Source organism: Rhamphochromis longiceps, linkage group LG7, assembly GCF_057381845.1.
Source record: "Rhamphochromis longiceps isolate RC_006_pf linkage group LG7, R_longiceps_female_GT1.1, whole genome shotgun sequence".
Taxonomy (NCBI): domain Eukaryota; kingdom Metazoa; phylum Chordata; class Actinopteri; order Cichliformes; family Cichlidae; genus Rhamphochromis; species Rhamphochromis longiceps.
Genome location: NC_140563.1, coordinates 11,928,135 through 11,980,884, shown reverse-complemented (window position 1 = coordinate 11,980,884; position 52,750 = coordinate 11,928,135). Strand labels below are relative to the sequence as shown.

The following is a 52,750-nucleotide window of genomic DNA, read 5'->3' as shown; positions in this document are numbered from 1 at the left end:
AACTGGGCCAGTTGTGCTTTTCCTTGTTATTATATATCATATGTAATGTGGATGCTCATATTAAAGTTTTAAGTTTAAAGCCATGGGGCCAATGCAAAAATATTCATTCAGAGCCAAAAATCTCAAAACATTTGATATTCAAATTCTTTTTTCTCTTCATGGCTCTGTATGATGTCAGTAAGAGGGGATCTCCCTAATATGGTCATGTTAGTCTCTGTGAACAGAAAAGCCTCGAAGTTCTGTCTGTGAATAACAGCCAATCACAGGAAAGATATATTAAAGGGAGGGTGCCATTAAAGAGGCATCAGCTAAAAGAGCTTGTGTCAGAAAGCTGCACCAAGGGCCGATATGAGCTGATCAAAAAGGTTCTGAGAACTAAAAAAACACTGTTTTTTCACTGGTTGTTCAATTGATGTTTAAAGTTTCAACATCTAAAGTGTTACTGCTTGTCTAATTGTAATTTTAATTGCGAATCACTATAGTAGAGGCTACTGTAGCTTCTGCTATAGTAACATAGAGATCTAGAAGTGTGCCGTAATTAAATATCCGGGAGTTAAAGTAAGCTTTCTACATGACATAAAGATAATGATGACAGAAAAAGATAGATTTTGACTTTAAATGACTAAAAAAAACACATGTAGCTTTTCTTTGGCCAGTATGCTTTCCTTTGAAATTTAAACAGGAAAAGTTAAAGTACACGACTGTTTGTACTCCCAGTCATTCCTCAGACTCCTTCAGTTTTCCCCACTGTCTCCCAAATGGGCTGGGCTTTTTTCCCGCAATCCACCCTTTTCCAAATCCTATAAATAGCAGCTGTTTCAGAAGGCAGAACAATACTCTGCAGACTTCTCCATTCATACATTCCTGGCACCGGACCAAGCTGTCTCCACCCTCTGCTGGTTACCTGACTCATGTCTCTGCACATCTACTGTATGTAAACAGTGGTGCACACACACACGCACAGAGCAGGAAAGAACTCAACAGAACCACACACATATCTGCTTTACAAATGGCTCTTGTTAAAACTAATGTGAATCACAAAGTACAGACTGATGTAATGTATTTAAAATACTAAAATAAACTGTATAAACATGTTTTCTCTCTGGCAGATTTGTCCATGGATGTAGCATCTGTTCTTATCTTAATTTCCATCTTATTTGTTTCAAAAGAAACACTGCAAGACTCTCTTATCTCACTAAAATACCTAAAGCTCTATAATCTTCAGTGAAAAACAACATTGAATTTAAGAAGTAGATTTGTTTTCTTTGCCTGCTTTGCTTTTGACCAATGCAGAACATCACCGACGGTTCAGACGACTGAATCCTGATTGTAGTATCATGGTGGTTTGCTGATTTTGGCACGAAATGTAATTTAAGGTCAAAAATCCCCCTCTCCTTCTTCCTGTTTCCTCCTTCACTTTTGCTATTGCTCAGACTGATTCATCAGAATGGTATGAAACATGAGCTTTTTAATATATCTTCTCTTCATATAATACACAAATGGCATGTTTTATAATTGTAACATATCCCTAAAAGGAACTCTAATTTTTCATAAATGCACTGCAGCCCACTGCAGAGGAGTGAAAAAGCAAATGTCTCACAGTGTTTGCTAACTTGTTGGCTCCGTAGAAGTCTGTATGAGGTCAAATTGCGGCTATGTTGAGCCAGTTGGTGATATGTGTCCTGCACTCTCTGTCCTTGGCTAATTTAAACATTTCCAGCACTGAATCAGTTCTGAAGCGGACTACTTCTTCTGTGTTTCAGATGTTGAACCAAGGTAAACAGATTTCATTCTACCAAAATTTTATGGATATTGTGTGAAAATGCTTTAGAGTGTTTAAAGCATTGTGAGGAGGGAGAGGGGGAAATGCAAAATTTTACTGTTTTAATAACTGCTTTTAGTTCAGTGTCTTGATGACATCCTGCAGCATACAGTAGCTACACCCTCCTTCAAAATGACTGGAGATCAAATCAGTCCTGAGTACCTTAAAGCACCTATCAACAAGTGAAAAAGAAAGTCACAGAAATTGTCAGCTATGTATGAACAAATACCAGCACACTTGTTTATAAGCTGATCAGCATCCCCATTGGTGAAAGCAGGCAGACGGCAGCAGGCTAAAGAGGGTGGGAGCCTTCTGGGAAAAGCATCGGTGATGATGGAGTCACTGAATATCATTGATACTCCCCAAGTGTCACAGACACACGTTGTGCTTCAGCTGTGTAGGGTCTGTGAACAATTTGAAACTAGCAAACCACTCTGCTGTACCTTAGATTTCCATTTCTCACTACACTGCTCGTTTCAATATTTACATACATGTCTCGGTTTTGCCACATCGTTGCTCAGTTGGAACTTAAAGGCTATGCCACAGTTTGTATAATTGAACCACGTGACACTAAAACTGTCATCTTCACGCTCTGTGTTTTGCTTTTCCCGACAGGCTGAACGTAGGAAGCAGTGTGGGAAGCATTTTCGTGTGGGAGTGTGCCGGTCAAGAGTGAGGGAACGTCTACTATTCATGATCATCTCGCTTTGGACACCTGCCAAAGGTTTCTGAAAATGAGGGGGCTGGTGGCTGAAACACAGTGATCATTTATTGTTTTCATTGTGCTTTGGCTCCTCGTTTTTCCAAAGGAAGTGAGAAAGAGTCTGTTTCAGGTCTTCTGGGTTTGTCATACCAGTGGAACTGTAGGTGAATGTTGTGAATAATGTGAGATCAACTTCATTTTTATGTTGCTTTTTTATTTTTTACACTGTCACTGGTTTAAAAATATTTATTATTGTTGACATTTCCCCATATTTATGCCATTAAAAAGGACACTGACACATACTGAATGAAAAAAAACCAAACACATCTCACAGTTGATCGATTACCAACTCATCTCCGTGACCTTTACATGTGCTGCTTTTCCATCTCTTGCTGCTGTATCTAAAACTGTGCGTAGACCCGTGCAGAAAATCCTGACAGCCTTTACGCGATATTTTGTTTATCGTCCTGTTTATTTCCACACCATCATTATCACATTATGTGGTTACATTACATCATAGCCACTCCATTACCTCGTGCCAGAAATGTTGAGCATGGTAATCCAGTGATAAAGGTTGGAAAAGGTTGTGCAAACATCACAACTCCTGCTATATGTTTTAGCAAGGCAGTGTTAAAGTGATGCAACTGCAAGGTTTAGCTGATTATTACCACATGCGACACCGTGCCTGTGCTGTTTTTGCACTTACAATCCGCCTGTGTGTGTGTGTGTGTGTGTGTGTGTGTGTGTGTGTGTGTGTGTGTGTGTGTGTGTGTGTGTGTGTGTGTGTGTGTGTCATCCTGCCAAAATGTGGTCCTGGCGATATCTTCTATAGTAAGAAATACCAAAATGATGATTTGAAGTAGTGTTTGAATACCTCTTTGTGTTTCAGTGGAATTTTTTTTCCTTGGTGTAACATGGAAGTTCGCAGAGTCACAGTGGTGTGGTGGTTAGCACTATCACTTGGGTGAAGGTTATGAGTTTAAATCCAATCTGGGTCTTTCTGTGTGGAGTTTATATATATATATGTGACCTTTCCAGGATGTACCATCACCTCTCACTCCTTTGACAGCTTGTTCCAGCCAACCCACAACCCTGAGTTGGTTACGCAGAAGAAGATGGATCACAGAACTTTAGAATAAAGTCAAATTTGAAAATGTAAGCTCAGGGTTGGTAGCAGAGCATATGCTAATTGATTCCGATTCACAAGATATAAATTTGACTTTGCTATTTTAAACCATATATGCATACATTTATAGCCTGTCCATAGCACTGATGCTGTATAGGCTATACACGCATGTCCAGCAATTTTCTTAATTTATAATGTATTTGTAAATTCTCAATAAGTTGTATCTTTGTCTTTCATTTTAGAAATGGATTTAGTGTCACACTTGCTGTGATGTCATTACAAGATGATTTTTAGTTTTATTATTCATGCAACTTCTTACAACTATTTTAATGATTGGATAACTATTTAAATGGCAATTCTTGAGGCTGCTGTCACTTTGAGTTAGATAAAAAAGCAAACAGATGAACGCTAGCTTCCCATAAGCACTACAAACATGTAGGAAGTGTGTCATAAAACTACAGTTCCTCACATGGCCACTAGAGGAAGGCTCTTAAAGTATATTAATCCCCAAATTTAAAATGGAACAGCTATTCCCAAACTCACCAGTGCTGTGGCACACTTAAAAACCAGAAAATCTCAATCTTACATTTTCACTCTAATTAAAATACAAGAGAAATTGGTATATTTCCTTGAATTTTTTGTGTTAAGTTATAAGCCCAATATGTGAGCCACCTGCAAATTAGACACAAAAGTCAATACATGTGTTGTACATTTAGGTCAGAGTATTGATTAATAGCACAAGCTAACCCCCTTATATTGCCAGTTTTATCTTTTTTTATATGAATAAATGTATTTATATAAATATGTAACTGTACATTATTATTACTTTGGACCACCTGCAGTACCTTTGTGGCCCACTATGGAGCCCCTGCTAGCACTTTGGTAATCCCTTCTTACTGTCTGCTCACTTTAGCTAATTATTTGTTTGTGGCAACTGTAAGGATATTTGTTTTAAAATAACTGACCTATTACAAGTGTAGGTTTGAGACAGGTGGGTTTCATTTCTGTCTTCTCTTATACTAAAAGACAGTCTAAGAAGTTGGCTGCCAGGTTTGTCCAACATGTATATAATTTGTAGCCTGTTTTACATGATCGAAAGTTAGAACTGTATTACTGAAGTAAATTAGCGATTCTTGCTACTCAGTTTAGCTAGCCAGCTAAGTTAGCTTACAGCTTCTACAACTGCTGGTTTAGAAAAAGGGCACGAGATGGCGGTAGCTAAAATGCTTAACTCTGAAGCCTGTTAAAGTCCTGGTCCGTTTTTTGTCTTTATATTCTATTTCTATATTTTAATAGTACTAGTATAAAGTATGGCGTGTCAACCATATTGTATTCTTCACTTCATTTGCATTTTTCTTAGGTAAATTACTTAAAACTGTAGTTGACAAACGAATCGGTTTAGCAGCTAGCCTCAAACCAGCAAAAACCACATAAGAGTTTATGGTGTGAGAAGATGGCAATTTGTTATAGTTAAGTGTTTCTTAAACACGTGTGGACAGTACAAGCACGAGGCCCTACAGGACTACTGTAGTAGATGTAAATTGAGCGGAGTCGACGCTTCTCTGCAGCGCCTCTAGGGCCGCACTTGTGCTCGCAGAGGAGGAGAGTAGTACAGGGAGGTGGGAGCGCGGAGGCAGGGCAAGCTCTGTGTGAGTTAGGGATAATGACAGACCGGCACGGCCGGAGTTTAGCAGAAAAATAAGAACCTGGTGAGCAAAATCCAGAGCCGCCGCGAAAAACCACTGAAGTCCGCGGCGGAAACATGCGATCTGACAGGAATCTACGTGTCCGCGTCTCACTTGTGCCTTTGCTAACACCTTCAGGGAGTTCACATGTTTCTGCGCGTCGACAAGGAGGCAATGTTTAGACGCAGACGAGCGACGGAGCCCCGCGGAGTTTGGATGTGTGTTTGGTAGCTTGTCAGATGAAAGAGTACAGTTTGTTGAATCGAGAGGAACGGCGCCAAGGAGCACCCCGAATGTAGCCTCCAGGGGAAGCGAAAAGCGAAACACTGTACCTGCCAGTGTGTGCCTTTGGTCACCCTGCTGTGTGTTTCGATTTCTCGTAGTTCTGTGAGGCTAACGTAGGAGAGGATGCAGGTGAAGAAGCAAAGGGACCCGGACCGGAGCGGCGGGGACATGCTGGAAGCAGACGGTCCCCGCAAAAACTCCTCGTGCTTCTCAAATATCAAGATATTCTTAATATCGGAATGCGCCCTGATGTTGGCACAGGGCACCGTCGGAGCATACCTGGTGAGTACAACACAACCCGAGCTCACGCAGGACTCGGAGTGCCTGCAGTGTGAACTGAGACCCCACTGCAGTGGGGGCTGCTCAGATCTGTGTTTACTGGGACTAGGCTATTGCATTTGGGGCTTTTCCTGCTCTGCATGCTTTTGACTAATGCAGCAGAACAGTGTCAGGACAGAAACCTGCCTTCTTCTCAGTAAAGTCTGCCCTTTAGGATAGTATGCCCTTTACCACTCTTTTGCTTGTGTTTTTATTGTGAGGAAAACCTCTATAGCTACTTTTCACTCATGTCTAATTTATCTCTAATGTGTCACAACTCAAACTAAATCATCATTTACCATCCATTTACCAGAGGGTGACTTTAAAACTCTGGTAAGCTTTAGTAATAATAGCCTAAACATATTTAGGATGTCAGAATTTGGCTGCTTTGACCCCAAATGACATTCAAGGTCAAAAATTTCCCCTCCATTACTTAAGCTTTCACATTTACTATTACTCATACAAATAAACTGTTAGTATGAGAAATAACATAATTAACACCTGCTTTCTTCTGATGAATCTTTGAAATGTGTCTTGGTGATGATGATGATGATGATGATGATGATGGAGTGTTACAGTAAAATTTGAACACAGGAATGCCTAATATAGATTTTGTTAAACAAAGCTCCCTGAAGTGCTTCAAATTTTTCCTCAAAGGGTCCCAGAGGATCTTTCACAACCTCGGGCGAACCACTCTGAACATTTAGTTTCAATATTAGCAGTGTTTATTCTCCAAGAATCACACTGATTTCTCAGCTTGCTTGTTCAATTATTAGAGTAAAACCCTAAATATCTTGTCCATATTTGGAGTGGAACATCTTATCTTAACTCTTACTGAACCTGCTGAGCATCAAGCATCCTGTGGCCCAGCAACAACAGAGTACAGTGGTGCCACTCGGGAGTCGCTTACGGGGAGGAGGGGGGTCTTTTTCTTCACTGTTTATTTCAGATTAAACAGGCATTTGCAGTTTTTTTGTAGTTTATTGGCACTGGACACCTGTTTAAACAGGAAAGGAAAGATAGACCTGCAGGTGAGGTTTGGAATCATTCACTTAGTGCCAAGCTTTTGGGCCTGTTTTTGTTTGTAAAACCCACCGAGCTGATTTACATGGAATATCATTTACTCAGCCAGGACTGAGGTACCTGGCTTAGTGACAGTCTAATGAGCTGGTGTCGACCTGTATGAGCTAATGCGGTGTCTGATTGGATGAAGGTGCTTAGGAGTGTTTACTGGCAGCAAAGGGGCAAAATTTAACTATCACAACCCCCTCTGATTTCTGTGAGCTGCTTACAGCACAAGACACTTACAGTAACAGCACGCTGTGCCTCCTGATTTAGCAGCTTGACTACAGGGGAACGGTTAACCTGCACAAACACATGAGAGCACACATGTACGTCTGCAGTCCGTGATTTATTAGGCCTGTTCTTTTTAGTTGTGCAAGTGAACAGAGGGAATTAACGGCTTTGAGTCTGAAGCAAATAATGAAAGATTGTTCTAGGCAGTCGAGTTCAATGGTCTAATGCACATTAGGGCTATAACTTTTTTCTTTTCTTTTCCTGTCATTACTAGGTATGTTACAATACTAGACTAATAGTACAGACCCAAAGATATTCAGTTTATGATGAGATATTATAAAGACATATAAAAGGCTAAAACCAGAATATTTCCATTCCTTCTCCTTGGTAAAATGACAGAACTGATTTATTAATTGCTAAAATAGCTGAAAAATGAATTAAATTTTTTGATTCACTGGATTAATTGACTAATCATTTCAGTTTGGTGGACATAGAGTTTGAATCACAGTATTACAGGAAACTAAAGTCCTGGCTTACAATCATGCCAAAGCTTTTTAACATAATGTATGTGCACTCAGGATATGGGCTTTCAATAGGTAAACAAACAGCAACTCATCTGAAGTATGGCCATTTAAGCTGCTCTATTTTGCCGTGGTTAAAAAGGTATTTTGTTGCTGCCTTTTGATATCAATAGATCACATGCATGATGAATATATTCAAACATCCATTAAATAGTGATGCCTGATTAAAATTTTAAATTTAGGGTGTGGTGTTATATGTAAATCTATAAATAGAAAGCATTGGTCAGTTTTTGTATGCAGGGCCCAAGAGTTCAAAATCTATTGCTTATGTTATCACTTCTCACAAAACCACCAAATCTGACACTTGAAAGCTTTGAGCTACAAAGTGCAACAACTGAACCTCAACAGTGTTTGTCTTGGCGCTGCAGGCCTGTCACACCAAGTGTGTTCAAACACGGAGGAAGCCCAAACATGGCTGTCCTTTTGAAATCTCAGTACTTATATAATGTATTATATAATACCTATAATGTTTTAACATAAGGTTTTAGGTGGGATCTGATTTGTTTAGTAACTTACCAGACATTTTTTGGTTTACTTCAGCCATTTTTGTTGATTGGAACACGAGTATAACCATTAACACACCTGTCAGATATCAGATTCTGTGAAAGTGTAAAATGTTGTTTTGAAAACTGCAGTACATTTCTAAAGAAGTGTTCAAACTATGCTATACAAGTTATTTAAAAAGAGAAAGTACTAACTAAAAGTTCATCTCTTTGCCCATGTCCTAAACTGTGGAGGCAGCTTCTTTTGGATGCCACTAACAGAGCTCTTTAAAAATAACCTATGCAGCCCTGTTCGAATACCTTTAGATAACCTTCAACCTGCTGTAAGCCACACCTCATAAAACAGAGTGGATTCCATTCTAATAGCAGAAGCTTAGTTATAAACAGTTGCTCTTCCATCACAAATAGCACCATTTCTGCACATTTACATCAATGCTGAACCTCAATGTGCAGAAGTGACTGTCAGCAGTGAGCAGCTTTCTTCTGCATGTTGATAATTAAATGCCTGGTCAGTACATCCTGAGAAAAATTGTCTCCTCATGCTCACATAAGGTTTGCTCTTCTCATATTTGATGGGTTGTCAGCATGACGAGGTTTGTTTTGTTGCTGTGAGACAGATTAAACATTTCCACAGTCTGAGTTGTGATGCGGAGAAAATGTGGCTTTGACCACTGACCATTAAGCATTCCTCTCAGTTTTTCCTGTGTATTTTATGCTTGTAAGTGAAAAAACCGTGATGGAAAGCTGGTTGTTGAAGTCAGAAACGTGTTGAACCTGCAGACCAGAGTATGACTCATCCAGAGGGTTTCCACTGCTCAAACTGTCAGTCACAGGTGCTGACTGCAGGCTCTCGATAATGGGATGAGATGATGTGGTGGCTTTATTCCCTCTGTTTCAATGTTAATGTCTGCGTAGAGCTGCAGCTGTTATGTTAACAGGTTGTTGGGGCTCACTATTGTTTCTAACAGCTGGGTAAAACAGGATTGAGCTTAGATCCCAGCTGGGCAGAGCCAGCCAGGCATAAATGCAGCCCATCTAGTGAGTTTGCATTCCCGAGAAAGAGCCACCCAAGGGGCAGAAACGTCATGACTCATTCTGAAGTTTTCAATCCAACAAACTTCACTGAAGGACTCCGGCATGAGCCGCTCCCAACAATCATCTTCTCCGCACTTTGATAAGTAGTGAAAGAGTCACTGCAGTTGTGTTCAGAGAAGTGCAAAAATGACCTGCTGTCACATCTAACTTCTAAAAGTCACAGAAGACAGCTTATTTTAAACCCAAATGGCAAAACAGATAGACTGTATAGCATTGGTTTTTTTTGTTGGAAGTGACAGTCTACGCACCTGTTGTGTAGTAAGTATTGTGCACAGGTAAATAAAGTAAAGATAATGCACCCAGTAAACCCACAGATACAGATTGCAGTTCAATTTCAGGAGAACACAGTGTGTTGAGCTGTCACTGAAAGGACAGCTGTGGAGGAAGTGAAGGTACTAAATACAAGAAAAGCTGAAAATATATTCTATGTTCTACTGTTTAAAAATATAAAGCTGATGCTTCACTGTGATTCCTCCTGCAAACCAAACACTTAAAATGTACAGCATCAAGGTAAGGAAACATTCAAGTGTGTTTGCATGACGGACGAAAAGAGCAGTTTTCCACATTTAAGCCTTAAGCACAGAGCCTCTTGGAGCCACAAAGATTATGTCTGCATTAAAACTGCTTATAAACCTAAATCAACTGTGTACATTAAATCACCATAATTGGAAAAGAAATGTGTAAAATGCTCCAGCAGCAGAAACCACAAGTTGACTGGTGGGGCCCTCTTTTCAGGGGATGTTTGTGTTAGTAGGATCTTTTCTTTCTTTTTTTTAGTAGCTCAATCAAAACTCCTTCATAGTGGCAGTTGGGAAAAGGGAAGTAGTTGTGCCCTTTAAAGGACAGTTTGAGCCAAATATATAAATAGCATTTTATACTCTCTAAAATGTGCCACTGTGGTTCACATTGCTCAGAGAGACTCTTCCCACAGATCCGTCTTTACTGAGAAATCATGGCATGCACATGTCTAACTAAATTTAAAGTGTTAATTGTCCGTCTCTGTATATCCTGACTATAAATGTGGCCTCACAGTATTTATTCCCTGACCTCTGAATCGTATCTGACAAACAGGGTTGCCAAAAAACTATCCTATACAACCTTTCTGTTGTGTTTGCTTTGTTTAGAAGTTACTGGTAAGCTCTAACTCTTGCTCTGGATGACAGCTGGTGAACAAGAGAAGCAATGAAAGTAAATGTTGCTGTGCCCAGCTAATCAGAAACAGAGGCCTGTTGCCTGGGAGGAGCCATGGCGTGGAACATCTGAACAGCTCGTTATTCAGGATGTTCCAGTAGAAAGGCACACTTTAAAGCAATGTGACTGATGATGATGGAAACACGTGATTTATAGCAGTGCTTGAAAGAATCAAGCACAGGCCCTATTTAGATCCACTAATAGTTAATGTGTGTTTTTATGTTTGAATAATCATGCTTCCTCAATGGCTCTTGTTTTAAAATCCAGATATGTATTCGACATTTTTTTTTTTTCTTCATTCCACATTATTCGCATGGCCCCACATTTTACTTATTTGTTCCTTTTTTTTGTCCTCTTGTTTTTAGGTGAGTGTGCTGACCACCCTGGAGCGGCGGTTCAACCTACAGAGTGCTGACGTCGGAGTGATAGCCAGCAGCTTTGAGATAGGCAACCTGGCACTTATCCTGTTTGTCAGCTATTTTGGGGCTAAAGCACACCGGCCCCGTCTGATCGGCTGCGGTGGCATCGTCATGGCACTCGGCGCTCTGCTCTCAGCTTTACCCGAGTTTCTAACAAATCAGTATGAGATAGGGGAAGTGTGGAGGACTAATGAGGGTCGGGATTTTTGCTCCAATAGTAGCAGTTCAGAGGCTCAGCAAGCGGAGAAAAATGTATGTGACAACAAGGCCAACACCAACATGATGTACCTGCTGCTGATCGGAGCCCAGGTCCTGCTGGGGATTGGAGCCACGCCAGTGCAGCCCCTGGGGGTCTCCTATATCGATGATCACGTAAAGAAGAAAGACTCCTCACTCTATATAGGTGAGCCATATTAAAAATTCTTAGGGTGTCATCAAAGGAAGAAACGTTTTGCTCTTTTTGAGCAACACATTGATTTCCCGAGGAAATGAAACCTTGTGTGTTTGTTCATCGCCATCAGGTCTAATGTTTACATAGCTTAAGTCAACATATTATGCATGTGCACTTCTGCTGCACACCATCTCCCTTTGTTCCCAGCGCAGGCCTGTTCATGTGAGTGCCAGGTGAGCACATCTTGGAGCTGTTTAATCTCCATTGCAGTGGTTTAAGTGGTAAAGAGGCCAGAAATGGGTGAAATGTGTCGGTCTGCTGTGTTTGCGCTCCTCTCTCAAATCCAGGATGCTGCTGATGTGGCTAGGTTTAAGGTGAATTCAGAGTGCTTTCTGTGCAAAAGTGTGAATTCACAGTAGCTGTTTAGAGATTAGAGAGCAACTAAATCTGAGGCCTTACAATTTGTAAATTTGACTAGTAAGGTTCTTGATAGATATATATAGATATATATATATATATAGATATAGATATACATACACACACACACCATACAGAATTGAAAATAAGTTTTTCAGTGTATTCATTTAAAAAAAAAGGTTTCATTGACTTACAGTTATGCATGATTAATCTTTCCCTTTACATGTAAACCACAGGCAAAAATCCCAATCAGTCTGTCTCTATGTTTTGACTGGGCCTGTAATTTGTTATCCAGATTGAAACATCAACCTTTGATAGAGTGCATGAGATGTGTCTGAATAGCAGGCAATGTTTGTTACCAGTGTGCAGCAGAGACAATGAGAGCCTGAATGTAGGATGAGTTCAGGCTGGTACACACCCTTCCTGATACATTTGCACAGCAGCGTGCTGTGTGTCACTCCAATACAGATGTGACCTGTGGACAAAGCCAGCAGTGTGCTTTGTAATCTCATGGCCAAAGCTGATGTTCTTGATTGCCAGTCATTGTGTTTATTTCAACGTGTTTTTTTTGTTGTTGTTTTTTTTAAAAAGCACATTGTCAGGAGCTCTATGATTTCAAACAGAGCTCAGAGTATCACAAAAGGCTTTAACATTTTCGCACCACAGTGTCGATGCTTGTAATCGGTTTATAGTGGGAAGTGGACTGTGAGTGATTGAAGTTTGGTAGGCACAGGGGGGGAGAGATTTGGTCCTGCCTTCCTCTGATAAGCTGCTAGGAGAGCTGGAGGAAAAACAAGCGGTGAGCAGCGAGGAACAATGTGTTATTGAGTCGTGCTCAGCTGATCGTCCTAATCCTTCTGCTGCAGGCTTGTCATGTGCCCCCAGCTCCATGAATGGTGTATATTGTCTGAATTTCCTTTCATATTTTGTTACATTTTTGGATTATTCATTCAGTTTACTTCAGCAATAACAATGTTGAGAAACACACCAAGTTGTGTTTCATAAGTCTTTGTTGTTCTTCCACTGTGTTTGGTTATTTACTGCACATTAATTAATTTTAAACAGGTTCTGTGGCCAATGTCTTGAGCTTCAGTTTCATAGTTCACTTTAGCTCCCTACACACCAGTAAAGATCATCTGTGTAGAAAATGAATAAAAGCAGAATACACACTATACCTTAAATTGGCAATAATAGAAACAAGAGATTCTTTAGTTTCTTTTATTGACACATATACATACATAATAATCAAAACACTTGGTTTAATAGATCAAAACTAATGACACAAGTAATTTACAACAAGCAAAAACAAAGTAGAGAAGTAAAGATGGCAAGGATCCATCACTTTGTGAAATAATTAATGAAAAAATGGTTCAGCAGTTCAGCTTCCAGCTTCTTCTAAGCTGGATCATATGGATCATAGACCATCAAGTGAACATAGCAAGATTATTTAATTTTAAAAAAGTGCTTTATTTAATACTTTAACACCTTTCCAATTCTAATCTTTTTCAGGCTATTTAACCTCTGCAGAAAGGTTTGCAGAGAGTGTTTTGATGGGGAGTTTAGGCTTGGTTTTTAGGAAATGTTCATAACATAAAGAGCACGCCTTTTAATTCTTTAACAATAAAACCTTACTTTTAACACATAGTTCTCACAGCAGTCGCAGGCAGATGTGTTAGCACACACAGTAAAGCTTCCTCTGCAGCCACTGCTGTCTCATTTTCAGCAGAATGATGATACATTAAGACTTGGACACGTTCACACTTGCAAGTGTTAACAAATAGTCAGGATTTAAAGCAGAAGAAATATGTTTTTACGTATTGTTTAATTCACTATCATATCATTTTAAGCTCAGCCCCAGTTTGAAAAATATCGGCACAATTAATGATCCTAATCTGTAAGTGATGGTGTTTTTATCTCAGCACAGCTGTTACCCGTCACTGTTGTCAAAGCATATTTCCACCCAGTGATGAGTTATTGTTAAGGTCTGAACTAAATGGCGAGGTGACGAGCACATACCTTTGAAGAGGGCAGGTCTCGCGCCATGTTCAGTACAGTGGTTCAGGGAGAGTGTAGCATAGAGGCCTGGAGAGGAGTCATAATTACAGAGTTAGGCAGGAATGCCAACCAGCCAGCAATGAGGTGGGTCTGACTGGGCCGGAACGCTCACGCATACCACACAGGCCTATGAAAAACAACTCCTCGAGAGGCTCTGCCTTCCTACTTTTACTGTGTACACTGCAGCAGACATGTGTCTCTACTCTTTTAACAACAACTGTAAAACACACTAAAGGCTGGTCTGTTGTGACTCTTCAGAGAGCTTTTTGGTCTCTTTCTGATTATAATATGTTTTCTGTCATTGTTAATAGATTTATTTATTTTTTTGCTAAGCCTCCATTGGTAAGTGGTAGGCTACATGTTCTACTTAAAAGAAAGTACCTTAGTGTTCTGAAGAAGTCAGTTTGAATCACGTTGCCACCGCGGAGTCGAGCATCATCAGGTATTTTATTGGATGCTGTTGTCTTGGTTTGTTTTCCAGTCTAGATGTAGCCACTGGTCGCTGGCCAAAGGAAATAAATATGAATGGCAGATTGCGTCAACAGGATCTCTATTCCCACTGCTCCATGACCTTTCATTATTCACTTCTAATTTTGGCTCTTCCCACAGGACCCCCAACTGCATAAATACAGTGTCCAGGACAGTCACACAGAAGCCTCTAGAGCTGATGTTGTGTGTCTTACTGACTTCACACAGCTGTCTGTTTAGGTGTCAGACGTTTTAAACAGCCTCTGATTACGTCATCGTAATGTAAAGCATGCGTTGCCTGCAGTATAGTACACACAAGGGTTGAGTGGAAGTATGAAATGGATAAAAAAAAATGATGTAGTTATTTTAGGATAATGAATCAAACTTCCACTTCAATCATTTCTGGAGCTAGACAACTAATATGGCACATTCAGGAATAAATTTGTAGGTTAAAATTATTTATATCATTCACAGTGCTCATTATCTTTGCAGTTCAAATGTCTTTGTCTGTCTGAATAGTGAGAGAACATTTGTATATGCCCTATTGGCCACAGTCATCACTGAAAACATAATGAAAACACTATTAGGAAAAGCAGTTTGTTAGCTAGCAATCTGTGGTCTCCGTGATTTAATCTGCTAACAAACATCACAGTCTGTGATTCATACAGTTATAAGCACAAATTTGTTCTCAGTCTAAGCTTTGGGTAGGGAAGTTCCTGGTGACTAATTTCCTAATTGGGTAAATGGGAGGGAAAAAAGTCGGAACAAATCTACAAGTCTAAAAGTTACAAATAGTCAAAATGGAGTTCAGTTGAACATATATGGTTAAATATTGCATGTATAATCACAGACACAGTAATAGATTAGTTTGCTGAGTGTGGTTAATTGGCAGTGCTAGCACCACAGATTATATGGCTGCAACCAACATCCTTCTTTCCCTGCAGGAAAGCTTCCTTGCACCTGTATAGAAAGTGTTTACGCATTACTGTAGTGATTATAAGTTTTGGGGTGGGGGTTTCTTACGGCCTACATACAAACTTTCCTTTACAAGATCAATTCTATCTTATTCTATGCCGCTAAACTGTGGTGGTCTGTGTGGCTGTCACCTGTCTTACTTTCCACTTGTTGTTTGTGTACAACTTCCTTTCACACAGAGAGGTGTTTCTGTCTCCTTTTGACAAAGAGCTGTGGTAAACTTTCACAGCCACATCATACCAAAGAGACTTCTACCTGGAAAGTCTTTAAAAATGTGTTTCCTGTCTTTGTACTTTTCTTCCAATCACTTTTTTGTATTTTATCTTCAGCCCTCATTATTATCTAGGGCAAAATGTAGTGCTAATTTATTCAAACCTACATATTTTACCATTTTTGTTTACTTTAGCCCCTCAGAGATAAATTTAGCTTCAGGTTTGTTAAGAAAATTGTTGAGTGGTTGCAGTGACAACGGTCTCGGAGGGATCCTCGAGAAGCTTGTCAACATTCCTCCTAAAATGCTTTGAATCCAAACCACTGCTGTGGTATGGCGTTTATATAAGCTACTTAAAGTCGGCGCATGGTAATGTCATCTTGAAGGATTAGATCCTAAATGGGTTTTTCCATCCATGGTATAAGCTGCATGCAAAGTTTGCCTAGCAACAGAAGTTTGGTTTATCTCAAGATGATAAATAGGGTTGCATTAACCTTTCATCAATGAGCCGCTGCTTCCCTGCATCACTGTAATGAACACTATCTGTCCGCCATATGTGACAGCATGCAACCGTCTGCTGCTCTACAGGCTGATTGGCATAGAGGAGTTTACAGTGCATTGAGTTGCAGGCCCTGATACAGTGTACTCCCTGCTCAGTTACTTCTACTCTGGTTCTAGAGGCTATAGAGGGCAATGAACACGAGATTATCTTGTATCCAACCGGTCAACAACATGCGGTCCTAGAGCTAATCACTAATTATCCCTGAATACTCTGAGTAGCACGTCAAGTAAGAGTCAGAGAGGAAGCAAGGAGACATAGTGCAGAGCAGTGGGAGTCTGCACCCTTAACAGTGCTCCAGTTTTGGTAAATGGGGAAATCACTATAATTGATTAGCAACTTGCCCTGAGTGAAAGGTTCGTTAAATTTGTGTAAAAGGAGTTGTTTGATGCAAGTCTTCCGCCATTCCTGCCTCTAATGAGGTAATTTCTCAGTCCCGTGCAGCGATAAGACAAGACATACTGATCAGTTTATAGTTAGATTTTGCACAAGCTGCTGTTTGCAGACAATGAGAGCCAATTAAAGAGTTTGTTTATCTAGAGGAATCAAATGAGGCCAGTTTGAAAAATTATCTCATAATGTTTCATTAACCTCACACTGGTGTGAATTTAGCACAAGGGGTGATTTGTAAAATTCCAGATTTCTGCTGTGTAGTAGGAGCACTCGTCATCTAAAGTGAATCACCTCCCTGTCAATTTGTTGTTTTTGTATTTAATATTGCACTCATGCTGTGATTATTCCACTTTATATCTGGCTGGGCCGATTAGATGTAAAGATAAACAGTTTCACTTGTTAACAACTAAATTGTTGTAATTTAATTACATTTACAAAGTTTAAAAGGAATCAAATAAAAAAAACAAAAACAAAGGATAAACACCTTAAAATGTGTGAAAAATAGTGTGAGAATAGTGAGAGAAGAAACAATTAGCCAGTTAATGAGCATTCAATAGACAGTTACTATATTGACAAGGCTCTTTTACAGTCCTGTGCACCTTCAGAGCAACTCTACCATGCTAACATGAGTCCCATCCTTAACCTTTAAGATTAAGGTTTCAAGTCAGATTGTCATACAAAACTGAACAAACGGTTGAGACAATAGGTTCGTCCTTCTAGCTGCTTGTTCCCGACACTATCAGTCATGCAATACACATCTGCAGAGTTTGACCAATTTGTGACTGTTTTTTTTTTTTTATAGTTCCGCTGATGGTGAAAGACCTTTTACAGTCTGCAATTGCACCATCAAGGAGTGAAAAAAAGTGTACATTTGGCCTTTAAAAAATAGGTCAGATGATATGGATCATCACAGGATGGCATGATATGAAAGCCTTAACCTCTGTCACTGAAACCTACACAGTCGTACACTGAAGCTCCTGGCTGCAACCCATCTGATCTTATTATTAATTTTTTCATTATTATCTCTATTGTATTTTTGGCACCCTGCTGTATTCACAGCCACTGTTTTGGTCTGAACATGCTTGTGACACCTTTTCCTCTTCATCACGAATTCCTGCCGACTCTGCAGCCAGGCAGTCTTCTAGAGGCAATCTGGGTCAGGCACCGTCACTGCTGATTAAAAAGGGGATTTTTTTTGTCATCCATTGAGGGAGGAGCACTGGGATAAGAGGTGGGATGAGACAGATCATAAACACAGCGGCATCAACAGACTGTTGCCACAGAAACGTCCGGTTGTTAGGCTTCTGTGTTTCTTTTTTTTTTTTGGGGGTGGAATTTTTCCTATCCTGATGCAGTGATGGATACAGCCACTAGTCTGATCTTAAAAACAAAAATCACACACAGATACACCTTTGACTTTCCATACCTGTACCTGTCCTTTTTAAGAACTTTATAGCAAGCCCTCTCCTTGGACAAGGTCTTACATGGATTCACATGGCTTTACCACAAATCCCAAACCTCATTGATTGAGTGGTGCGTAAGTGGTTGCTCTGTGGGCTCCTAGGATTACACAGAAGCATGTTCAGCACTTAATCCCCCATATCAGTGATGGCAGAGACTGAAGGATAACAGTGCCTAATTAAATGGACTCTGATCAATAAGTAGGCAGTAATCATAAGTGACTGTTGGACTCAGTCAGCCTTTATTTATTTCTCCAGTCCCACTGTGTTATGCTCCTTTCAATAGGTGTTGAATCAGAAGGCTTTCTGTGACACTGCAGTTTGATTGACATATTATCTGCATAGAAGGATAATCTGAAAGGGACAAGATTTTGATTTAGCTTCGGTGTCTGTTTCTGATCATGTTTGAACAGGCTTTGGTTTCCTGTTGCTCTCCCTTGGAGCAAAATAGGGATTGTATAATTTTAACCTGAACAAGTTGCACTCCTTTAACCATTTGCTATTAGCAATTTAGCTTCTCCATTCATTAACAATGACCATGAACACTTCTTGGCCCAGATATCTGCTGGCTAAGGTGAAATTTTGGCCGTTGTCCTCAGAGGCTGAGTCAGCAAAATGGCTGATGGATTGATCATATTCTTCTCCAAAGTAAGAGTCCAGAGTGTATTGTATGATTGATTTCTGTGTTAAGTACTTAAAATTAATTTAAAAAGAAAGTTAAAAAAAAAGACTTTTTGTCATTATAAGTTGAATGTCTTTTGGTTTTTGGACTTGGTTTTAAAAACAAGAAACACAAGTTAGAGGCTTTGAAAAAATGTCGTTAGTGTTATGTAACACTTATGTAATATTTCACACACCAAATGACTAAACAGTTATTAATAATACACAACAGATTAATCAGTACTAGCAGAAAGATTAAAAGTTTGAGTAGACTTTGTTTGTTAATGCTGTTTCTTAGTTGCACATGTCTAAGATGACCTCGCCCATCTAAGGTTTCATTTTGACTCAGACTGTAATTACACTGATCTGAGACATTAGTATAAGACCTAAAAGAGTAGTTTGTTCAGTCAGTCTCTTATCACTTACAGTAAATTCCTTCAGTAAGTAGTGAAATCCCACCTAAAGATGAGGTCACAGATGAGTTCCTCACAGTGCGTTGTACTAACTCTAAAATTAAGAATGAGAGAGCTGTGACAGAGTTTAGGGTCTGGATAGAAATATGATTTTAGACATTGCCCAAATGCTTTCTGCCTTTTATTTGTCCTCAAAACACTTCACTCATCATATCTTCCACATCAGTTCTCCTTTTCCGCAGGATGCAGCACAATTAGTGCTCCATTTTATTTGGTGGCGGACATGATGTTGTACACTTGGCTGTGTTTTTATGTGCCTGCTTCTCCCATCTTTCCGAGGAAAAAAGGAGAGATGGGCTGCTGGCATCTTTATTCTAATAATTAAGCCAAACCACCTGCTGAAGAAGCTGTTACCAGCTGCTGTCAGAGAGTCCAGAACCTCTCTGTGCTCCTCGTCTTCAATAGAGCAGCTGCAGCTCTCCAGCACAGACCATATATGCGCTGGTCTTTTTGCCCCTTGCCTTGATCCAAGCAGCCCACTGCTCAACAGTGGAGACTGTGTCTTGCACCGTCTCAGCTCCAGCGTCTAAAAGCTGATTACAAACGGATCACTGTATGACCAGGCTTCACTCTGTTACATTAACTCCTACACACCATCTACCCGTCATTCTCTCCCTCTGTCTCTTTGTGTCTGTCCTCCTCTGCTGACCCTGCGTTCACAGACTTTGCAGTCTGGCCGAGTCCTCTGAGCTTCTAGCGTCACATCAGTAGTATGTTTGAAAGCATGCCCAGTCTGCTTATGTAATCGTACAGCACAAAAAGACCATCATTATTGTTGTAATAGCATTCAAAGCATCCATTACCCAAATATTTGGAAATTGCTATCCTGCAATTTCCAGAAAAGGCCTTACTGATCATTATACTGATAATGGCATGGTTAACTAATTGGGAGTGTGGATTTAAATCCATAGGACATGAAACAAAAACAAATGCACCTCGGTCAGATCCAGCTAATACTGGTGCCATTTAGGTTAATGAGGGCTTTCACTGCTTCCTGGAACAGTTTAATGACATAAGGTTAATTGGACTCAAAGATTAAGTTACTGCATTTCAGGCTAAAGTAGCATACTGTCATTGACCTGGGAGGTGAAAGAAAAGACAGATTATAGACACACTTAGAACAAGCCTCCTGGATTATGAAGTACAACTGTATGTGGGAGGACCTCTCATCAGTGTTGGCTGTAGGTTTGGAAATTTGCCCTCTGATGCATTAATTTTTTGATTCTAAATCTTCAAAATGGGGCTACATGTTAAGACATTAGTCTGTGAACTCTTAGGGCGACCGTGGTTCAGGGGTTTGGGAAGCTCATCTTGTAACCGGAAGGTTGCCGGTTCAGTCCCCAGCTCTGTCTGTCCTGGTCATTGTGTGCTTGGGCAAGACACTTCACCCTACCGCCTACTGGTGTTGACCAGAGGGGCCGATGGTGCGATATGGCAGCCTCGCTTCTATCAGTCTGCCCCAGGGCAGCTGTGGCTACAACTGTGGTTTGCCTCCACCAGTGTGTGAATGTGAGAGTAAATGAATTGTAAAGCGCTATATAAATGCAATCCATTATTATTATTATTATTATTATTATTATTATTATTATTATGATTATTATTATTATTATTACTACCAATGTACTCTTGCCTCAGTGGTGAAAAGAAATACAACTTTTAAAAACAATCATTTTTAGCTTCTTTCACCTCTGGCTAGGCCTTTTTAAAAATGTATTTTCCATAGTCCAGCATGTATCTGTAAGGAGACACACAGGGTATGAACACACTTTTTTTTTTCTCTCCCAAAAGGTTTAATATGATGGCCTCACTCTGTTTTATATAATGTATGAGGTCCAGATGGGGATTGTTTTGTTTTTGTTTTTTAGATTAAAAACGCATTTATTTCCATGACAGGACTACAATGTTCCAGCTCTGTCTTGTATCTCACTCGATAAAAGGCTTTTTCTTTTACCATCCCGCCGCACAGTGTTTTACTTAAATGATTTTTCTCTGTATTGTCATCCAAAGGGAAGTGGCAGCTCAGCTGTGCCAGCCTCTGAATTATAAAAGAGGATAAAGATTGTCTGACACAGATGATATATCATATAGTATATAGTTTTTATACGTCTTAGACATGTAATGGTTTGTATGAAAATAGTAAAACAATATATAATATAAGCAGGACAACTATATGTGGTGATTAATTTTTTAGTTTACAATATATCAGCAAGTGTATCTGACCAGCAACCTCAAACTCAGTGATATCCAGTTTTAGTTTATACAAGAGAAAATAAGCACATTTGAGATGCCTGAATATTTGAGGGTTTTGGTTTATGGTACAGTTAGTTGGGGGGGGGTTTGTTTTGTTTTGTTTTTTGGTGGTTCTCCTATATTATATAAAGAGTATTTTACTCATATACATTGATTAGTGTGTAAATACATCTAACAAACTTATAATTCATCCATTAATAATATGCAAGAGTGGGCGCTGGTTTGTGGAAGCTGCCAGAAGTTGCCTTGCCAACTTGAATACAGTGGCCGAGATGGACATCAGTATTTTGCCTAATTATGTTTTATATATGTAGCTCACGGTGTGGAGGAGAAGTGTTCCTGTGGCATGGAGGGAAATTTTTAGACTCGTATCAGGAGACAGTAGGGTGATAACGTGAGGATGTGTAGCCTTTCGCGAGGCCCTATTTAGGCCACGACCTGTCTGGGCTTAAATTGAGTCCAGATTAACGTGATGGGGTGTTGAGGGGGAAAAGTCCTGCTGGAAAGCTGGTGTGTCAGCCGTGTGGAGGTCTGGCCGTGTTCTGCAGTAACCTCCCCACTCATCCTCAGGGTCAGAATGCTAATAGTATTAAACGTGTCCTCAAGCTGCAGTTTCTGTGTAGCAACCATATGTCAGTCAGTGAAACCATTTCCACACACAAGCAGCTGTTTTTATATCAGATCCCGGCTGAGTGTGCGCGAAGGGTTGGTTTCAAATTTGACATGATTTGACGTAAGTGGAAGTTAAAGTAGGATGATCCTGATGTAATGGCATTTGAATGCGAGTTGAGAGCCTACTTTGAGCTGAGGCTTTTTATTTAGGTCATGGCTGTGTAGAGTTAACAGGTTATTATTGGGTACAGCTGACTAACAAACTGACTCTTTTTCTCTCCTCCAGCTTCAACGGAAAGTTGAAGTCAGTTGATCAGAAAATTGATTAAGTTCTTTGACTTTAGTGATTTTTTTTTTTTTTTTTTTTAATTCTCCTTCCTCTTGAATAAACCATCTAAACATCCTCTGGGATAACTAGAAAATAATTAATAGGCATTTGAAAGTTTGCAACTGTCTGGATTTTGGAAAGTTAGTGAGACTTCCTGCTTATCGCAAATGCTTTGACAAGTGATGGTGACGTTGATACTAAAAGCTGGGTGGGTAGAAGCTTTGCTTCCTGTGGGGAAGGCTGTCTTCTAATTCTGTTAGTACTTGCTTACGGATAGCTAAAGATTTGGTGACCATTAATCGCCTTTGTACCTCATCAAAATAGGTTTCACCTCAGAGGCGACTATGGCATGACTTACCTGTTAGCAGTAATCCTGTTGGCATGAGGGAGGCTGGGTTTACATAACAAAGATCAGTATAAGGTGGTGTCCCTCTCTTTGCATCTTTGTAACATGTGTCATACTTAATGTTTAAACCTTAACTTGTGTCATAACACAATTTAAGAACATGGACGGAAAAAAATTCTGGTCAAACAGATAAGACACTGCAAGCTCCTTTGTGTTTAAAGTTTTCCTTATCTTTTAATTATTTATTTATATTTTCAGAAAATTGGTACCGGTAATGAGTCATTATGGTAAAAAAAAAAACATCCTGCAGGTACAGCATGGCTGTCTGTGTTATTGGCAGAGATATGATGCAGTAAAACAAGACCCAGAAATGTTGTTACATGAAAGCGCTTGAGTAACTTTTTACTCCTAAATGATTCAGGACCTGATTTCTGGATATGCTTGCTTTCAAAGTGTTACAGGAAGATTGCAACGTCTTGTGAATTGCGTAAAATGTCTGTTTTTATTACAGCTCATGTCTAGATGGTGGTTGAAAAAGTCTGTATTTAGTGATGACAAATTGAAGCCACACACCAACCAGAGACATGATTCTGCTCTGAGGTCAAAGTTGGAACAACACACTGATGCACAGCCCACACATTTATCTAGAGATACACAATACATGTATTTCACAGCAGCCATGGTATGAAAGGTGAACTCAGGTGTTACTAATGACATTAATTAGGCTCTGTTCAGCTTGGGCACAGAGCCTTCGTTGATATGATTAGTAACACCTGTGTTTAGGGCAGGTGACAGCATTGAGTCCTCGTTGTTGCTATCATCATTCTTAAATTGAGCCTGTTGAGGTTGTAACTCTTGGCTTTTCCAAAGTTTGGTTAAATGTCAGTTGAAATCTTCCAATGTACCAGATAAAAGATTCTGAGATCTTTATGAGGACTCAGGAAAAGACACAAAGCAGGCTGTGTGCAGTAGCTGCCCCTAACTTACTTCTAGCTTGTAGTCAGCTGTCTGACCAGGCAAGAAGAAGGGCCATCAATTTGTGGATGAGGTGGGACAAAAGGGCAAAGGATTATTAAGACTCTTGGTGAAGTGTGCTGAAAGTTTCTTAAATTTATCTATCACAGCCCTTTAAAGCGAACTGTATTTTATGATTTTGCCTGTTAGAACAATAACAGCTAACCTCAGCCAGCTAGCAATGATTAACTAGCATGTATCCCAGGCCAAACAATCCTCCACCACAAAATGGACTGGTACTCAGCAGTCAAGTCATTACTCACATCTTGCTCGTAGCAGGTTGGACCCCCCTTTTTCCTTTCAGAAATGCCTCCGTTCTTCATAGATTCAGCTAGGTGCTAACCACAGTTTCCTGTTCTCAGCTCTTAGGCGTGGCACCCAGTGTGGTCTTCTGCTGCTGTGTCCTATCTGCTGCAAAGGTTCAAGTGTTACATTCAGAGATGCTCTTCTGCAGACCCTGGTTGTAATGAATGGTTATTTATGTTACTGTGGACTTATTGTCAGCTGAAGGTAGTCCGATCATTCTGCCATCTCACCTCTGGCATCATAAAGGCATTTTCCTGCTAGAAACTGCTGCAGGATTTATATTTACATTTCAATATAAATCCAGCCATTCTACTGTAAACCCAGTAGATCAGCAGTTTCTGAAGTACCGAGACCTGTCCGTTTGGTACCAATAACTATGCAGCATTCAGAGCCACTTAACTCATCTTTCTTCCACATTCTAATGTGTGGTTTTAAGTATGGCAGGTTAGAGCAGGGCGATATGGCCAAAAATATATATCACGATATATATTTGAAAATTTGCGATAACGATATAACTGACGATATAATTTCTGCGAGACAAAATTCAACTCCACAACTTTACTAGCGCAAAAAAAACCCATCAATTTATTTTCACTTAAACAAGCAGCTGTTTTTTATGTGCATTAAAGCTATATAAACATTTAACAGTGCAAATGCAAATCCCTTGCTGAAAGTTTAACCAAAAGGCATTTCCAGTAGAAATGGGCTGACATATCCTGAGCATAGCCATGTATAATATCTACTGAAGTTAAAAAGAGCAGCTTTGCAACAACGTCATTGCTTTTTAGTTTCCTGTCTTCATTTATGTTGGAAGTGATAGCAGAGCTGTACGTTTGAATTTTTTCAGAAATCTCTCAGTCAGAACATGCTTTATCATGCTTAGGTAACTAGTGAAACTAGCGAGCTAACTTCCTGCTAACTTCTACAAAAAAATGTGCTTTGTTGTGTATCTGACAGACAAACACCAAACCAGTGAAGTTGCACCATTTTTAAAAACCAATTCTGGTTCATCCGTTTCACTCAACAATCCTCTTTCCCCCTTCTCATTCTCCGTTGCCGCCGTGCTTTTTCGGCCATGTGCGTATGAAAACAAAGGCACTGCGCATGCGCATTTCACCCATATTCTATCGCGATATTTCATTTTCTTATCGTTGCCTAACATTGTACCGGTATTACCGTAAACGGTATAATATGGCCCAGCCCTATGGCAGGTCAAGTCTACATATCTAAATGCACTGAAGATCTGTCATGTAATTGGCTGATTAGATAATTGCATTAAGTCAGTTGTACCTAATAAAGTGTCCAATGAGTGTATATATCTACTAAAGCCACATGCAGCCATTCAAACAGCACTTTGCTCTATGCCTTTAAGTGCTTTCTAACTATCTCACACACTCGAACTCAGACGGATGCATCGGAAGCAATTTGAGATTCACTATCTTTTCCGAGGTTGCTTGGGATCAAACCACTAACCCACTGATTAGTAGACGATTCGATCTACCTCCACTGCTTCTTGGTTAGATGATTTTAAAATGGAATTCATATACGGGAACTTTGTACCACACAACTATACAACTGTTATCTCATTAATAGTTTACTTCAGCCCTGGACTGTCACAACACTTAGCACTCTGTGTACACCAAGTCACTTTATTACACTGTCCACTGCTCTCTGTTATACTCAACCACTTTAATTCCATCTGACATTAGCTCTGCTTGTTTTTCATGCAGCCATTTTTATTGTGTTATCTTGCTTTATTGAATCTATTAAGGCATTTTTTGTCTTCGTAGAGCCTCTTTGTTCTACATATTCAATTTCTTACATAGTGTTTTGTTGTGTTTCTTTTATTATTATTTTTTACTTATTTATCATTGTACTTTATTTAGAATTTTATTGACTGAACTCTTTTATTTTACTTTTAGAAGGTCAGTAAGTAGAAAAAATATTTGGTGTAATTTCTATCTTATTGGGCTATTTTATTTTTTTGCTTTTTAAAAAAAAAAAAATTCTAGTTTATTTTTTATTTTTTTGCTCATTTCCCCTTTTGCTTTTTGTTATTTTTACAGTGTTTGGTTTCAGTTTAGTTGTAGTCTTTTAATCTTTCAAATATGAATGGTATTTTTCAGGGGCAAATGAGGACAAATTACAAAATTCAAAATGGGTATTACAATGCTTTTAGTTGACTCTGTCACATAGATGTCCCAGTCTACGCATGCATCAGTGCATACTTAGGCTAGTTGTGTTCACACTTAAACTAAAACTAGGGGTCATTTTCACTTTAGGTTAAAACAGCTACAGTTGGTCAGCAAACGTTCTACTGGTGACAGCTGAAAACTAAAGTTAAATTAGATAATGCTGCACAAACTAAGCCCTTAGATGCATTTCATGAAGACTTGCTCCTAGAAGTACTTCGGTCCATTGCACAGTAGGAAATTTCTTTTCAAAACTGTTAAAAAAATTCAGTTTTGACAAGTTTTGTGCTGTAGCTGAAGCACAGGACTTTTCTTGGGTGTAGTGTGTGACTTTTCTTAGTTAAAATGTCGTATTTGTCTGAATCTCTGTCAGAGTGACTGATGCCATCTCAGTTCTGTGGAGCAAATTGTCCATGCTCCTCTGACACGTCTGGCCTATTTGAGCATTTCTCAATGTTCTTTAATCTTAAAAATGTCTTTACCCTCCTACCCAGAGGATTTGATGACCTGATAGAGCAGAAGAGGAGGAGAGATTTTGGTGTGAAAGCTCTTTAATCTTCTAGCGTGTAAATGTTGCAGTCACTTTGATGTGACCTTGGAATCTTGTGCCTTTTCTTTTCCCCGTCTCGACCAAACCTTGGGGTTGAACGCGTATTTAGGTTTCAGATGTGACGAGTTGGGATGCTGGTTTTATCTTTACTGGTCATTCAGCTCATTCAGGTTCAGTCTGGTCTCTTGTGAAAGTGTCACAAGCTGTTGTTTGGCTTCCCACACTACATTGTCCCTCTGCTGTTATTTAGCTCATGAGATTACTGAGCCTACTTGAGCAGGATTAATGGAGGAGTCGAATGAACTCTTTGTACAGTGAGAGGAGGAAATGAACCAAGGGTGGTGCACTTGTCATGGATCTGACATTTCGATTACTCTGTGTGTGTGTTTAACCTCACAGTGTGCTGGTTTATAATTTCAATACCCAGATTAAACTGAATTTTGCAGCTAAGGGCTTTTATAGGGTCTTTGGGCTATGTGAACGCATGCATTATATCTATTTCTCTGGGTTTCATCTGGCATTAACCTGAGTGATTGTTAAGAAGAGCCTGTCACTACCTTCATCATTTGTGTTATGGTTTAATCTGTGCATGGTGTTTTAAATACATCATTATAAACATCTGTAAGACAGACGCACTAATGCATTGTTGTTTGAGCGGAAACACTATCAAAGTTAGTTTAGCACAAGAGTTGCATATGAAATGGAGATTCTGATCTACAGTTTGAATGATGCCTCTTGTTTTTGCGGAAGTATTTTTATATTCAGCCCCGGTTTAAGATGCATCTGTGGGTTAATTAATATGGACGTGGCTTTTCTGGCTTTTTCCATTGGTCTCTAAGTCAATTACAGGGAGACAAAAACACTAGACCCAAGCTTTGTTATTAAATTACATCAAACATGCTCCCCAGAGAGTATAATTCACAGGGTACTAAAAGGCTTGAGTGAAGTACAACATGAACAAATTAGTTTGTTTTGTACTTATCTTGTAACGGGACAGCTAGAAGGGAAAAGACAGATTACGCTGCGGTTGTGTATTGTCCTTCATGCAGGTTTAATGTGCTTAACTTGGGTTTTAGTTTTTACTCCTGCTGAATCATATTATGGAAAAAATATAATAATTTATAGTCAGTGTAGCTACACTTGTTTGTTTTTGTTTTACCAAAGAGTCAGGGTCTCAATTCAGATGTAAAAGTAACCAAGTTGTTCTCTTAATGCATCATTTTGTCCATTTAGTCTGCTACTTTTTGTGCACAGAAGAACTGAAGAAAACGGATGGATTTTTCTGGATTTGGGGGGGTTGAGGAGGCGAGAAGAGACTCTTTGATTCGGAAAAAGTCCTCTGACCATTGATCTCTGGTGACCAAAGACAAAAAGAGTGGATTAGGAATTTAGGTTCCTATTCTTTCCACACATCCAATAATTCAGTAATGTTTATTATTATTATTATTATTATTATTATTATTATTATTATTATTATTATTATCATCACACAATAAAATCTGACTGGACTGACTAGACTACTGAAAACACACAAACCAGAGTAATGGAAGCAAAACTGGAAAAAATGTAACTTGTGAGAGATGAACGCATGCAAGGATGCATCAAAACATCAGAGCCATGCACAAACTCATGAGATGAACCTTTTTTGGATCGTTTTGTTGCAATTCACCCAGTGCTCAATGCAGTGAATACTGTGATACTCCATAGTCTGACACAGTTTGTGAGTTTAACTTTCTTTTTGAGCCATGTTACACACCGTGACATTTAAAATGGTTGCATTGTCATCGTTTGTGGTGCAGCTCTGAAGAATCTTTAGATAAGAGCATAAAAGCGGTACACACAACAGATATTTGCTGACTTAGTGGTGACGCTCATTATGGCGAGAAACGGCTAGATTTTGTAGATATACAGACGACTGTGTATCTAATAGCAGCTCCAATGTGGGAACAGTTAGTCGCCATGTCAAGAAATAACCTGGCACACAAAGCACTACAAATTTTGTTGGTAACTGTAATTTAGCTTTTTTTGTAATGCTATTATGCAGGCCAACTCATGACATGCCTGCCTCTGTTGTTATTGACCCATAACATATAAAAAATGTAAAACCCTATCATTTCAAGTGGGGATTATCTCTGACTTTCAAATTGCACTGCCCTTGTTTCTCCTCCAGAAGCAGCAGATTGATAAGGGGCCACACTAGATTACTAACCTTTTTTTTTTTTTTCCATGTGAGCCATGTGGCTTAAATGTTATCATCAAGATACAGCGTTTCTGAGAGCAACCAGGGGTAGGCAGAGACATTTATCCTCTCAGTGGTTGCTGATTCGTGGACTACTGAGCTATCATCTCCTGGAAGGTGATTTCACTAACTGAATTTCCTCTTTGGGGTTTCCTGTGGTGAAAGCAATTGTGATGTTGCTATGTGAAAGCAACACTTAGTTTCTAAGGAAACGCGAAAGAAATAGTGCATAGGCCTCATTTGCAACACCACAGGCACATTTTGTAGTCACGTAGTGGTGGCTGCAGTCCGCTTCTTTTTTTTTTTTTTTTTTTTTTAAGTGCTTTAAGCAAAACTCTTTGTTAGGTATATAGTAAACACTTCCTAATGAAATACAACAACTTCCTCTGTGTGTGTGTGTGTGTGTGTGTGTGTGTGTGTGTGTGTGTGTGTGTGTGTGTGTGTGTGTGTGTGTGTGTGTGTGTGTGTGTGTGTGTGAGTGAGTTGACAATTTATTTAAAAAAAAAAAAACAACTTCTCACATTTGGAAGTCTTGCATTCAGACAGCAACGGAAATTTGTCAGCCACCTGCCAAAATCTCAGAAAATAGCAGAAGGAATAGGTGAAAACCTGTCATGATCCAGTGCCTCATGACTACATCTGGGTCTTTGTTCATTTCCGTGCTGGTCTGACTGTCAACCGCAAAGATGTTTCACTTGTATTCTTCAGAACAACAGCCAAATGTTCCCATCACGACTTGAAAGGCTCTTTCTGTTTTGTTTCACTCCTTGTCTAGCTTAAATGAGCCTGTTTATATCGCATTAAAATGGAGAAGAGGGTATAGGTAGTAAACGCCACCTAGCAAATCTGTGAGCCATTTCCTTTATGTGAAGAATAAACTGTGATGTGAATGAGGCTCATGTGTTGACTCCCTTCCTATGTGGGTGGTCAAGGCAGGAAGCAGGCCTGATGCATTTGCTCTCAGCACAAGCAAAGACATACACAGCTTAGTCACAGTTTCCATGTTTTTTTGTTGTTTTTTTTGTTTTGTTTTGTTTTTGTTAAGTGGCTGCTTTTGGCATGCAAACAACATCGTCCTGGTAGCAGAAATATTTTTAATGCCCCAAGAGAAGGAAGCAGAATTAGCAGGGATGTTTTCATTTCATTTTGATGGTAATTCGAAACTGCATTTCTTGTGCACAGCAGTAGTTAAACTTAAACTCGGATCTGGTTTGTCGCAGTACAGCTCTCCACACTCAGGTCTAATAATACCGCAGATCACAGGACAGACTGTCGGGGGGATATTTGTCTCCTAAATTGAGCTTTGAAGTCTTCATTATCTCCCTGCAGTCTGAGTCATAGTGCCAGACTTCCACCCCGCTGACAATGCTCTAATGAGGATTTTTAGATCAAGCTTCAAGCTGCCCACTATAAGACTGGGACAGAACCACTGTTTTCCATTGTCAGGTGTGTATGTTATGCTGTGAGTTTGATAGGGCTGAGCCATGTGAGCATAACGAACACAGTCGCTGTGTGCTGCCACCAATAGCATTGTGGTTTTTAACTGACTTGATCTTTCATGACAGCTGAATTGCTTCTGTGTTTGCCGTCATGCTCCACAGTGTACCTACTGGATAGGACCGCTGAAAACGAAGAGAATACTGTGGAAGATTTGCTGTCGTTCTATTTTGATACGTTTTGAAATTGAATATCTTCGAGTAGCTGCCCAGAAAAGTAGGACAATTGAAGGTTTCACTTTTAGGCTCTTAGAACTTGAGCCTTTTGTACTATATTCAGACCTTTTATGAGCTAAATATTAAACCAGTTTCCATCCATCTGTTTTCTTAACTGCTTCTCCAAGTAGGCTGGAGTTCATCCCAGCTATCATAGGGTGAGTGGTGGGGCCACTACTCATTTGATAAACAAACAAGTAGAGTACAGGGAATCAAGTGCCCTCGTTAGGTGTTGTTTGTACTGTATTCTGATTTTCCTAAATCTTGCTCCTCTGTAAGAACACCCTCCATCTTACAAAGACTAAAACTAACTGTGTAGCTACTTAAAAATAAGTTAAATCTAAAGATTTTTAATGAATACAAACTCAGATGAGCAAATTAAATTAATTAAAACTGCTTGATGCTTTCTCATACTATATGTCTGTTTACCATAAATGTTTAACACTACCCAGAACATATTAACAAGACTTTGAGGAAAAACAATAAAGCATTTAGGTTACTTTAGATATTTTTTCCCAGTATAAAAATATATCCTAGAGTACTGGATGTGTAGAAATCAAACATTAAACTTTATCAATGTTTCTTTGCAGGAATCCTCTTCTCTACACTGGTGTTCGGACCTGCCTGCGGCTTCATCCTTGGATCGCTGTGCACTAAATTCTATGTGGACGCCATCTTCATTGACACCAGTGAGTTGAATGTGTCCCTACTCCGTGATCCTCTCGTGTGTTCTTTTTTTGGCATGTGCAGTTTATTGACCGACACCATGCCTCCCCGCAGGTAAACTGAACATCACTCCAGAAGACCCGCGGTGGATCGGGGCCTGGTGGGCAGGCTTCCTCCTGTGTGGTGCCTTACTCTTCTGCTCTGCTGTCTTGATGTTTGGCTTCCCTCAGTCGCTGCCAGCAAGGGAGCGGGAGGAGGGAGCAGATAGCGAGCAGGTTATGCTTCCTCCCTCTCTGAGCTCAGACTGTGAGACTCCTAAGCCCAGCAACGGAGTCGTAGTTAACCATGAGCCTGCCAATAGCCCCACCTGCTGTCAGCAACTCAGGGGTGAGCATGCAGCATCCAGTGTGGTACTGCAGTTTTTTTTTTTTTTGGTTGTTGGTGTTGTTTTTTTAATGCAAGCATGTATGGAACAAAAACACACAACATTTTGTATTTTTATTTGTTGTATTTGCCAAATGCTATGAAGTACTGACAAAACAGAAGTGCTACAGTCCTTTTTAAATAAAACCTGTTAGTGTAAATGGTACTAGATTAGTTATAATATCATCCTTTGTAGTATTATGTGTTGTTAAAGATAACCTATGATATTTTTTTCTTATTTTTTACTGTTATAGTGACAAGTGCTCATGTTAAACATGGTCAGATGGTGAGGTCAACATATACGTATATAATCCCAGTAAACCAAAAGCTCAGTTTCAGACTGTGCTAAATGCTCTGGTTCAGACATCTATCATTAGTATGGTCATCTCAGCTTATGTTCAAACTTGCTGTTTTCAAGGGCCAGCCGATCAGAATAAAGCTGACTCAAAGAAAAGGAGGCTTGTATGAGACAAAGGATAAACTTAGGAGCTGCTTCAAGGCCCACTATATAACACATAAGAATTGAACTGTAAATCTACTCTAGCTACTGGAGTCTAGACTAGGTCCCCACATCGCACCATTGCAAGTTGTACTTGTATATATATTTTAATTAACAACAAGTTTGTAAAATATCTGTCTCATTAAGGGGAAATACATTGAAAGAGTATGCAACTTTTAAAAGTAAAATGAACTACTAGAAGAACTTGAACACTAGTTTTGGATTAGTAGAGTTTTTTCAGCGTTTTGATGGTCACTGTAGTGGCTATATTAATTTCTTAAAGTTCTCTCTTATATTTAATATAACCACACTACGGACGGACAACCGCCTGTTGTTATGCGGTGTCGTTAGCAACAACGACGGTAAAACCATTGCGTGTCTGCTTGTTTATTTTCCACATAAACCTTTCACAATAAAGCTCAAGACCCTGTTGAGACTTTTCAAAATAAACTGAATCACGTGAAAGAGCAGATTATTTACGGATGAGAAGTCAAAAAGAGCCGCCAGGTGCTAAAAAATAAACCTTAAACTCAAACGTTAGAACAGGCTTTTCCCCGCAGCACACCGTGTAATAAGTACAAACAAAGCAAACGGCGGCCGTTACAACTTATGTCTAAAAATGTATAGTTTCATGCATCGGTTAAAACACTCAACTGCAGGTACACGACGCCCAGCTGGAAACACTTCATGCAAGCTGCCCGAGATTCACAGAACTTTCAGAAAATGTAAATTTTTGTGATTTATATCGTTATCGGGACGATAGATGTCTTATATCGGGATATGAGATTTTGGTCATATCGCACAGCCCTACCCTCAATGCTTATCTTTCCTCTTTCCTTTTATGTCCAGTGATCCCCACGGTTACCAAGCAACTCCTGTCGAACCCTGTGTTCACCTGTATCGTCCTGGCAGCCTGTATGGAGATCGCCGTCGTAGCCGGCTTTGCAGCCTTTCTGGGGAAATATCTTGAGCAGCAGTTCAACCTCACCACCACCTCTGCAAATCAGTTGTTAGGTTTGTATTCTGTGCAAAAAGTCACACGTATGCACACTTTTTCTTTTTTTTTTCTTCTGCAGAGGAGCATAATAAACAGATTTGGGCCTATCTTGTGTTTAAGGTATGACAGCTATTCCATGTGCGTGTCTGGGGATCTTCATGGGTGGTCTGCTGGTGAAGAAGCTGAATCTATCAGCGCTGGGAGCAATCCGAATGGCCATGCTGGTCAACCTGCTGTCCACCGCCTGCTACGTCTCCTTTCTGTTCCTTGGCTGTGATACGGGTCCCGTCGCAGGAGTGACCATCCCGTATGGCAACATGTAAGAAAAAATATTTAATATTATCACTTGTTACATCCTCTGCTTAAAAGCATCAACGAAAAGTGGAAACTGACACCGGAGTTTGTAGAAGACACTGGTTTTAAATTACTTAATAACCACAACTAAAAGGCTAAAAGTGGCATATTCCTCACGCCAACCTCAGCCGTGCCTTGATCCAAGGCGAGTAGGGGCTGCAGACTAATGTAACACAATAAATAAAGCAGTTGAAGTAGCTGTCAGCCAAGATCATGTGAAGAGGTGCAAGTTGAGATTATCTTTTATGTGTGAAAGAGGGACGAGTTAGAGCGCTGTTGCTCAGTGTGGCATTCTGATCTTCAGGCTTCTGGCCTATGTTTACTTCCTGGATAACCCCTTTTTAAAACTAGCTGTAGTTACATAAAGTTTGGGAAGCCATCCTTTTTGATATCCAATTCAGTAAGCAGAGACTATTTGAAAGAATTGAACTCAATGTGTTGAAGCGCAAAGTTTGGGTAATAAACTATTTGATGATTAGACTCAGATGAAGCTACATAGCAGAGCACTCCCACCAGTGGTGGGAAATAGGACAGGACCACCCTGGAGTCTAGACGCTGCTGGTGGTGATGGAGATAAAGCAGATGGAATCGGACGAGGGTATCTGAGCGAACAAAATGAAATGGAGATGTAGTGGAGGCGGGCCACAGTGAGCACCAAGATTTAAAGCACAGGGAACAGAGGCTGATTGACTCGCTGAATAAGGAAATAAAGTTACTGGACCAGAGATAATGATGAAAGAAGTGATCTAACAACAGACTAGCAGCCCAACCATGCAGGAATGCAGGGAAACGAGTTAATACTAGGTCTTCCTCGTTGAACTTGCATAGAAGCTTCATTCACACGTCGCCAGAAACTGTGTCCTTAATGTAAGATGAGATGAACTCATCAGTGGAGGAACGGCAGATATCTAATGATATATTTCTGTTGTCCTCACTTCAGCGTGTTTTCATGTCATAGGTTGAGGAGGAACGAAATGCACTGTTAGCATTTCAAACCCAGTTTATCAAACAAGAATACAAGCAGTTAACAAACTCTAGCAGTGAAAAGCGGTGCTGCTGCTAAGGCTGGAGGACTTTTTTGCAGATGAACTGTAGGGACTATAAATGTGTAAATAAAAATTCTTATCACTGCTGGACATTGGGGCAAAGATGGGACAGAAGGCTTTTTATTCAAACAACTTTGTGTCATTTTGTCGAGTCTATAAAAAGATTTTCTGTTTGGAAAGTGGCCTCGAGGGCTGCATGAACTGAATATGAATGTGACAGACTTCACTGAATCAGACACCAATAAAAAGAGGTTTAAAGCAAAGCTATTATGCAGCAGGACACGTTATTCACTTTCATATTGATAAACCTTTCAAGTGAAGCTCTGTTGTTAGAAGGGACTTTGTATTTATTATGTCGTTTGTCATAAATTAGCATGAATCACTGTCTCATGCGCACACTTTTTAACTTAAATTCTTTACTTCAAAGGTAAAAAGACAGTTTGTTTTTATAAAACCTAAAGAAGTACATGAGGATAAACTCGTAATTTTACTCCACAAAGCAAATTATATGATAATATAACAAATATGGTGTTTGGCTTCTTCCTTCTAATAGAAACAAACATCTCAAATCAGAACAGACACATTGCATTCCTCTTCACCTTATGCATGTATCTTGAATCCAAGGATATCAGCCCGTGGATTAATTCGTGATATCAAGATTGCTCCCTTTTCTCATCTCATGTTTTGTAACTATTTGTGACGGCATGAAGTAAAATGCCCCCATTTTGACCTGTATCTGAATAGTACTGTCAAAAAATCAGTGAGTGAGGCAGAGCTACACCTAGGCATACACCCCACAGATCATCTGACGTGGGCACACACAGTATGTGGAATTGTAGGTGGTTATTGCTCTGTTAACCCCCCAGCAGGGCTGGGTCTAACACCTTTTTTTTTCTCTCTGGTAGAAATCTAGCTTTACTGCCAGTGCTCCTTTGTTTTGTTTTTCACAATCCAAAGTCTCCTTTTTCTTTTTGTATTGGATTTGAATTTAGAGGGAATAATCAATGATAGCCTCTCAGAATGATAAGGAGTCCTTTAAAAAAAAAAAAAAAATGCCTGTATTCAGATCTAGATAGCCTCCATATGTAATCGCTTCGATCTTGCACCAAGCCTGACAGTTTTCATGCAGATCTACCCTTAACTTCTTAGTAATCCTGCCAGTGGCATCTTCAATTGTACTACCTGCCACAGAACAAAGACCTTATTTATCATCTTAGTAACTCTGTCACTTCTTACTGGGGTGCATCACCATAGTAAGGTTAGAGATCAACCTACTGACCAATCACAGTGTCACCACAGCTGGGAAAAGCCTCTGACTTCTGCACAGATAGTAGAAGGGTTTTACTTTTTAATGTCTAATTTCTGATGCAATACACAGATGACCATTAAGAATTATAAATTCTTAGATGCAAGTTTATTCCTTCATTTTTTCTTCCCTATTACATTAAATTTGCACATAGTCTAAACCTAAATTTGAATTCTGTTTTTAATGTGTTCCTTACTTGCTCTCAGATTCTCCTGTGTCCTAATACACAGGATACAGCTGTGATATTGATGATTCTGTTTACTGTCAGTGCAGTCAGCGTTTTGCTGGTTTTCTTTCCTGGCTTCAAATAAGCTAAATTTTATTATTATAGCAGCTCTTTTCCAGTCTTATTGACCAAAGCACTTAAAGTGCCCCTGCATTCATTCAGGCCTTTTAATACTAAACTGCTGTGCAACGCTTCTCCTCACACACCGCTGCTTAGTCAGCAGCAGAAATGACGCTTTCAGTCTGTATTGTGTGTTTAACCTCTTTATATTTTTCCCCATACTTTCCTCATAATTTTATCTTCCTTGGCAAAGTCACCTGCTCTGCTGCCAGTATACTTATCTAAACTTTTAATTTTGATTGTTGCGCCAACATCAAACCTTTCAGGTGAATGTGCGATTGAGAAACCCTGGGTAACCTTGGTGAGTTGGTTAGCAGCTTCTTGTGGCTGCTTATCGTGATTTTTGATGTTTGGGTAAATGAATTCAGAAATGAACAGATATCAGAAGTATGCTGAACTCGCTTCATAGTGCAAAGCCCAGGTAAAAAAAAAATCTTCTGCCAGCTTTCACTGCTCCTCTGTTTTCAATGCTTTAATCTTGTTATGGCCTGGCCTGTATTTATATAGTGCTTTTCTAGTCCCTAAAGACCCCAAAGCGCTTTACATATCCAGTCATCCACCCAGTCACGCACACATTCACACACTGGTGATGGCAAGCTACATTGTAGCCACAGCCACCCTGGGGCGCACTGACAGAGGCGAGGCTGCCACAGCTGTTATTGTACCACAGCTAAACCTGCAACAGCAGCAAATATTTGTATAATCAGTCAATCATCATATTTTAGTTAAAAATTGTTACTTTTGGTTGCTGTGTCTCATTTAAGTATTTAAGCCTGTTTAAGTCAGGTAATCAATACATTACATTTAGCCCTAGTGAAGCTAATTATTAGTTACAAATGATGATGATGTTTATTGAACGGATGTTAATGTAAGTGTGCGATATAAACAGGGGGCAGGAAGTAGATTAAGAGGAGGATAATTGATCTGTCACACAGAGGCTGTTTTTGAGGAGGGGGAGATTTTACACTCATGCACACACATATGCAGAAATCCAGCTGTGTTTTGCACACAGATGTGTCGAGGTTCCTCAAGAACAGCGTACCTGTTTGGATCACTTTGAGACCGATAGCACTGTATTCTGCGGGGGTTTTGGCATTGAGCTCTTTCTCTATCTTTTTATCATTGTGCTAGTAAAAGATATTCATGTGTTCAGATGAATATTAAACACCTCCTTTTATTTGCAGCGCACTTTGAGACCTCTGAGTCCAAGGTTGCTTCTTTTTCAGTTAAAATAAAAGCATTCAGGCTCAGTCTTCAGCCTCGGTGTTGCTTTTATCTCTTTAATAAAGTGTGAACTCAGTGATTTAGTCTGTGTGCTCATCCTGTAGAAATACTGAATGTTTGAGCCGCTTTTGAAATTGGTGGCCTAAAACCAACTTGTTCCAGAGCGGGTTAGGAGAGCTGCGTCGTTTCCATGGAGATGTTAAAAGTGAAACAGTGTCCATAATATCTGATAAAGGGCTCCTTAGTTTTACAGATGTAACTTACAGCTGTTTCTCTCTGTTTAGGACCCTGCAGGCGAGCAGGAAACCAGAAGCTCAGTGCAACAGTCAATGCAGCTGCTTCACCTCCTCCATCAGCCCTGTGTGCGGCTCCAACGGCATCACCTACCTGTCCGCCTGCCTCGCCGGCTGCAGCCGAACTGGGATCCCCGCATCCAACATTTCTCAGGTTTTCATTTTGCTTTTGCCCTCTGATTATGATGAGTACCAGCAATGTTGATGAGGACTGTAGCACAGAAAAGCCACCAGAAACCTTTATAGTGTTCACAGATATGAAGTCCCAGTATTTCACAGCTCTGTCATCAGCATGCACATGCTGGGCAGTCAGGTGGTAACGTGCTTGTTTCAAGATCAGATGCTGACTGCAGATAATGTCTTCTATATTCAAATCACATCAGCTCAGCAGCACAAAATATCACCACTTCACTGCTGCTGAATTTTTTTTTGCTTTTCTTTTTTCAGTTTTTAAGTGCTCCTAAAACAAACACACATTGCTCATTTCTACTGAGGATTTTGATCCAGACGTGAGGAGCAGGTGTAGCATGTGTGTTCCTGCAGGATGAATGGCTTGTTGTTGTACAAACGTCTCTCTCTCTTTCTGTTGACAGAATCTGACCGGCTGCTCCTGTATATCCAACGACAGCGAAAGTGCCACGGCGGTTCCCGGGAAATGCCCAATGCCGGGATGCCAGCAGTCTTTCCTCATTTTCCTGTGCGTGATTTGTGTCTGCAGCCTGGTCGGAGCCATGGCCCAGACTCCCTCTGTCATCATCCTAATCAGGTATCGTTGTGGTTTTATTTTATTTTGTGAAGAGACTCTCAATGCTTTAATTTGAAAAATAAAACTTTTTTTGTTCTGTCTGTTTCTCTTGAAGGACTGTGAGCCCTGAGCTGAAATCATACGCGCTCGGTGTGCTGTTCCTTCTGCTGCGACTCCTCGGTAGGAACTGTTTCCAGATAACACATCACTTTCACATGCAATCGCTCAGTCTCATTTCTCTCACTCGCAGCACAAATCCTGTTGAGGCTGCAAGCGTGTGGCGTTTTACCAATGCCTCCAGTGACGCACTCTGTTAATGACGGCAACCCGTCAATCGCTGATGCGCGGCTGCATCGACTTTACGTGTTTTCAGATGGAAAGCAAGTAAATCAGATCACGAGAGTGTAAAAACAACCTCACGTTCAGGAGGCAAGAGAAGAAATGGAACATAAGAGAGACAAAATGTGATTTTTAAATCATTTCAGTGCGTACGGAGTGATAGTTTGAAGATTTATGATTCTCCTCTTACAGCCAGCAAACCTTAGCTCAGTGCATGTTTCTCTCTTGCAGGATTCATTCCCCCTCCTCTGATTTTTGGTGCTGGGATCGACTCCACTTGCCTTTTCTGGAGTTCGGACTGCGACAAGAAGGGTGCCTGCCTGTTGTACGACAACGCGAAATACAGGCATCTCTACGTGAGCCTGGCCATCGTTCTCAAGGGTGTCGCCTTCCTCCTTTACACCACCACGTGGTATTGCTTGCGGCGGAACTACAGGAAGTACATCAAAAGTCACGAGGGCCACTTGACGCCAACTGAGTTTTACCCGTCCCTCACCGACGGCCCCAAAGTCGTCGACAGGACGAAGTTTATATACAACCTCGAGGACCACGAGTTTTGTGAAAATATGGAGTCTGTTTTATAATTTGTAAAGCAAAAAAAGGACAATATGGACATTTAAATGACTATTTTAGGAATGTAGTTTTTTCTTCTTTGTTAAATTCAAGAGGTTTTGATAAAGGCGATCTATTTTACGGCCCATTGAGGTCCTCGGTGGCTCTCGACTGCGCTACACGTCCTCGATAAAATCAAAAGGGTCCACTGTAGTTGTTTACGTCTGAGCGAGGTGTTGTCAGGTGTTGCCAGTGAGTTCCCGTGTTGACTCTGTGGTAGAAGACGAGCGCAGTACCGTCCCACTCAGTCCTAGTCTGTTATTAGTGAGTGGACATGATGCTACTACAAACTATAGTTGCCATATTGTTTTAGGTCCGTCACGATTCCAGTGACAGTTTCCTTTCAGTCAGCACTGTGTGTTTTTGTTCCGTCACTCTTCAAAATGACATTTTTATGGTTAAAAAAAGAAAAGTTTGGTTTGTTTTTCAGTTATTCATATTTATAAAAGTTGCCAAGTGTTTACAAACTACTAGTTGATGCGTTTTAATTTCACTGCAGGAAATTTTCCTATTGAAAAATTAAAAAAAGAGAGAACAGAAACACCCTCACTGGGTTATTTTAGTGGCCTGTTGGATCTTTTAACTGCTCAGTTTCCTGTTCTCTTGCTGGATCATAGACACTGTTTTTTGATACTTCTTAGACTAGACGTTGAGGTCTTGTCTTATAGGTTGAAATGTTTCTTCATGATAGCATTTCCATGTTGTTTTTACTTCTTTTCAGCCTAATATGTCTTAATAAGGGATAGTTTGAATAAGAACTTTCTATATGTTTTCTTTTGGCTTTTGCACCCAGTGTCAAAGCAAAGGAAATCAAAAGTAGTATTTTTATGTTGTTCATCCTTCAAGTGGAAGGTTTGTTTTCATTTGGCCCAGAATGTTTTTATTAGATTGTTTTCGAGTATAAAATATATGTAATCTAATTGTCTGGGATGTGTGTGTGTCTGATGTTACAAAAGATCTGGGACAATTCATATCTATGGTGTGTTGCCTGTGTCTTCAAACTAGGCCTGTAATAAGATACAGAGGTTACAGATGTGTTAAAGGAGACTGTGTGTACAAGGTTAAATAAAGTTAAAGGGCACTGAATTCATATCCAGGTGTGACTCACTGCACATGTGACCTGTTACTCAGCTGAGCTCTCTGCAGTTACAGTTTGTCCCTTTTCTTACACTTTTTGTATGGCAGCATATTGTTTATTTTACTCTGGAAATAAATTATTTTTCAGAAAATTCATACAAATTTGAGTTCTTTTCTTTTCTTTTGAGTTCTGTTTGTGTGTAAGTGGCTCCATAGTGTAGTCGTTTACACATTCGCCTAACAAGTCAAAGCTTGCCAGTTTGGTCCCAGGAGGAGGCACGAGTCCCTTGGGGTTTGCATCAGGAGGGACATCAGGTGTGAAAATCTGCCAAATCAAATATGCAGAGCCATCCTGTGGTGGCCCCTTGTGAATAAGGGAGCAGGCAAAATGTGTGTAGAGCTGAGTTGTTCAATGTTTTTATAAACAACCACTGTTTCTGCTGGCTAGCAGGGGGCGACTTAAGGGGCAAAATGTCACAAAGTATGGAGGAGTGTCTACAGCCATCTGTAAAATATGGTGGAGGCTGGGTCATGGTTTGGGGCTGCATTTCAGCCAGTGGTGTTGCGGTCAAAGTTGATAGAATTATATTGGTCATATTTTCATCCACAATGCAATACAACCTGTAAAGTGTTGTGGTCTTAACTCAAAAGAAGTAATGTATTATAGCGATGTGGAGTACTCCAGATTTTGGTATCGATCTGATACAGAGTAAATACAACACCGATGCCTTTAATGATACTTTTAACCTTTAAAGGCAGCTTAGGTCAGAGAGAGCAGTGTGTCGTGATCCATGAGATGAATCAATTTGCTAAACCTGGATACATTTTAATGGCCACTAAATCACTGTTTTTATGCAATAATTAGCTAACATAACGAAATGCATCTTTTAACTTTTCATGTATTTTAAAACTGGATTTTCTGGAGACCTGGAATGCCCACCCTCCAACAGGTCTCGTCAGATGTCTGCCCCTCCCTGCACCAGGTCCTGCCAGAGGTTTCTTCCTGTTAAAAGGGAGTTTTTCCTTTCCACTGTCGCCAAAGTGCTTGCTCATAGGGGGTCGTCTGATTGTTGGGGTTTCTCTGTATTATTGTAGGGGTATTTACCTTACAATATTAAGCGCCCATATGGGTGGCTGTTGTGTAAGTAAAATTAAAATCAATTTAGTTTAATTTAAACATGTCTGTCTCTAAGGCACTTTGGATCAACTTCTGTTGTTCAAATGTGCTATAAGTAAAACTGACATGAGAGTTGATACAAAACGATTCAACATTTGTCATAGTCTGTTTAATGCAATTTTTCATTTCTGAAAAACATAATTTATTTAACATGATTATATTACGTTAAATAATATAATGCATATTTACAGGATAGAGCAAAGTATCTATCCGATAACAATACCAGCATCGGTATCAATGCTATCAATATTTGGATTCATCTGCCCACCTCTGATATATTACACATTACTCATTACTTTTTTTTCAAGTAATGCTGTATTTTACTTAATTACTAAGTGGATGAAGTAATTTGTTACACTACTCGGTACTTAACTTTGTTCAAATGGCCAACAATATAAACTTGAGGCAGTTCCACACACCAACACATAACTTATTCTATTTAGAACACAGATGCAATATTTTAGTATTTATTTATGAACAGAAAATTGACAACTTGAAGCAAAGCTGAAAACGAGCACAGAGAGACTTCAAAGCGATTGCCACAGTCAACTTTAGAAACATGAACAAGTACAAACGGAAGCTACAAGGCTGACTGCTCATCACTGCCTTTGTTGTCTGCTGAAGTTCAGGCTCTGGCTGCTAGCATGCATTCAGCTTTAATGTCACTTTGGGGTTTTGGCTAGCTTTGTGTTAGCATGCTGTCTGTGCAGATACTTGGAAAGAGCTGAAGTTGTGTTATCAGCAGAATGCAATTGATTCTATCCTGGATGTAGTTTCAGCTTTACCATCGTACTCTTGTCCTTTCATAAAATAAACAGTAATGTCCATATCTGGACTGCAGGCTGCTCCACCGCGGTCCTCCTCCCACAAGTAACGACACAATTGCAACGGTAATTTATTAATGAATTTAGTGCAGTAACTGCACCACTGAAAAATATAATGTGACTCAATGCTGTTGGCCACAACTTCATTTTTCAGCATGACAATGATCCCAAACAAAGTGCCAATGCAGTAATAGCATAGCTGGACAGAAAAACATGCAGGAGTCGCAAGAGTTCAGGCTGTGCTGGTCAAACAAAATATTGATTTTCAAACTTTTTAGAATTGTACAAACTCTGTTTTTGCCCTGTATACTGTATTTCTATTCATGTTTGCACATATTTCAATAAATTGCTGCACTTATTTACCACACCGGCTCAGATGTCACCTGGCTTAATGAGGTCTGGAAGTAGGCTACTGGAACAAGATATGCAAGGACCGAGAACATGGAATTGTTGGAGTGTGTGTGTGTGTGTGTGTAATCACGGTTCTATTTTTCAGATAGGCTTTTTAAAGATTCTAATATAAGTGTTGAGGCACTGTTAAAATAAAAGCTCCAGCTCAGCTACCAGTTTGTATTCACGGCTCAGCACATATTCCCAATATTGTACCAAGTCCTCGCCCAGCGAGATGCTTTATATAGACACGAGAAATTAATGGTACCACATGAGGACAGAGACTTTCCATATTTTGATTTGCACAGTGGATTGGAGGCTTAGTTTAGCCGTTAGACTTTAGCTCTCACAGTTTGAGTACCACAGAACCACTGAGAGTTTGTAAAATATGCTTCTAGATATTATGTAAATCATTACATGTTTCAACCAAGCTATGCAGAAAAGCAGCAGATGGGCTACAACAGCATCAGAAGACCACACCGGCTGAAGAACAGAAGAGCATCTCTGATCAATAACCTGTCAATCTCGCTAAAATCAGCCTCGGTGAATCTATGTCACAAATTAAGACATTTCTCGTCCTTGTCATACCGCTGTGCTGATTTCTGTAAATAACTAAGGTAGAAAATACGGTAGTGAAATCCCATATGACAAACGTTGTAGCAACTTTATATTAACCCATATATGAAAACAGCATCCTAATGATTATGCCAGTTATCCTTTCTGGGCAAAAACAAACACACTGGAATTAATTCCTGTTTTCAGCCTTAACAAATATTTAAGGTGCAAGATTTAGTCCTACAGTTTGAGTGTCATTAAAATGTAACCAAATGAGAGATAAGAAGGAAATTTTGAAAAAGTGTCAATAATATACTTTACAGGTATCGACAAAAAAAACCCCTAACCCTGTCAGTCAGAAGCTGACCTGTAACAGGTGGGCATTACACTAAAAACAGTGTTGCAGAGCTGAAGCCTGTCTGCTAGTACTGTGGGATACTTATACTTTTGATATAGTTTAGATACCAAGTATCACCAATACCAGTACTAATACCGATACTTTTGACCTATAAAGGCTTATGTGTCATGGTTTGAGATGAACCATCATCAATTTGCAACTCTGAATACATTTCACTAATTCACAGATTTGTATTTTTCACAATAATTAGTTGTATTAACCTAAATTTCAAAGTGTGCTTTGTTGTATTAACAAAAAACACTAAAAATTTTCACATATTTTAAAACTAATTTTTCTTTTTTAGTAAAATAATAGTAATTTTAAAAAAGGTTCAACACAATACTGAAGTAAGAGGCAACAAAGTATCGATGCTATTGCATTAGTATGTATCCAATATCTATACCAATACCAGCATTCTTATCGATATTATCTTTGGATCGAGCCCACCTCTGCTTTCTTCGGTTCAAAAAAGCCAAACATGATCTTATGGCAGCACGGTGGCATAATTATCTCTGTTGCCTCACACCAAGAAGGTCCTGAGTTTGCGTGTTCTCCACGTGTTTGCGTGGGTTCGGTTAATTGAGGTTAGGTTAATTGGTGATTCTAAATTACCCATAGGTGTGTATGTGACTGTGATGTCTGTGTTAGCCCTGCGTCAGCGTGCCTGGAGCCTCTCGCCCTGTGGTAGCTGGGATAGGCTCCAGTGCGCCACACGACCCTGCCAAGGATAAGCAGAAGAAAATAGATGAATGGATCTTATGACACATGTAAAGCATGTATAGAGGCATCAAGGTACTATTCCCTCATCTCCTTAGTCTTATCAAATTTAAGGAAATACAGTCTGCTGGAGCAGTTATCTTATGATATGTTACACAGATCTCACTGATCTTACATGCAAAATTAATGGCCTCCTCATATTTGTTGCTTCTGAAAACGACATCTCATAATTACAATGACACCTCAGCACTTGCAAATGTGGCTATAATGCGCTTTAAAAAATGAGGGCGCAGTGTATTTCTGCCTGTCTTTGAGCGAGTGTCGTTGTCAGGTGGTTGTAAAGTCTAATAATAGCTCAATGACACTCCTGAACAAGACACACACACACAGAAAGAAAGAGAAAAAGCTTGTGCATGACAGCAGCAGTATCAGTATCACTGCATCTGTCTCAACAGCCTCTGATATTCACCTCACTCCTGATACTCCTCACAACAAAGATGCACAAAATACAACAACTGCGATTCCCCGGGAAGGTGTCCTTGTTGAAAGGCAGAGCAAAAACAAAACAAAACAAAACAAAAAAAGCCAACGACAACAAGAATCCACCAGCAGGAAACAGACGCTTCTGCAGGCAAGAGTTTTCTCTCTTAGTCAAGAAGTGTCAATTAGCCTAATGGCTGTAAGACAAAGCGTTACACAACAGCTCGAGTGGAGAAAATAAAGCAGTAAATCCTCTCTGGGGTGCCTCGACTTGCATCCTTCTCAAATTGCTGATACACGTTCAGTGACTGTTAATCTGATAGAGTGACTGAATTCATCCTGCTCTCATTTGGATTTTCATCCCAGAGTGGAAATGCGACGTACATGTTCCACTAAACACACTGAGAGTGAACTGTGAATTAGCACTGGATGTAAAACCAGACATCATATGTGTAAATATCATTATGAAAAAAAAAAAAAAAAAAAAAAAAAGTAAATATCATTATGAGTCATTATGCACAATCTCAGGGCTCCAGCTGCACTTTTCAATTTATGTAAATTAGACCTTTATTCATGTCTGTGAATCGCAATCGTGTAGAAAATGTATGCCTGGAATATGAAAACAGATAGCACTTTCTCTTTAGATTTGTTTTGACTGCATAATCCCTAATTTACTTTCATTATATATCAACTAACTAACTAGCTAAAGACTGACTGAGGGCGAAAATGATGCTATGATAGGAATTGTATAATGGAGGGGTAACACATTTTAATAAATGACTTTTAATTACAAAGGAATGAAGAATCGATGACGACTATTCAAACGTTTGTACTTATGAAGAAACTCATCTGCTAAAGGAACGGCAAGAAAATAAAAAAGCAAACATGCTCAGTTAGCATTTTGGGATAAACATAAATATATTCAAAGGAAAAATCTTGGCACAGCATAACAGTAATAAAGGGGTGCGTGATAAGATTCATTTCTTTTCCAACATCAGCGCTCTAATTATTTTATGCCCGAAAAGTGCTGGAACTAAGCAGGGAGAAATTTAAATGCCGAAAGATGAGGATGATTATTTGAAAGCAAAATGCATTTTACTCCAGTAAAAGTCAGCAGGCATTCCCCCCGAAAAGTTGCAACTCGGTGTGTTAGATTCACACAATAAAGGAAAAGAAGTGCTTCAAACTCAGAGTTTCCTGGGGTTGGACGTCTAAAGCTCCAGCTAAACCCCAGGTCACATCTAATGATTAACAGAATGGTTCATCCTAAATCCTAAATCTTTTCTGATTTTAATGAAGTATCTACACAGTCACACAAAAGCCAAACCATCCCTTCCACACTGTAAAAATGCAGTGTTTTATCTATAGCTACAAGCGAAAGGAAAAAAAACTCCTTCCAGTTGTTTTTGTGGATTTGAAATCCCATTAACGAGTTATATAGTTAGCTGGTCAAGCATCCACGCCTATGTTTGAATATCAAATTGTAGTCTCAACATGCTCCTCAGTGTGGAAAGTAGTAGTTCACAATGCCTGATGACAACTTCAGTTTTTGACAGTTTCCCAAAATCAAAATGTTCTAATTTTTTTTGAACAACACTTCTCTGATGAGTGTCAGAGGAAAGTGTCTCTGAGGGGCGTTTTGATAGCACAAACAAGACTGCATAAGTGATAACACAAAGCACACTACTCCAGTCGCTCACAATTTGCTTAAACAAGTTGCTGGAAACGCTCTTCAGTCCATATTGACAGGACAGCATCACACAGTAGCTGCAGATTTGTTGGATGTACATGGATGATGCTGGTGTCCCGTTCCACTACATCCCAAATGCTCTGTTAGATTGAGATCTGGTGTCTGTGGAGTCCATTTGAGCACAGTGAACTCACAGCTATGTTCTAGTTTGATGTGATTTGAGCTTTGGGACATCTTTTTGTGACACTTTGGTCATCCATGGCACTCAGGTAGGCTGCGGTGTTTAAACAACGCTCAGTTGGTACTAAGACACTGAAAATGTGCCAACGTCAGCAGCAGCAGACGTGTGGGCTTCTGCCACACATCTGGGCTTCTGCCACACATCTGCTTCAGAGATGCTCTTCTGCTTCTTTTTTGTAGCAGCCCTGTAATGTGAACTTTTTCTAATCAATTTCACTTTTAGATATAAGATATTGTATAAGACAAAAAGAAAACGTGTCTATAAGACAAAAGCAAATTATGCTTTGTTTTTACAATGCAGTGTATTTTATTTTTACTTGTGTGTAATCTTTGCTGTTTGTGGGGTAATAGCTTTGATTTCTTACATATTTGGCCCATTTAAAAAGTGCAGTATTTGTTGAAATTTGCCAAACAGGGTGCACTCAGAAGCTACTGTGACGCAGATAGATGTGGGATCCGTTTTGGCTTCTTTTTCTTGTTGGATGTGTGAACATTTTCATTGACATCGCTGTCCACTGACTCACTGCTGCAAGGCTATTTACGGGTTGTTTTTTTTTTGATTAGATAGAAGATTTTTTTCAAATGCCACTCCGGTCTGGTGGTAAAGAGAAGATGTGCTGCATCTCCTTTTCGAAGATGTGAATTTCACTCTTGTTACTCACAAAATTTGGGATTCATTTTTAAGTGGAAATGTGAAGAAAAAAGATAGATATAGGGCTCTCTGCTGCTCTAAACAAACTAATGACTAAAGCTGACTATGAAAGGCACACAAGTAGTTTCCAACAGTGGTGAACACGGCTACAGAAAGATGTTTGACCTTTATTTTGACAACGTGGGTTTTCAGACCACACATGCCTGCTTGAATACTGCACTCAGATGATTCATGCATGCCTGATTTTTTCTCTTTTTTTTAAATTTTTTAACCACTCGCCTCATACACCTGTGCAGGCTGGCTCCACACTGCTGCAGTCTCTCACCTCTCCTCACTCCGTGCGCCAGCAACACCTGGAGCAGCAACCTGGAGAGTGAGATCAAACCGGCTGAGTGGATGGTGGATGTGGAGTGGGCGGGTGGGGGGGAGTGAAGATGGGAGAGTTTGGCCCCTGCGCCTTTAAGACTGCATGTGGTCCACATCTCGCTGCTCCCATGGCAGGCTCTGTAGGTGCACGCGTTCAAAGTTTGACTGGGGAATAGAGGGAAGAGCGGAGACCGCAGCAGCGGCGGCAGCAGCAGCAGCAGCAGCAGCATCGCCCCGTCGGGAAACAGAAACACACACAACTGAACATCTGAGAAGAGAGAGAGGAGAGAGGAAGGACCGCAGCTCGCCGGGGAGTGTCCGACTCTGGCGAAAAGAACAAAGGCACAGATGACTGAGCGGATTTTCGCTTTCTAAATGGAAAACACAAGGAGGTTCATTTAAGTCAGTGTTCGCTAAACGGAGGGACTCCCCCCGGCCCCCCCGGCGGCTGCAGCCTCCCCCCTCTCAGCCATGCCGCTTGTATTCCGCACACTGTTGTTCGGCTTTGTAACGCTGCTGGTTGTGCTTTTGATAATTGATGATATTGCAGAAGTGGAGGAAGAAACTGCGTAAGTATCCCGCCGTGATTTATCCACGCAGTGTGTGTGAGAGAGGGAGAGGGAGGGAGAGATGATGCCCATTGTTTTCTTACCCAGCAGGTTATTTCCTTCAGGCTTTCTCAGAAGATTTGAGGTGCGATGTGTGATGTGAGGGGAGGGAAAAGGGGGCTGACTGAGTGGAATAAACGAGTTTATTTGAATTGAAATGAAGTTCGGAGTTTGGGGTGCCGGAGTGTGCGCGGTTTGTTTTCTACATTTGTAACACTTGGGTGCAGCAGGAGCAGCTGTTCCTACAGCAGCCCGCCTGCCTGGGTCTCCAAGGATTAGGCTATTTGTCTTGCAGCAGGCTGCATGCGGGATAGGATACATTTACACTATAAGAGAGAGGGGGGAGAGAAAGAGAGAAGGGGGAAGCGTGTGTGTGTGTGTGTGTGTGTGTAAGAGAGACAAAAGAGGTGAAGGGGCAAAAGAACGACAAAAAAAGAGGGTCTCCTCTATATATTTTTCTTCTTTTCATTTTCAGAGTTTGAAATGTTGCCGCAGGATTCCTCCAAGTCACACACACTCGCGTTTGACCTGCAAGAAGATCCATTCTTAATTTAGCATGAAAAACATGCAGGTTCCAAAAAAGAAAAGAAAAAAAATCCAACTAGACCTCAGCAGGGCTACATCCTCCTCTGCTTCTCTTCATAATCATCACATAGATGGAAAGACGCCCTGTTACCTGAATGGCAAAAAAAAACAACAACCAAAAAACAAAAACTCACTTTTAAAGAAAAAAATTCTACGTCTCTATGCAGCTTTTGTCTTCTTGCATTTCTCCCCTTTGAGCAAGAACATTTTGTTTTGAAAGCAATTACCCGGCTGTGGCTCACATTGTAATGAGGTCACATTGGTTTGTGATTTGCCGTGGGAGAAGCACCAGAACCAATTCCACTCCTGCATAAAATTCAAGCTAATATGATTATAACAATATATTTAAAGGCCACCGGGATTGTAAAACGAATGAAAGGAGCCCCGGTAGCACTCCGGTGTTTCACTTCTTCACTCCTATATTTAAAGTCGTCTATTAGATGTGACCAAGGTCACGATTGCAAAATTGCTCGAAGCTTAACAATCTGAATGCATATACAATATATTTACTGTAAATGCATTTTGCCTGATGCATTCAACACCCTTGTAAAGCGATCGCTCTTTTCCTCCATGAAAAGAAAATCTTCTTTTCAGTATAATGGGGCCCCATTAAGGCCACATTTCCCCTCATTACATCAGCAAATGGGTCCACAGTGAAGTTCTCTAAAAATGCCTTGATGTGTGCTTTTCACCTTTATTCTGTCTTGTAAGAGTGATGTACAGTACGCCTGCTGCTGGATACAGCTCAGTGTAAGAATCTACACCGCAGTAAGTGATTCATAATTCAATCTAAACCTTTTTTTTCCCACTCAGAAATATTGGACATTCAAAGAAGATGAACTTGCACCAGCTCATCCCCAAACCACACAGGTCTGAAATCTTATCTACTCAGACACACAAACACACACACACACACACACAGCTGTAGAACACCAGTGGGTAGCTAAATGGCCTCTCTGGGTAATTTTCGCTTGCTATTGGTCACTGAATCCTTTACAGCTATGATGCCACAGTGAGTCAGTCACAGTGAGCGTCTCATTAGTTTTTTTTAAGGCGAGACACAGCCGCTATAAATACCCATCAAAGTATGTGTGTGTATGTGCGTTTGTGTGGTATCCATGTGACAATGCAAACATCTGCCATGTGAGCAAAGCTGGATTTAACTTTAAGGAAACTGCAGTATTTCGCCGAACATCACTTTACTGCATTTAAGTTATTGTTCATGTCAAGGAGGTCCTTTTTTGGAGCAGTGGCTGAATGAATCAGATACTTAAGTAGAAGTAATATTATCTGTACCTACATATAGCCTGCCGCAAGTCCTTAAGAATCTGAAGCAGTATTTGTGCTCACCAGACACTTCATTAGGTACACCTTTTTACTGTTGGGTTGGACCACTCTCTTGCTTCAAGAGTGACTTAATTCTTTGTAGCACAGATTCAGCAACATGCTGGAAACATTCCTCAGAGATTTTGGTCCATATTGACTTGATAACATCACATATTAGCTGGAGACTTGTCAGGTGCACATCAGTGTTGCGAATCTCCTGTCCCTGCAAAGGTACTGTATTGGATTGGGATAGAGTGACTGTGGGTGCTGTGTGTATACAGTGAACTCACTGACATGTTCACAAAAACAGTTTGAGATGATTTGAGCTTTGTGATGTGTTGCGTTATCTTGCTGGAAGCAGTCATCAACAGATGGGTCCACTGTGGTTGTAAAGGGATTCACATGCTTACCAACAATACTCAGCCATTAGTATTGTTGGTACATATTAGTCCAGAGTATGCCAAGATATAATCCCCCACACCATTTCGCCACCGCTGGCTGCCTGAACCATTGATACAAGGCAGGATCGATCCATGTTCTCGTGTTGTTCGTGCCAAATTCTGACCCTACCGTCCAAATGTCGAAGCAAATCAAGACTCATCACACCAGACAACGTTTTCCCAGTCTTCTGTTGAGTCCATGTGAACTGTAGCTTCAGTTTTCTGTTATTGGCTGAGAGGAGTCCCACAGGTGTGGTCTTCTGCTGCCATAGCACATCAATTTTAAGGTTCACCATGTTTAATATTTAGAGATGCTCTTGTTTGTACTTTGCTTTTAAAGGTGGTGATTTGATTTACTTTTGCCTCCATGTCAGCTGGAAGCAGACAAGAAGGCAACAGACCATTGTCCTTTGACCTTTGACATCAACGATGCTTTTTCTCTTCTTTGGACCATTCTCTATAAACCGTAAAGGTGGTTGCATGGGAAAATCCTAGTATATCAGCAGAATCTGAAATATTCAGATCCCATCTGGCACCAACAACTACGCTTTTTCAAAATAACTTAAATTACATTTTTTTCTCATTCTGATGTTCAGTTTGAACTTCAGCAGGGTGTCTTGTCTGGATGCCTAAATGGATACCATGTGATTGGCTGTTTAGATATTTGCATTAATGAGAAGTTGAACAGGTGTCCCTATCAAAATGGCCAGTGATAGAGCAGCCCCATCAGATGTCATGTTCCAGTTCAAATTTTCATCTTAAGTTGGACCTATCTTACTTTTCCTCATTTTCTGGGCTTACTGATGGTAGATGCTCCTATTAAAAATGGCGAAATTTTCAAATAATGGAGCCGGCATGGGAATAACTAAAAATGCCATATGTGAAAAATTCAGGCTTCAGTGTATTAAAAAGGTTCACTTTCATATGTTATTTCCTCCTACTGGCTCTCTATTAGGTCACAAAGAGGGGATAGCCCTAATCGGCAATCTGCTGTTTAAACCTTCTGTTTGCAAGTGGCAACCAATCAGAAATAAGTTGGGTTAAAGGAAGAGGAAGTGAAACTAAATTTCACACATAGAAGATGAACCAAGGGACTGGAAAAGAGCAAAGCCGGTAATAAACAAAGCATGGAGTCATTTGTTGAATCTAGTTTTCTTGTACCGTAACTCTACCTTGGTACACTCAGATTCACATATTTTTCTTGGTTACATTCTATACAGCATCTCTGTTTTTAGTCTGTTCGGAGAAGGAAAAGCTTGACATAACAGCCTTTAGATTTAGCAATGAATGGGGCAAATTCTAGCAATACATGGAGGAGATAACAGGCATAATTTTTTTGGACTGTGTGTTGGTAACACAACTTTTTCTTATCATTTAGAAAAGCTGCAGTACATGTAAACCCCACTGCTTTGACAACAGCAAGCGCGGACACATATCGTCACCGTCCAATCTACAATAACACTGCCAAACACTCGTCAAACAGCTGGACTTTCAATAAGACCCTCTCCCACCTCATCAGGTATTTTTATCACCCTCCACAATTATCTCCACAAGGTTTTACACTTCGCTGTAGACGGGCGGTCATAATTGGCGCATATTTTCTCTTTTCACAGGAAAAACATTCTGAGATTCCTCGACCCGGAGAGAGACATCTCGATTCTGAAGGGCACGCTGAAACCGGGAGATATCATCCACTATGTTTTTGATCGCCACAGTACCACAAACATCTCAGAAAATCTCT

General features: G+C 40.1%; 2 protein-coding genes and 1 long non-coding RNA gene across 4 annotated transcripts in view; all 3 read left to right on the top strand.

Annotated features, from left to right (window-relative positions):
• The first annotated feature begins 882 nt into the window (after window positions 1–882).
• Window positions 883–2,540, top strand: LOC146664846 (uncharacterized). The gene is made up of 3 exons (XR_014912535.1): window positions 883–930; window positions 1,721–1,776; window positions 2,438–2,540. It is a non-coding gene; the product is annotated as an uncharacterized LOC146664846 (long non-coding RNA).
• Window positions 2,541–5,258: 2,718 nt separating this feature from the next.
• Window positions 5,259–42,891, top strand: slco3a1a (solute carrier organic anion transporter family member 3A1a). The gene is made up of 10 exons (XM_085412168.1): window positions 5,259–5,903; window positions 10,971–11,427; window positions 31,226–31,324; window positions 31,416–31,688; window positions 33,073–33,237; window positions 33,341–33,539; window positions 37,781–37,943; window positions 38,383–38,555; window positions 38,650–38,714; window positions 39,105–42,891. The coding sequence occupies exons 1-10, from the start codon at window positions 5,745–5,747 to the stop codon at window positions 39,455–39,457; spliced, it is 2,106 nt and encodes a 701-aa protein (XP_085268294.1). The 5' UTR covers window positions 5,259–5,744; the 3' UTR covers window positions 39,458–42,891.
• A 5,304-nt stretch (window positions 42,892–48,195) lies between these two features.
• The window catches only part of st8sia2 (ST8 alpha-N-acetyl-neuraminide alpha-2,8-sialyltransferase 2), a 14,759-nt gene continuing 10,204 nt past the window's right edge, over window positions 48,196–52,750 (top strand). Inside the window, exons 1-4 of one of the 2 annotated variants that reach the window (XM_085412165.1) lie at window positions 48,196–48,619; window positions 50,057–50,113; window positions 52,388–52,528; window positions 52,623–52,750. The exon at window positions 52,623–52,750 is cut by the window's right edge and continues 130 nt beyond it. In XM_085412165.1, coding sequence (XP_085268291.1) covers window positions 48,522–48,619; window positions 50,057–50,113; window positions 52,388–52,528; window positions 52,623–52,750 — 424 coding nt within the window. In that variant the 5' untranslated portion in view covers window positions 48,196–48,521. The remainder of the gene's footprint in view (window positions 48,620–50,056; window positions 50,114–52,387; window positions 52,529–52,622) is intronic. The other variant, XM_085412166.1, reaches the window with a different exon arrangement.

What these genes read in the sequence shown, in the direction of transcription:
- slco3a1a (XM_085412168.1), top strand. Translation starts at nt 5,745, where the DNA reads ATGCAGGTGAAGAAGCAAAGGGACCCGGACCGGAGCGGCGGGGACATG. An exon ending in CCGCATCCAACATTTCTCAG is followed by an intron (nt 37,944 to 38,382) that starts GTTTTCATTTTG and finishes TTCTGTTGACAG; the next exon opens with AATCTGACCGGCTGCTCCTG. An exon ending in CCTTCTGCTGCGACTCCTCG is followed by an intron (nt 38,715 to 39,104) that starts GTAGGAACTGTT and finishes TCTCTCTTGCAG; the next exon opens with GATTCATTCCCCCTCCTCTG.